Genomic DNA, 72089 nt, shown 5'->3' with positions numbered 1-72089 from the left:
AACCAATTTTGGGATGAGTAATAAGTCATCCAAGTAGTGCTACTAGGGGCAGGGAATTTGAAGTTCGAATAAGATAGATTCGAATTTTTGAAAAAAAGGTTTGAAATTAGGTAAGCCCTCATGTGCTAATTTACAGTAAGAACTCTTCTCTTACTAACAAGAGTCCCCCCAAGCCTTACAATTTGGTATAGTAGTTTGAGAAATTCCCCTAACAATCCTAGGGGAGGAGGAACACAGAACAACACTTGAAACAACGAGTTACACGGCAAGCAGTGTGAGAATCGACGGGACGTGATGACTGATCGAGTATTTCCCATTGAAGAAACAAAAAACTGGGTTCCCATCAGATCCCCGGGTTCTGAAAAACAAAGTTAAAGAGCGTTATTGGTTATTAAATAGAGAAAGAGGGGAGGATCAAGAAACTAACATGGTAGAATCTCCTAATCAGACGAATTCTCTCTGCCTATACTATAATTCGAGCAAAGAATATAAAAAAGATAAATATTGAAAAACATAGGGCAATTATGGTCGAAGGTGCGGCAGCGCCTTCTTCATAGAATAAATTATCGTAATTGTCCATCTGGACACAGTGGAGCTTTTGCATGGCAACCAATTCAATAATAAGCAATGCGACTCCATAATATTGCAACAAAGGAAGAAAAAAGTTTGAATCAAAATATAAAAGAGAAACTGTGTTGGGACATACCTGACCATATAACTAATAAAAAATACTGAATTATCTGTAGTTATTAGGAACTTGAGTTCTGCTCTTTGTTCTTTGCTAGCTTCGCAGTAATAAGCTTGTCGAGTATGGGCGGCTCCAAGGGGATCGGATCGAGACATCTCTCATGAGCGGCACTAATCACCTGCAGCAGAAAAGAAAGCATCTTGTCTAACCTTTTTGTACTAGTGCAATTTGCAAATTTACAATTTGTACTAGCAAAAAACCCTCATGGGAACGAAGACTCAATTAATAGGCTTGAGCAAACAAAATTCCGAATTAAGTACTGAGAAAATGCAAGGATTGCTGACCTCTTTTAGTAGGAAGTCTATAGCGGCTCCATCATCGACAAAGTCTTTCAAGGGAGTCTTCAGGAATTCAATATCCAACTGAATCTGCTGGAATCCGCTTCGGTTGAAAGTCTGGAGCCGGACAAATTCTTGCAAACTTTTCAAGCAGAGTTTTATGACAGTTGATATGACAGATTCCTGTGAGTCGCAGATTGGTTGAAAACAATTAACAATATACCCACCTTGCCCTTGGATACCAACTAAGTTACCACTTTGCCCTCAAATAGTTTGAAATCCCACACTATAAAAGGTTTTGGGCCATTTGGTTTATAGGGTCGGAACTCTTGGCTGTGGACTGTAACTACATATAATAACAGAGTTAAAGAGCCCACCAAAAAAAAACTTTTATTTCTGAGCAAATGCAACATCACAATTTTAGTTAGTAACAAGGACCTTAAAGAAGAGCGATCGAACTTGATAAGTATATAAGAATAAATTATCGACAAGCTCTATCAGCTAAACCTAAATCAGAAGAATATTCTTTTCACTCAGTCCAGGATTTACAACCTACTTACAGCTCTTGTGCAAATTGCTCACTTTAATAGTTCCTATGAAATAATTTGACTGAATAATCATTCATTCTCTCATTACATAATTTACAAAATAATCATATGTTGTTTCATTCTAACTTATCCCTGCATAAGCACCAATTTGTTTGATGCCACAAAAATCTAGTACTCATGTAAGAAATGCACACGATTTTGTCATATAAGAGCCCATATGACACAGGTGTGATCAACGAAAATAACCTCTTGAGCATTTTAAGGCTGGATATACTACATAAGAAAGCCCTATTGGCCTCACGCCCTATGACAACTTTTTCATTTGTAAAAGAAAAAAAAGAAAAAAAGTTAGGTAGCACAGAATAGTTACCTGTGTGTATTCAACTTTTGTGAATATCTCCATTTTCTGCTCGAATAACTTAGCAAGATGAGTTTCCAGAAATTGGCTTCTCACCCTCTGTGTATTGGACCGGGTCAATTTATCCTCGCGCATTGGATTGCTACGAGAAGAGTTGGTGCTACCTGTGCTGTCGGAATGACGATGCCTTCGAACCAAGCCACGAGGTAGAATCTGCTTGACTTCACTTCCTACAGCTTCCAACTGTGGCAAAATATAAATAAAATAGGTTGATGCAGCAAAATAATCCACCAAGATGAACTGATGCTAAATTGGATTTCTTTCTCTTTCTTGAGATGTAACATAGGTGATAGATCTTAATCATGATAATGTGCATAAATAATAATAAACAGTGATGGATTCAAACAATGAATGTACTGCAGAACAGAAACTTCATTTCTCAACATCTATCCCATGTTAGTTACCTACAGCTCCTTAGCTCAAAAGCTACTTGATCAATCGGCTCAATAGTCGCAAGAGTTAAAGATAGATCATTACTGGTATTGCCATCAACTCGGTGCAATTGCGAGCATAGTTTCTGCTATATTTTTAATTTGTCCTTCCTGTCTGTAAAGATGGACAAGCATATATAAATATGCAAGGTTTGTCCCCACTTGATTCTATTACCACAAATCAGTTATTACATTATTTGTGTGAAAGTGGATAAGAATCTAAAAGCTGATCTATCCCTGGGAACAGGTAGAAGAAACAGAAAGCGAACAAACCTCTTGAAGAAGAAGATCAACAAACATGTGAACTTCTCTCGGCTCCTTGTGCTATTTACCTCAAATCATAGAAAACATGTGAGCTAAGAAGAAGTCACTGATGATTATAAGTGATTTTGGCAAACAAAAAGTTCCATACCTTGATCCAGTTTGGTGTTGTAAACCTTTTCTTAAGTAGTACAGAGATCTTCTGCGTCTTCATATTAATATACTGTGACAGGTAAAAAACAGAACACTCAGATGAGGCTTGACTTGTTCTGAAATAAGCAATTGATATCATCAAGATTACTTAATACTACATGTAGAAAAGAACAAAAAGTTGCTTAAAATTGAACTCTCACACACAGGTCAAAGGCAACTTACAAACCTGAAGCAGTCTCCAATTATCTTTGATTTTTTTTTTTTTTCATAATTATTCATTGTCCTTGATTCTTCTCATTTTGGACTTACTGGCAATGTATCATAATATTACTATTCAATACTAGTTAGTTTAACCCAAATAATTTTTCGTCTTCATCTTCTCCACTTACAGACACGCATTACTATTAGTGAACAAGTATACTTCTCAAATACCTTGGAGACTTGGTTTTGTGCATTTAAAGAGAAAAGAATGCAATACAAAGGTATCAGATACACTATAAATGGACACCAAATTCAGCTAGGATAACAGGATGATATGGACATTTTAAAGACTAATGAGAAAGGTGAGAATTTAAGTATTTCCATCAGCATATCAAACTTGCAGGTTTAATATGCTTAGCTACTCACCAATTTAACTGAAAAGGTGAAGGAAAATGCAATACAAATAGAGGTAGACCAGTTAGATCCATGTGTTAAATGGACAAACAAAGAGATTCTGCCAAAAAATATTATGAATATCTGAGCTCCCTTTCTAGTCCTTCAAAGAACAAGTGAAGTATCATCATTTGCGCTTGTGCTAGTCACCTACTAGCATACTTTAAGCAGGATATGGTATCGTGTAGCGCAAGAAGTCACTTGGTGGCTTAATGTCCCGCATTATGATATGGTTACTCGTCAACATGTCAACCAAATCCATTGAGTCAACCAAACCAACTTGCCAGAGTTGATAATATTTGGTTGAGCTTTCACAATGAAGTCACAATTATTATATATTAAAGTTTGCCGGTGAAAGAACAATCAAAGAAAAGGCAAACAACTAGATAGGATACACACGAGATGCAAGAATTTTTCCCCAGCTGAACGAAACAAACGGCAAATCTCTCCAGGGACAAATGCTGGTCCATATTCATAGGCACGAACACCCCCTCCAGAAAAATAAGCTGCTATCTCCTGTCGAAAGGATTAAGTAAACATGCATTAGCATGAACTCAATAGGCTAGAGCTTATCGTAATTCATAAACTTCATTAAGTTACAGTAGTCCAGTACCTCTGTGACTCTAGGTATTGCACTTTGTTCTACGAACACACACAGCTGAGCTAGCACAAGAACAAGTCCTGTCGGCACCTTTTCCATTTGTATCGAGTCCGATAAGCTCGAATACTGATTAATATTGTTACTTCTTCCAGAAAGCACAAGAAAACGCCCATGAAGTTTCTGGAAGAATTCTTGGAAACCTTCTTGCACCCAATCGATAATCAAGTCTCTCAGTTTCACAAGCAACTCTAGGTTGTCATCAAGGAGATAGCGGAATTCCTGGAAAGAAAACAAAAGTTGAAAAGCTTGACAAATGACAAAGAACATGCAATAGAAAAGAAGCAGACACCGGGCATTATCAGTTATAAAAGAGAAGGTAATTAGCCAGAAATTATCTGGCATTATCCCAGATCACAGTTTGATTTTGTCTCCTTTTCAGATTTTAAAGAGCAATAGAAGTATACTATATGGCAAAATCCCCAAAGCAGCTAGAATCAGATAAATAGTTTTGCTATGGGGATATACTATCTGACCATCATTGTTGGCATAAAGTGCACACGTTAGTCTAAACCTACTGCAAAGATACAAATTGATATACAACTTAGGCTGATTTGATAGGCCAAAGCTTCCTCATATATCAATTCACACTTAGAAATCGAAAGTTTAGCTAAAGAAACCATCTAGAAACTCTCCAGAGATCTACAAGGATTTGTTGGCATGCAAGAAGAAAAGCAATTAAGCGCACATTTCTAAAGCAAATTAGAAATATTTATTATGAAGAAGAAATATTATATATATAGTAGTGCTAAATTATGCCCATTTTGCATTTGCGTGATATTCCTTAAGACTGCAGTATTTTACTTCTTTCCCGAATGTTACTACACTGAGCAAAGTTCTGCATCTGCACTACAAATTCTATATTTTTATCAGAAACTTACACAATTATCATTTGACAAAAACCCAAAATTTACGACTGCAATCTCCCTAGCAATCGTCCAGTCTTACCATTAAGAGATCCATGCTGCCCTGAATCAGTGCCTTTTTGCTGGTTTCCAAGGCAATTTGTAATGGGAACTCTTCTGACCCTTCAATTGCCGTAGGTTTGTTTCTGATTAGAGCATCTGGTAATTCAACACAAATTTCACATATTACTTATTTAATCAGCTAGACCTACAATTTTGCTAACCGACAAGGCTAACAAAGTTTCACAGTTGAAAGCCATATCAAATTATCAACATATGCACATGATATGAAACAAGCATCAAACCGAACGAGAGGTTTGACAAAAGATAAGTGAAGAATTTAAGGTCTGTTAAAAAAGGGATTGCCTAAGAAATACATGATTTCGTTTGGCAAAAACATGATTTCGTTTGGCATGAGTGGAGAGCAGATCATTAATTTCTCAAAGAAAATCAAGTGAAGGGATAATAAAGACAGTTGAGAAGATACAACAGAGACTGAGACCACTGGCAATGCTTACATCTAGCCATTTGGATATCAAATAACTGGGTAAGTTAAGTAACCTGCCGAGATAAAATCATATAAAATATGTAGCAATAATCAGTCATGTAGAAAATGAGGAAATGCTGAATTATAGATCTTGACATCTCATAACATTTAGTGCGAATTCTGGAAGTCTGTAATGGACTTAGGAACCAGTTCCACTTTGAACCTATTCTTGTGACTGCAAAGTATAAATCCATTCACATAATACAACAAAAGAAAAAAGAAAGACATAATAATTTCTTTAAATTCCTCTTATATGTGTAGTGCAATAACTTTTTAGTTGACACTTGGGGAATATGTCTCAAATTTGTTAAAGTGAAAGGTAGAAAAAACTTTTGGATATAACACATTAGTGACACTTGAGGAATATGTACCAAATTTGTTAAAGTGAAAGGTAGAAAATTCAAAATCACTGTTATGATCTATATTCTTGTTTTTATTCATTACTATAATTGGCAAATACTATTTTAGTTCCACAATTTCTTGAACAGACAAATCATGCAGATTGAAAAAGCAATCAAAACAACAATCCCTGTTTGAGGGAAGTATAAATGAGATCAGAGTAGTGCAGTTAATTCCTTGAGATTCTATTACAAACTCAATAACAGAGATGCATTTAAAAACTATATCGAGCCTTCACATCCCCAATTTTTTTCTTCAGATCCACATAGAAGGACAACAAGCAACATAAGCAGTTACATGAAATAGCATAACAAAGAGAGGGTCAGAGTTTCTCTTTGAGGTTATGACATGAATAATTTGCACCAACTTGTAGAATAAAATTGATGGTTCAAGGAATAGTAGAAAAAATATCACCTGAAATTTCCAACTGAAGATGAGAAAATGCAGTTGATATATAGTGCCTGATAATGCTTCTAGCAGCCTGAAGGGCGGTAAGATATGTTAGCAAAACACCATTACAATTTAGCACTAGTATTCATATGTAAATAAAAGGTAGAGAAGTTTCAAAAATAGATGCAAGAAGAAGAATCATTCTATAACATCTAAACAACATATGAACCAAAAGGAAAATTTATCATTCTATAATGTCTAAACAACATAAAAACCAAAAGTTAACTTTGAGCAAGAAAAGATATTCACAAAATGAAAATTAGGAACTCTATCCTGCATGCACATTCTTCAGCATCTAATCAATCAGATTTATACTTCAATTTACAAATCCACACGACATACTTTTTGGTATTTTTCAGCTCCAAATCAGATACAGCATATCAATTATGATCAAATGTTAAGTCACAAAAGAAAATAGAGGTTTAACAGCTCAGTGCAGGTGGAATTTTAAGGAGAAATATCCAACTCTATCCATGTTATCCTGCCAAATGGAGCAGCTTTTTGCCAAAGAAGAACAAGAGCGCGAGGACAAAGATGAAATTTCAAATTATTCAAAAGACACTAGTCATAACATAATGACCTCAATCCAATTAGTTAACTTGCATTATACTAGTAACTTTGCTTTTCGACAAAAAAGGGAAACAAAAAAAAAGTTGAAAGTTTGGGGAGGTTATAGTATCTCAGGAAACTTTTACATTGCGCGGCATTTACAGAGGCCAAAAAAAAAAAAAAAAATTGAGAATCTTTCTAAATCTCAAAATAACCAAACAGCCCAGGAACTTGTGGTGGAACCAACATTGGCCATATCAGCCTTCTGTGTGGAGCTGTCATGCACAAGCTATCCTTTCGACTAGAACCTTTTCGTTTGGATCTAAACCTTTTTGTTTGGATCTAAATTTCTTCAATAGTCAAATACAAAGATTGTAATTTCTGCTTACATGCAATGGTCTCCTAAATCATTATGTATCCATATCTCAAAGGCAGCTAAATAAGAGTTATAAATGAAAAAGTTAGATGATAACAATTCAATGATGAAAGCTACCTTTCATTAAGAAAGGTAAAAATGAAACAAAGAAAATCTGCATTAGTAAATCATTTGTAAGAAACTATATGAAGTACTATGCAATAGGTAGCAAAGGGGCTTTGCCAACCCGAAAAGCCCCCGAAAGAAAAACCCAGCTCATCCTTACCCATTTAGGTCTTTGAGACTAACCTGAGAGAACAGTCGACATACATAGCACCATGCAAATTTAGCTCACAACTATTGCAATGACAACAAGCATACTATACAGAAGCTCTGCTTCTAAGGTCCAATTCTTTCTGTTCTATAAGCCCTTCGGAAAATGCTTACTACTGAAAATGTTAAAACTAACATCATTCTGAAAGATACAGATTACCTAATATTTAAAAGACTCCAAAACTTTTCCCTGATAGCAAGTCATTGAGTATAAAATGATTGTCAGATTTGAAGAGAACGTTGACAAATGGTGACATGATTAATGCAGATGTTGCAAGAGAAATCAAACATATTCTAACACTTGAATGTGTAAGAGGTAGTTTCAGGGGGAAAAAAGGAGAATGACAATATGTGTAATACTATAATCTTGAAATTATCAATTTCATAATAAATTTAAAGCATAAAAGGTGCAAGTGAAAACCTCTAAAGAGAAGGCAGGAAGAGCAGCCTCTGGAAGAACTTCATCAACAGTACTTATGTCTTCCCAAATCACTCCTGTGCACCGATAATATAAGACTTATAACAAGCAGCACTAATCACTACACTTGGAAGGGAATCTTCCTAATGAAAATGGCAAGTTATGATCTTCCACTAAAGAAAATATTGACAACTGCCATTTCCAAGAAGACAAAACGTTTTTATGATAATCTTGTGAATCAACAATAGTGGTAATGAAATGAACAATAAATATAAATCATTAGCCTAATAAATTCATTCCAGAAAAGGCTAATTCAAAATTAAAAAGCATAATGGTCTAGTCATGACATTAAAGGGAAAATTTGTATAGTATATTGTATACCATATATAGAGTAATTTAACTGATTTTGATATGGGAGATTAAAACAAAAAGATAATAGCGGAGCACAAGGAGAGTAAATAATCACAAGTTAAGAAGCAGTAGGATACGTTAGAGATTTCTGTTTGCATTTCCATTCTCCAAACATATTTTCACCAAAAGATAGACAAACAGCAAACAGTACAGATTTAATTACAGGCAAAAACTTACGCAGCATTGCCAGTAGATCCGCTGATGGCAGTTTTTTATTTATTTGCTGTCGTACTGATTCATAACGCCTTCAAACACAATGATCATCAGAACATGAAGTTCCATAGAAGTGAATAGGGACGTTAGTATGATGTGTGAAATAAGAAATGCCTTACTTGGAAAACAAAGCCTGTGCAAGTTCAATGAGTCGTTGTTCTGAATCAGGAAATATTATAAGATAGGCACGGAATGTCTTTGATATATCACCAATGGAAGCCTACATATGAGGAAATAAACAAATAGCAAGATAATCTATTAAGAAAATCAGAAAACAGTTAAGTACATGTTTCATTGATAAGTATTATTTACAAAGTTCAAGTAATTCTATCAAAGAAAATCCAGGCGATCTTCAGGAGGCGGCGCAATTTATTTCTGAATTGAAGTATCAGAAGGTAAACATTCCTTAATTATGTCAATTACATCACAAGTGAACAGCTTCAGTGAAAGGGGGGAAAAATAATTATGCTGCATACTCCAAATGGAGGAAAAGAACTAAATTTCTTTGACCTTGACAGAAGCCTTTAGAACCGGAAAGTTACAGTAGGCCAAGAAAATTATTAAATGCACAAATTTCAAAAGATAGCATCCAGTTAATGCAGAAAGATATTAATAAGTTCATAGGTTCTTAATTCTAAATGGTTCTCCCTAAATTGATCCTGAAACCTCTTACCTCTTTAGATTCATCCTTGAATTTCAAGAGACAGTCCTCAAGCTTCTCAAGTAAGTTTGTCTTTAGATTTTCTACCTGCCAAGATATAAAAAAAATATCAAACATCAAAAAACAGCAAACAAAAATTTGTTCATTATGCTAAGTACAGGATGCAGTAATAGCAAATAAAGAATACTAAATGTGAAAAAGAGCACAACTATTAGATCAATGCTCCAAGTTTTAATTTCAGTGGTAAGCTGTGGTGGAGACTCTTAGTTTACACGTGGTAGTTTGAGCAAACTCAGATCAGTTTTGGCAATTCCAGTCATAAAGCTTTAGACTAAACAAATATATAGGTTTGGAGATATCTATGGTGGCCTGTAGTAATTAGTTCATATGTGAAAGGAATAAATTTTGCGAAAAAAAACCTTTTAATTACTATTTAGCGTCTATTATGGACTATAAACTTCATTCTTAATGTGAAAATTTTGGATCTAAGCATCATGAGTAATAAATTCACTTTTGAAGTCGTTTGCACCTAATAAACATAAACAGAGTAAAAGAAGTTCAAAGAAGAGACACAAAAAAGCAGATACACAGGCAGTTCTTCTTTTTTACAATCTTATCCCATCACTGGAGAAGCTACTTTTCTATGACAAACACATGCAACAAGATTGCATTGTGAACCCTTAAGCATCATGACTTTTAAAAGGTCAATTGCAAATTAAATTTGAAGTTCTTTCCAGAAAAAAGAAACTGACAACAGTAAGGATCTAGACACTTCTTTCAGAACTTGGAGACAGTCTAGTTAAGCCTTTGGAGATGTAAATCACCATAAGGTACATCAGACCACTTTCTCTTGCTCGTTTCTAAGTTACACCAAATCAAGCACCAATTCGATTAAATGAACTATCAATATTTACCCAAGCAATCTGATCTTTCTGATAACAATTTTATCTACAATTTAAGTTCCTGAAGAAATAAAATGAGGAGACAACAACATGCCATCAAAAAGATAATATTACTCTTCACGGTTAAAAAAATAAAACACTATAGTGGTGGGGTTGGCTGAGGTACCATGAAGCTGGACAGTCATGTCACCTAATGTAACCATCATAAAAGAATTGCTCATACTTTTCGTGAACTCTTGGACAACTATAACATTCATTACTTACAATTTCAATATATTCATTCCAAAAATTTTACTCAAGTTCAAAAGACCAAGTTGAAATAAACACACTACTTAAGCTATGAGGAAACAGCTCTTATGAAATTTCACTCATTTGGCTAATTAAAAAGGTCATGAGAAATAACACAAACTAAACAAGTTAAAGGAACCAATTGAGAAGAAAGGTTAAACTACCAACAGGGAAGTTCAGCTGTTTAAGAAGTACAACAGCTTCAGCCCTTGCTTCAATAGGTTCAGAATCTGAGTACAATTTTGCCTGAAATAAGAAGAAAATAAACTAGTCATGCAGCAAAAAGTCAATGATGAAAGAACATATAGTCATATACTGTTCTATTTTAAGTGAGCGTTGAGTAAATTTTGCTCAATATGTGCAGTGCAATAATAAGAATTTCTACCTCATATAAGAAATGATAAAAGATATATGGTGTTTTGTTTAGTTGCAATTGAAATATGTTCGACAGAGTGACACAAACATAACCTAGCTGAGACTGAAAATCTTGGCAACCATGGGTAGAAATTCATTATAATCTCTTGGAAGGGAACAATAGCTATGCGGAACCATATTCAAAGAGGGTTCGGTCGAGTCATCTTTTATTTATTTGAGTCAATTTTTTAATTAGGGTTGTTAAGTCATTTAGATTTTATTTTTTTTTCTAATTTTCAGAATTATTCTGTTTGTTAATTTATTTTAGTCATTTTTTCAAAAAATTTTAGGATTTATCATGTGAAATAAATCTCTAAAGATTAGGTATATTTTATTTTTTTTCTACTTTGCGGAATTATTCTCTTTGTTAATCTGTTTTAGTCATTTTTTCAAAGATTTTTAGGATTTATCATGTGAAATAAATCTCTAAAGATAGGTATGTGGTTTAGGCTTTTTTTAGATATTTTCGAATTAGGAAATGATCCCTAAAATCGTGGGATTTGTTTTAGATTAGGATTATACTTTGAAGGTAATAAATATAGCCTATACTTTGTAATTTAGAGAGGAGTTATGATGGAATAAAATTTGGGTTTTGTGTTTAGATTGCGGTCATAATATCTTCTTTTTCTTCCTCTCTCTTTCCTTGTCGTGTGCGCCGGCAAATTTCTTATTTCTAAAAAGATTCTATCTTTCTTTCTTTCCTCATCTTCTTCTTTCCTCTATTTCTCTCTTATTCTTCTTCTAAATTTGCTTTTCCAATTTTCTAAAACAATTCTACAAATTTTCTGACTTTTTCCTATTTATCAGCTATTTCCTTCAATTATCTCTTAATTTTCTTAATTTTTGTAAATAAATCTGAAAATTACTCCAAAATTTCTGAAAATTCTACTCATCACTTGCAAGATAGATTAGGATTTTCCTAATTTGTCCCGCATCAATAGCAAGAAGATCATGGATAAGTATTTAGTTTCTATGAAACAATACAATGTGATGGGCTTGGCCTTCTCATCTAGCAATTCTTTATATATTTAACAAGCTGCCACTACATGGCAACATAATGTTTCGCATGTGATTAGCTGCCAAATTGCAACATCACTGTGAACTTCAGCACCTGGGACAATAAGGTAGGATATTAGAAAAATGAAAATCAAGAAAAAAAGTGTCAAGGCGAATGGCAATCGCAAATGTTGCCAAAAGTGAAACAAAGAAGATTGTGATCATGAAATAAACCTAAAGGAACAAATTATGAAAGAAAGGGACCGTCATATCTTCGCCTTGACAAAGATAATAATAGATTTGTAATCTTTTTCAAGAATATTCACTTTATCTTGGGCAACTGTCACGACTAGCTTCCCAGGCTGTCACCTATCAACGAGCCCGCGGCTCAATTAATTGGGTATTCTAGACCCAATTAGGCCCAATCCACTAGCCCAAAATACTTAAACCCAGTTATTGAATCTAGCCTATTCAGGCTTATATACCCCCACACCTAACTATAACTACTCGATGTAGCACTATTCTTAAGCCTTAGGGAATCATAAACTCCCTCACTTTTCAATCCTAACATTCTCATCAGCTACCGACCGTCCCTAGCGCAAGTGGCAAAGGGCTTGGTGGTTCGTACCCGAGGACCCAAGTTCGAAGCCTAGTTGCTTCACATTTTCAGCTAAGTTTATTTCTAAAAAAGAAATAAACGAAGCGGGTAGCATGCTACCTTTCTCTCTCTCTCAAAAAAAAAAAAAACATTCTCGTCAGGTTCGAGCACACAAGCATCAGGCGATGTGAAACTTATCTCGCTAGTTTTGTCATTCAGACCATCGTATAGCCTGCCATTCATTCCCTGACTCGGCCGAAACTCATCTCATACTTCCGGCTGGTGATTGGCTCTAATACCAACTATGATGCCCTACTTTCCAAGGGGGCACTCATCCTAGAATACTATAGCCCTAGTACGCTTAACCCTCGAAACTTCTCGGCTCTAGTCACGGCCCAAAATGCTATAGCAGGGTTAAGAGGTTTAATCCTATTATATCTTTATATCTAGTACTATTCCAAATTCTAGGAGTGTCACAATCTTCCAAATTTTTTTCATTTATTTCCTTGATTGCGCATGAAGAATAATAAGGAGAAGTATTTAAGCTGCACTTGGTTGATGATAAAATTTTAGGTTCAACATTTTCTTTTTGTTCTTTCATATGCTTGAGGCATGAGATAGATGCCTTGGTACATTTACAGTTTTAACAAAACAAATATTTGATGTAGGTCAAGAAGATCAGCTGAGTTGATTAATAAAATAAACTACTCTGAAATAAACTACTACTTGACAAGGAATTCTGCAAACTATAAGTACAAAACTACAAATACTAAACAAGCAAAAATATTGCATGAACTAATGAAACAAAGAAGAGGTAGATGGAATTCATTAGTGAAAATTGCCTAGAATGATATAATGAAGAGCTACCTGAAGGTTCTGAATGACTACATCTATAGCCTCTTCAGATGCTCGTTTACAATCCTGGAAAGATGAATCTCCATACGCCTAGCACACATGAAGCGTGATTAACACCATCATAATTTAAATATCAATAAAGTAAATAACAAGAGGAATAAAAAGTTAGTGGATGATTTAATATTGTAAAAGTAAGAAACGAATTTCACCTCAAAAATTGGTTTAGCTCCTGTAAAAAACCTCACAGCATCTGCATATGCTTCTGCCTTGATGCATTTGTTGAGTCGGGTGGGAAGATCATAAATGAACTATGATTTTACAAAGTAATAATACTCTTAATTATCTTCGTAATGTATTACATGCAATGGAACAACAACAAAATAACTGAACATATAAAGCAGTTAACCAATGAAGCTTATTAGAGTGCACAACATACTGGATGAGAACTTAGAGCTTGCCAGATTTCTCAAGAAAGAAAATGCAGGTTACTGAACCTTTTTGAGTTAGAAATATACAAGGAGACAGCATTAATTTATCCAAAAAGATTGAGATTGATAGAAATGACTAGTTTCACAGACATGGATAGTACAATAGATGGTTTTGGCAAATTCTTTGTTCAAATTTCAGGCAAAAGAGTATATTAGAATTATGAATGTTCAGATTACTTACTTGAACTTTTCGTAGAAGATTTCGAGTACGATGCAATTTCTCTATATGTTCTCTTTTCTCATATAAGGATGCATTCACTGTATCACTTTTCGATTGGACAGATGTTATCTGTTTCAAGCATTAAAAGAAGGTGACACCTCTCTTAGGCAAACACAATTGGCAGATAACAAACAGAAAAAAGAGAAATGGGCATACTTTCGCGAGGAGCTGCTCCATGTTTGCTTCCATTCCAACGATATTATTTTTCATCCTATAAAATATGTGCCCAAGGTAGATCTTTACTTTTTTTTCATTCGTCACATAAACATGGAAAGATAAATGCATTATTCCAGCATTTCATGAAAAAAAAAAAAAAAAACAAGAAAGTCCTAGACTGCACCAGAAAACCTGGGCAACTGCACCAAAAAACCTATGTATGCGTAGGGTTTTTAATATCACTTTACATGTGGACAACCTATTACCAATTACATAACCTAATATTAATCAGGTTTTGCAGGAGTTTATCAGAGTCAAGCAAGAGGGTCTTTCTTCACATTAGCCTGGTTGATACAGACAATTTACAAAATTATGTCTAACTCTCACCTTGAGGCTTGATTCCCAGGAACCAAGACAGAAGAAAGTAGAGCAAGATTACAGGAAATTCGTAATGAAGTAGGGCAAGAAAAAGAAGCCATGTACCATCACCTTTTTATGGTATCGGTGGCACTGATGAACTTATTATAATTCTCATAAACGAGCATTTGCAAGTCAGTGTCAAGATTCTTAATCTCAGCTGCCATCTGAACATGATTCTGGAGAAGCCCTTCCAAATTCGATTTTTGAACCTATAAAGGCACAAAGAACTAATTAGATACGTCATTTCCAGGTTCTTAAAAACACAGAACAAATTATATAAGAAGTTACAGATTTCTTATGTCAGGCACAGGTGTTGTGAAATCTGTGTTACTAAGGCACAAAGGCACACCATAGTTACTGATAGATGATTTGTTCTGAACACAATTTGCGAAAAATCACAATAATGCTGGATTAGATTTAGAGGGTCTGTTTGGCCAGGCCAGAGAACCTGTAAAAGTGCGGTTGGAGTAGAGCTATTCAAAATATAGTTAATAGCTTTTCAATTAAATAATCTTAACGCTTCATACTGTAGCTAGCAGCAGAGTCTTCAACAACAGCTTCTGCATTTTAGCCAAAAAGCTAACCTCAGATTCTCACCACAACTAAAATCTCCATTCTCCTTTTTTTTTTCTACTCAAATGCTTGGCTTCTGGTTCCCAAAGTTGTTCACGCAACTACGCGAAATGAGCACTTCATAACAATCAGATGCTGCGAAAACCTTCAATCAGGTACTAATTAAAGCAAATTCCATCTCTAAACACGAACGAAATCAAATGAGCACATTACAGCAATCAAATCATCTCCCCACACTCGCCGCGTTCGATGATCTCAAATCTAATCACAACAAGCTAAATTTTAGAGAAAATGAACGATTTCAATTAGCAAATTGAGTCTCCGCGCAGGTAGAAGGGGCACCCTACGAGATCTCGCACCGATCCAATTAGATCCGCGAAATCCAGGGCTACAACAACGCCGATCGGAATCAAAGGGAAGAGGGAAGAGACACAGATTTGCGTACTACCAGGAGGTTCATGTACACGTCGGGATCGAAGGAGGGGGAGTTGATGGAGTCGAGCGACGCGGCCCTCGCCGTAGAGGCGGCGCCGCCTCCGCCTCCGCCTCCGCCTCCGCCTCCGCTCCCGCCGGCGCCACCGCCGGCGGCGGCGGAGGGGTCGGTGTTGTAGAAGCTCGCGAGGAGGTCGCGCGTCCTCTTCGCCCTCTCGTCGAGAGGGGGAGCCTCGGTCGCCGCCATGGAACCCTCTCTCTCTCTCTCTCTCTCTCTCTCTCTCTGTGCTCGATGGGGACGAAGAAGACGAACTACTCTGGCCTCGGCAACGGCAAAGTTTTCTTCTCCGGAGTTTTGCAAATAGGACCCTTACGAAAATGAATTTACACAGCCATCCTTTTCATTTTTTTCGGGGTAAATTTCAAATATCACCCTTATAGTTTCGCACTTTTTCATTTTACTACCATATAGTTTAAAGCGTATCAATTTAATACCATATTGTTTCATTTTTCTCTTTTTGTCAGTATTTCGTTAACTTTTCGTTAAATCACAGACAAAAAACTTTAGATATCCCACCTATAGTTTATCGAATATTCATTTTAATACCCTTTAGTTTTAATATTGTCACTGATTTAATAAAAAAATTAGTAGAGAAAATAACAAAAAAAGAAAAATAAAATTACAGGATACGAAAGTGATACACTTTAAACTATGGAGTACCAAAATAAAAAAATGTGAAACTACAAGGGTGGTATTTGAAGCTTTTTCTATATTTTATATTATTATTATATTTATTATTAGAGAATAAATTATTGCATGCATGCAGTGAATTTGTGCATCTATGTACCATGCACTTAGTGACAATTTTAAGAAGTTTTAATTTTTTTTTTCTGTATAAAAATAAAATTCCTGAGTTAAAAGTATAAGATAGATAAAAAAAATAATAAAATCATGATATTGAATGAGCAGATGAACTAGATACAAGCAATAACTTTTTATCAAGATAAGAACTAAAGTGAAACACTACGGAAAGTTTTAGGGACTAAATTAAAATTTTATTAAAAAAGGTTGAGTACTAAAGATAAATTAAGTAAAAGGTTAATTTTTTTTACTCAAAGTGAAATATAAATCTTACACCCAATCCATTCAAGGATCATTAATTCTGAACTTATCGTATCAACTTTTTGTTTTATTTTACTAAAAATTATTTAGATTTTTATGAACTTTAAAATAGGGGCGTAAAATCTACATCTCATTTTGAAGTGTACGGATACAATTTCTCTTTTTTTTTTTTTTTTTTGGGTGTATGAGTTGCATTTTCTTTTATTATTTGTCCCTGAACTCTTATTAATCTGAAATTAGTGACATGCCAATGGTGCAATTTATCTTTTACCAAATGAATGCAATATCCCTCAAAAATTATGCTTTGTCTCAAACAAGTCATTAATTTTGAAATATTTATCTAATTTTAAGTATAAATATTGATAAAAAAAGTGAATTAGTAGAAGATATAGTTTAGTTTATGGACAAAAATAGATTCCCTCATTTTATTAGTAGAATATAAATCCCCGTTTAGAAGTATGGAGGCCTCCGTACTCCTAAGTATTTTTGATAACAAAAATTTTGAATCAATGATCGACCCGTTAGGTTCGATTTAGCATATTTTAAATATCTAGAATTTGTAATTTTTTGACATCATCTGCCTAGCTATTGAAAGGGTTCAAATCAATAATTTTTAATGATTGATATCTGCTTGTTTCCGAGTTTAGATGAAACTGTGATAGAAATTTTGATAGAAAATTTTTTATATTATCTACAACAAGATTAATGTCTTTGATCGAAAAAATATATATATATTCAAGCTATATCGAATTGAGTAAGAGCGAGCTGGCTCTAGCTCGTGTTCGTGTTAAGATTTCAAGCTAAAAAATTCAGCACATCTTCTGCACATTTATCAAACAAGCGATCGATCGCGAATTCATTTTGAACCGAACGTGAGCCGGCAACGAATTGAATTGGCAGCCCTAGTGCCGAACCAACGAAAGAATAGCCCGGCTTTTCTTAGGCCTCAAATCTTAAATTGGGTTGGATCGGGCCTTAATTACGAAAAAATTGGCAAGCCGAGCAAGAACGAGCTAACAACAGCTCGTGTTTGTCTGGTTAAGATTTAAAGCTAAAAAATTTAGCTCATATTCTGCTTGTTTATGAAGCGAGCGATCGATCTCGAGCTCATTTTGAGCCGAATGCGAGCTGGCTTGTAAACATCGACCTGAATTGCCAACCCTAGTGCCGGGCCAACGAAAGAAAATAAAAATCTCGCACCAGCCTGGCTTTTCTTAGGCCTCAAATCTTGAAGTGGGCTGGATGGGGCCTCAATTACGAAAAAATCGGCGAGGTAACTCCAGCTCGTGTTTATCTCATTAAGATTTCAAGCTAAAAGATTCAGCTCATCTTCTACTTGTTTATCAAACATGCGATCGATTTTGAGCCGAATGTGACCTGATTTGCAAACAGCAAACTGAACTTCAAGCCCCGAGTGTTGGACCAACAAAAGAAAATAAAAATTTTGCACCAGCCCGGCGTTTCTTAGGGTTCAAATCTTGATTTGGGCTGGATTGGACCTTAATTACGAAAAAATCAGCAGGCCGAGCAAGAGCGAGCTAACTCCAGCTCGTATCCGTCTCGTTAAGATTTCAAGCTCAAAGATTCAGCTCATCTTCTTCTCCTTTATCAAGCAAGCGATCGACCTCAAGCTCATTTTGAGCTGTGTGAGCTGGCTTGCAAACAACGAACTGAACTGCCAGCCCGAGCGCCGGACCAACGAAAGAAAATAAAAATCTAGCACCAGCCTGGATTTTCTTAGAACTAAATCTTGAATTGGGCTGGATGTGGCCTCAATTACATTACGAAAAAAATCGGCAAACCGAGCAAAAGCGAGCTAACTCCAGCACGTATCCGTCTCGTTAAGATTTCAAGCTAAAAGATTCAGCTCATCTTCTGCTCGTTTATCAAGCAACCGATCGATCTCGAGCTCATTTTAAGCCGTGTGAACTGACTTGCAAACAACGAACTGAACTGCCAGCTCGAGCGCCGGACCAACAAAAGAAAATAAAATTCTGGCACGGCTTTTCTTGGGCCTCAAATTTTAAACTGGGCTGGATCGGGCCTCGATAAAATTGGCATAGCAGTCCGAGTCCGGCCAGGCCCATACTATCATAGATAGGTTTAGTGGCCGAAGACAACAATAGAGTCCAAAATAGGCCTAAGTGATTTTTTAAATTGAAAATAATATTTCAGTTAAATTTAATTTCAGGTGAAATGTTTTTTCAGTACCATTTATTTAATAGAAGGTCCCTAGTTTTGGAGTTTTAATTATCCCACTTTTTTCTTTTAATTTTTTTTACATCATAAATGAATGAAAAAAAGTTGCATCACTTAATTTTTTATTATTTGATTGTCGTTTTCTCTCCAGAGTTAACTTCGGCACCACTGAGGGTGAAGTCAATTACGGTATTTGAAAAAGTAGAGTTATGGGTGATTTAATTTTACGGTAAAATGAAAAAAAATAAAAATATAAAATTTATGTGTGAGATCCCTGGTGTTTGACTGTGTAGGCTTGTCGACAGCTCTGGAGAGTGTCGGGACAAGTCTGAGTCGCGTTGACGTCAAATAGACGTAAAACGGACTCCGTGCGACGTGAGGGCAGCTTATCGCGAAGAATTCTGCAAACAGCAGTTTTTTTTTTCTGCTTACTGTACCGGTACAAGCTTGGTGGCTGTACCGGTACAACCAGCGCGAAACAGCTCAACTGCTCTCGGGTTGGCTCTTGTACCGGTACAGGATCCCGTGTACCGGTACAAGGGAGTTGGTGGAGGGCTAAATTAGTAAAATTCCACCTCGTTCATGTCACCCACTTTCCCTCTCTCTATTTACCTGCTTGATTGACTGAGGAAGAGAGAGTTGTTAGGCTAGTTTTTCACCATTCTCTTCCTTCTCTCTCTCCTTCTAGGCACGGCCTTGGGTTACGGTTTAGTGGGGATTTCGTCGGCCGACGTCGCCGCCGCGAAGCCGTTCGAGCGCGCTTGGTTGCCGGGAGCTTTGCATAATAGGACGGGAGACTGTGAGCGTCTTCATTTCTTGCGTCGCGCCGAGTACGACGCGTCGCGAGGGTGACGGTGATTCAGGCCACAGTTTTTGTGGATTGTGTTCGCAAGGCTAGTGTATCACTTCTAGTCGGGGATGGGATTGGCTTTGCTCGAAAGATCCGTACCCGGCTCGCGGGACTGTTTGTAATTCAAAGTCGTTGTCTGGTGGTAGGCAAGTGTGAAAACCCGGCACTAAATTTGGTGGCTAGGCAATTCCGCGCATAGCTTCGAGACGAAGAGCCAGCATTCGTGAGCGCCAAAGCGAGTCGGCGATTTTTGGCAGCAGGTTTGCCTGTCGACCCTCAGTTTTACCTACGGTGGGCCTCTTTGGGCCCGGACTAGCGAGTTTCTTGATCGATGTGCTGTTCCGCGGTGATCGTCACGCGTGCGACGTGTCGTAGGCCATATTTGGCCCCGGTTCTCTGCGTGAGGAGGTCGGAATTCAGCGGAACCGTTGCGACATTGATTCGTGACTCTGAGACAGTTGGAACCGCTTTTTGCTGAATTTGGATAAGGTTACGCGTTGGTCGGATTAAACACTTTCTTCTGCTGCTGTTTTGGGCAGGATTTCGTGATTTTAAGTGTAAATGGGTTAATTCTTCAGCGGCAGGAGACGGGCGACTTCGACGGGACCAGGAGGATCACTTTTGCATCCGAGGCCACTTCTTCGGCACAAGGAGTTGCCTTGAGAGGTGGTATACATCGGGTTTTGGACCCTATAGTTCATAACTCGTCGAGATGTATAGATAACTCAATTTTTTTGGTAATTCTATTTAGCTCGAAGTCTGGATTAATTAGTGGATTGCAATATCTGAATTTTGGAGCATTGGTAATAATTTAGTAGTTTACATGGTTGGATGTGGAAAGGTGAATTAGGGAAACCTGCGATTTGACCTGTACCAGATGTTACTACCTGATTTAGCTCATAAGAGCCGTTGAAATTGTACTGTCGCAGTTTTTCGAGACGTAGTACTCCAGGTAGTTTTAGAATGTATTTACACTTGTGCTGAGTTCGCCGAGGCGGATTTTTACAGGTCGGTTCAGGGTCGTTTCGGACTGTTGGGGCTGCCGTGCAGGTGACGTGGACCCGTATCGCTTTTTGGGGTCAGTATTGTGCGAGGAGACGTTACATGTGGTTGATAGACCAGTTGTGAGTCAATTATTTACTTTGGCTAGTTGGAAGCTGGATTGAGCTCGAAGAGATACGCTGCCATCTTGGTTGGGTAGCCACCACGAGGCCACTCTGGAGTCGGGCTTGTGCTTTTGCGTTTGCGTGTCGCTCACGCTCAGTTGGACTTGCTTCCACGGACGAGTGTGATGAGCATGATGTGCGAAGGGGGGCAGAGGGCGGTATTCACAGTCCCGGAGGACGGGTATTGCTTACAGGTCCATTGGTTGGGCAGTCATGATTTGACATTTCCTACAGATTGGTTAGTGTAGAGCATGATTAGTGTAGTAGATAATAGGTAAAGTATGTCCTGCTTCCTTTCTTCTATCCTTGACTCCATTCTGTATGGTTAGTGGGTGATCGATGTTGTTTTGGGCGGGTACCCTGAGGACTATTGGATTTTTTACGACAAGAGTTATTTTCTCAGCCAGTTTCGTTACTATGTTTTTGCAGAGCAAGGTTCCGGCTGCTGACGTCTGCGGAGCAGGATTCGAGCAGGTCCAGCTTACCTCGCGATAGAGGCTACGAGTGCTGAGTAGAGGCCTACTGCAGGTAGATGTTTTGTTTCGGTTGTATGTACATTAGTTGACTTTAACTCGCCAAGTGAGAAGCTCTATATTTTGGATCTGAATTGTAATGAAACTCTGTTTTATTTAGCTTCAGTTTTCTCTAGAGCTCTCTCACTACTGTTGTAGTAGTGTTTGATTTAAGGTACGGCTATCGCATTCGTATACAGAGAGAAATTCTTGGTAACGGGGATTTTCTGGGTGCCGCGGGAAGTGTAACGGGGCGTGGACATTATGCATAATAATATAATGAATTCTCTAAATTTAAGAGTAGGAAATAGCTACAAAATTTTCTTCAAAATTCTAAAAAATAAAAAAAAACAAAAAACAAAAAATCATTCACCTAGAAAGGATTCTAAATATTGAGAATAAACTTTATTCTATGTGCATAATTAAATAACAATCAAATATTTTAAAGTTAAACATACCATAAAAATGAAATTGTCTCTTTGCAAATAGGAAAAAAGACTGAGGTTTTCACCCGGTGCGATGCCGCATATATTAATACTTAGATAATATAAATTATTATGTGATTGGATAACAAAAATTTTATTATTTTTATTTTTTTACAAATAAAAAAATATATATCAAGTTTTATTTTAGTACATATTTAAGTACACAGCTAGAGAAAAAAAATGTGGCGAAGATAATATCTCACTTAAAATGCAATAATTCAATCTGCTTCTATTATTATAATTGATGTGCAAACAATTTCATTTACTATTCGGATGTACGACACTATTGAATAACTTAAATGATATGAAAAATTACAATGAATGTATGATTTAAAGATATATGAGTATCAATTAAACTTTCATATTTGACCAAATTAGAGTAAGCACATAATATTATGTTTCGTATGTCTACTTTTAAGATTCAAAAAACATATAAATGTTGGCTTTTTAAGAAATATAAAGAAAAATTTTGTATGGCGATGAGATGGAAGTTACAGGAGTGGAAGTTAGGACAAAAATTACTGAATGAAAATTTACAGAAAAGTTTGACTAGTAGGAAATAATATATTCGATTTAAACGCATTCAATATTTAAGAGCGAAAGAAAATTACAGGAGTGATGTGGAGTTGTTAATATTTTTTCTCTTACCAAAAATGCCTCTTTCCATTTTTACTAATATTTTTTTGTGCCAGCGGAATTTTCAGACAAATCATATTCAAAATAATTAATAATAAGTAATTTATTCCCAATAGAACACTAGTGGAGAACCCGCGCGATCGTGGGATATACTCATTATTTGATTTAAATTTAATAATATAAAAATAACTTAATTTTAAATAAATTATAATTCAATGAAAAATCAACAAAAGATAAAAAAAATTATTAGGAGAAAAAAAATTTGTTACATAAAAATCGGGACCACTTTGTATCCCATTTAGGGCATTTTCTACTACCCGGATAATGTTCGTGAAGTTCCATAGTGCTTCAAACCCTTTTCAGCCAAGTCCATAATTTAACGGATACTTGGCGTCCTACGCAGACATATTAGAGTGAGAAGGATACACCCATTTGATTTAACTATTATATTACAGATTATAAGTAGTCGAGATCGATGGAGGAAGATTCATGGGAGCTAAGGTTAGTGTTCGGATATAACTCGACATGTTGACTGCAAGGCTGAGGTGGCACGCACTGGGATTGAGGTTGAGCGGACGTTAGTAGGCGGAAGGTCGGGTTTGTCGAGACGCAATATGCTGTGCCCAGGGCTTCTTCGGGCAAGCTTCTTAGAAAAATAGAAATTAATAAGGGGAAGTCGAAGCACCACTTACCAGAGAAAAATTAATGAGATGGGAAAGCCAAAGAACATTTACGTTAACAGAAAGAACTTAATGATGACGGGAACTGAAGGAGACAAACGTTACACGGGAAAAATTAATGAGACGGGAAAGTCGAAGAGGTACGTTTAGAGAGAAGCCAATGATTGGAGAATAGAAATTTTTGAAGTAAAATGAGGGAGTGAAGGAAGAGGAATTGCACGTGGCAAACTCTCAAGAGAAAATAATGTAATAGTTATAGAGAATAGATAATTTTTCTTCTCACGGTATATCGGTGGCACACCTGCCAATTCTTTCACAATATGAATATCCGTAAATTTTCAAATATATCTCAACATAATTTAGGGTGACTTTGAAATAAAATTTCTTCATTATATGTGTTTTTAATAATATAGATAAAAAAGATATTATTTTTATAAAAGCCTGAGTTTGAATTTTTTCTCTTTACAAAACATATTCTCTTATCCTTTTTTACAATATTTTATGTCAGAAATTTTCAACAATCATTTCAATAATTAACATAAGTATTAACTTCTATGTTTCTCCAAATAAGATTTAATATTGTTTTCTTCTCGGATGCGTTAATATCTGCACCGTTTGCCAATTTTTTTTGCAATAATATCCTCGGCGTGAATTTTTGAAAATGTCAACATTAATTATAGGTGACTTTGAAATGAAATCTCCTTTGTGATTTTTTAATATACTAGCCAAAAGATATGTAATTTTTTGCCTTTAAATCTTATCTATAATGATTGAAAATAAAATAGTCAAGTTAATTTTTATGACAATATTACCCCTCGCATTTGCTATCCTATTTTCATTCAACGCGTTGCGTAATATCCGCGACCAGTCAATTTCTTTCACAACGTTAATATCCGTGAATTTCTTAAATATTTCTAATTAATCCAACCTATCATTTGAATTTGAATAATATAGTAAATTAGAATAGATCGATGGACACGTGGGAAAACATATAGAAAGCCACGTTAGGAAATTGTCTCTATCCTTTTTTACTCATATTTGATGTCCAGTAATTTTTACTTAATATTTTATGTCCAGTAATTATAACTAATATTCAATAATTATTAGGGAGTAATGTATTCCCGATAAAGATTATATATTTTGTCTCATGGTAATTTATCTGCACCGCCAATTCTTTTCGCAACAGTATATCCGTGAGATTTCTTCAATATCTCAAAAATATGTATAGGTGACTTAAAATAAAATTATTTTCATATATGGTGATTATTGAATCATATATAAAAGATATTATTTTCTTAAAAATTAATTATTTATTTTTCCTAGAGTAGAAAGAATCGGTGTATTGGGTGTGTGTGGATGTGGACGGTAGATTTTATATTAGTAAAGATATTATTTTTCTTAAAAAATCTATTTTGTTTTCATAAAGTATTATTTTCTATAAAAAAAGTCTAATTATTGTTCGCCTAAATTTGATTATTTTCTTAAAAAATCTTTTTAATTTCTCCTAGAGTAAAAATATTCTATTTTGCTTGACACGGTAGTTATTTCCTAACACAGTAATATCACATCAGAACGCGGGCTAAACTGGTGATTCTCAAATATCTCATAGCGTGACTTTTGAAATAAAATCTCCCTTCATTCATTATATGGTACTTTTTAATAATATAGTGTAAAAAAATTTATTTCTTAAAAAAATTTAATTTTATTTTTCCTAAAGTAGGTCATATTCCCTTAAAGTAGTTAAATGCTCACAATGTATATTATGGGTGAGCTTTGAAATTATGTCCCTAAAGTAGAAAATCTAGTATTTGAGCTTTGACACGTAGATTTTTTCTATATAGTAAAAATATTATTTTCTTCAAAATGTATTTTTTTATTTCTAAAACTAAAAATCTATATGTGAAGCTTGAACATGGCAAACTAGTAGACGCACGTGTCAGCTTTGTCACATGGGTTCGATTAAGGGTTCTACTTTAGTATATAATAATAATGATTTTCAAATAATAATTAGAAGGAGATTGAAAGTTAATTAGGGGGCGAAAAACGATCCAAAACCTAATGAATTACAAAAATAAATTGATATTGTCGAGCAAGTTTTGATATTGCCAGAACAGAAATGTTATATCTAACTTACTCTAACAAAAGTAAAGAAGTAAAAATATATACAACTTACCTAAGTTATATACAGACCATTAGATTCGACTATTCAATCTTTAAAAATTTTAATTTTAATTTGTTTGATTTAAGTCATTTAATGATTCTTCCGATACAAAATTTAAACTAATGACTTATTTCATTAAATTTATATTTATATGAATTACAAAAAAGTATACTAATTAAATCTATAAATATAGATAACACATTTAAAATTTGAAATTAAAGAGTCATTAACCGACGCAGATTAAATAAATTAGAAGGTTAGACAGTAAAATTAAAATTTTTTTAAAAATAGATAATCAGATCAAACTGGGCGATAATTGAGATAAATTATGTATATTTTTATCTAACAAAAATTATTTTAGCAATATAAAAAAAAAAGGAAAAAGTCAAGAAGGGAGGCTTAGAACATGGAGGCTGCCCATAGAATGGATGATAGAAGACAAAAACATTGCCATGAAGTGGGTTTTGACTTCTCATCTTCTAGTCAAAAATTTTATCTTCCAAAGAACCTTCTGTTGGTGAAAAAATTCAAAATCTCTAAATATCATTTAATTTTATAATTATTTATATTTATTATCATTTATTATGTTAATTAATTGGATGTATTAAATTTAATTTATTCCTCCTTTATTTCACATTAAAGCATGAATTAAGGGCCAATGTTACACCATATAACCCCTCTATATATATTTAGCTTTGCATGCTGTTTATGGAAATACATGAACATTGCAAAGAATAATTTAAATTTTATTTTAGATTCTATTTTGATTAATCTCTTTGTCATCGGGTGCTGAAAGAGTCTCCGTCAACCTTCTTCACGATCGTGCTCGCTGGAGGAGGGATTCCGATCGTACCTTGGGGCGGTGTTTCCGGTTAATCCCGCACGTAAGGACGGGAATACGCCTTAGGGCAGTGCCTCGCACACTTCCGGATCATTTAAGTATTTATTTGGGTTTATTGATCATCTGTAAGTTGATTTATTTATTTTCATAATAAGATTTAATTAGATTTAAATCACAATCAGATTTCTGTGCGGTAATTGTTCCAACAATCTAAGGCATAATTCCAATTTGATTGTGATTAAATCTAACGAGTGCTAATCCGAAAATATATTTATATTTTAATTGCATATTGTTTGCTTGTAATTTTTTATTTGTCTTCTACTGTTATTTAGAATCACTTAAAAAAATGTTACAGTATTTTTTTTAGATTTCTTGTGTACGGAGGTTGGTTTGAATCTTGCTACAGTAAAACCTTTTGATTATTAAAAAGAAATTANCCAAAAATGCCTCTTTCCATTTTTACTAATATTTTTATGTCCAGAAATTTTCAACCAATCATTTCAAATAATTAACTAAGTAATAATTTATTCCCAAATAAAGATAAACTAGTGTAGGAACCCGCGCGATGCGGCGGATATAATCATATTTGATTAAATTTAATAATATAAAAAATACTTTAAAAATTTTAAAATAAAATTATAATTCAATGAAAAACAACAAAAGATAAAAAAAGAATTATAGGAGAAAAAAATTTGTTACATAAAAATCGGACCACTTTGTATCCTCATTTAGGGCATTTTCTACTAACACGGATAATTTCGTGAAGTACCATAGTGCCTTCAACCCCTTTTCAGCAAGTCCATAATTTAATCGATACTTTGCGTCCTCCGAGACTATTAGAGGAGAAGGATACACACCCTTTGTATAACTATATATTACAGATTTAAGTAGTCGAGATCGAGGGAGGAAGATTCAAGGCTAGGGTTAGAGTTCGACTCACTCGACGTTGACTGCAAGGGCGAGGGTGGCACGCCTGCGGGGATTGAGGTTGGAGCGGACGTAGTAGGCGAGGTCGTTGTCGAGGACGCCATATGCTGTGCCCAGGGGCTTCTCGGGCAACGCCTCTTAGAAAATAGAAATTAATAAGGGGGAAGTCGAAGCAGCAACGTTACAGAGAAGAAATTAATGAGATGGGAAGCCAAAGAAACATACGTTACAGAAAAGAAATTAATGAGACGGAAAACTGAAGAGACAAACGTTACAGGGAAGAAATTAATGAGACGGAAAGTCGAAGAGGTAAACGTTAGAGAGAAGCAATGATTGGAGAATAGAAATTTTGAAGTGAAAATGAGGGGTGAAGGAGGAATTGCCACGTGGCAAACTCCAAGAGAAATAATGTATAGGTATAGAGGAATAGATATTTTTCTTCTCACGCGTAATATCTGCACCGCCAATTCTTTCACAATATAATATCCGTAAATTTCTCAAATATCTCAACATAATTATAGGTGACTTTGAAATAAAATTTTCTTCATTATATGTGATTTTTAATAATATAGTAAAAGATATTAATTTTTTATAAAAGCGTGAGTTTTGAATTTTTTCTCTTTACAAAAATATCTCTATCCTTTTNATATATATATTTTACTGTTTTGATAAAAAAAAAAAAGAGGTTAGATTTCTTTAAGCTTTATTATTAAATATTATTGTTATTGTTTCAATATTGGGATTTGACACCCACAGTTTGTTTAAGCACAGTCTTTGAACAAAGTCGTGTAACCAACAGCACCACTTTACTGTAATCATTTTGTTTGATGCATATTGCTTGCATTGTATTTTATAATGAAAGGATCTAATTGAGATAAAATTTTAAAAAATTGTTTAGGCCATCTATTTGCTGTTGAACCAAACCCCATTAGAGATGATTAACCTCATGATTTTAAGTTTTGATATATCGCAGAACTTGTGGGGGGCAATCTTTTATCTGTTGATAAATGTTGATATTATGATTGCTCTCGTATTTTTATCTCTTTTATTATTAATGTTCATCTTGGAAAAGAATTTGATAAATTCTAAAGTTGGTAGACATATTAAATTGAGACTAAAATTTGTTAGATGGCTAACCTTTCATGATATTATTTTTGAGCTTTATCAGATCTAATAAGAATCTTGCAGATTGCTTGACAAGTGGCCTGAAGAGGATTATCGTCCTGCTGTCATCGAGGGGGATGGGATCTTGCCCTTAAAGGGCCTTCCTGCAGTGGGAACCCAACCTTTGTGATAGGAGATCCCTTGAAGAAGGTTCAATGTGGTAAAAACAAGCTGTCAGGTTGGCCAAAGAGCACTTTCTACAAATTTTATAGAGAAGCTTTAGCTCTAATTCCATTCCTATGGTGAGTAGTGCTCTGTGTAGTGGATTAGGTTGAACTGAGAGCTCTTAATGGGATCCAAGGCGATAATTTTCGCGAGATATGACTCTACACACATCCCTGGAGGAAACCACCAATATAAGGGTATCCGTATGTGGCCGCGGCTATGTGATATGGGCGATTCATAGAAACTCTTATGAAAAATTAAGGTACTGTGCATGGCCATTAACGCACAGATCCGCAACGGAGAATTCTGTACTGTGTGTGTGATAGTTGAAGTCAGGGACAAAGGAACGTAGTTCAAGACCTGGTTCACTCCGATTCCTTCTGATGGAAACTATTTACACTAAGTAGGGTTAAGTCTCTTAAAGACACCTTGCCTATTGCATAGTATAAACACCCGATGATTTATTTATTTGTTTGTTTAATTCTTCTTTTGTGATTTTGAATTTTGTGGGGGATTGTTGGTGAAAAAATCCAAAATCTCTAAATATCATTTAATTTTATAATTATTTACATTTATTGTCATTTATTAAGTTAATTAATTGAATGTATTAAATTTAATTTATTCCTCCTTTATTTCACATTAAAACATGAATTAAGGGTGCATAATAAGGTTTGTACGTTGGGGTTGATTCCAATGTCACACCATATAACCCCTCTATATATATTTAGCTTTGCATGCTGTTCATGGAAATACATGAACATTGCAAAGAATAATTTAAATTTTATTTTAGATTCTATTTTGATCAATCTCTTTGTCATCGGGTGCCGAAAGAGTCTCCGTCAACCTTCTTCACGATCGTGCTCGCAGGAGGAGGAATTCCGGTCGTACCTTGGGGCGGTGTTTCCGGTTAATCCCGCACGTAAGGACGGAAATACGCCTTAGGGCAGTGCCTCGCACGCTTCCGGATCAATTAAATATTTATTTGGATTTATTGATCATTTGTAAGTTGATTTATTTATTTTCATAATAAGATTTAATTAGATTTAAATCACAATCAGATTTCTGTGCGGTAATTGTTCCAACACCTTCATAGGGAAAAAAAAAAAAAGTTTAAACAACAAAAAAGAAAAAGAAAAAGAAAAGAAAAAAGGAACATTCACTCATGTATATACAGTTCAAATTTATTTAGTGGTGTGACAATAATTGTTTACATATATCCAATCTGGTTGATATTACAGTATAAGAAAACAAATTAGAAATATATGATACTAAACTCAACAATCAATCATTTAAATTTTACTACCTAACTTTTAAAATTTTGATTTACTATCTAACCTTTTAATTTATTTGATTTGAGCCAATTAGTGATTTTTAACTTTAAAATTTAAATATGTTGTTTATCTTTACAGATTTTATTAGTATATTTTATGTAATTTACGTAACTATAAATTTACTAAAGTCAGTAATTAGCTTAACTTTTTATCTGAAGAGCGATTAAATTACTTAAATCAAGCAAATTGGAAGGTTAGGTACGAAAATTAAAATTTTAAAGAATTAGGTAGTCGAATCAAAATGGTCTATAAGCCTAAGATGTGAATGTTGGATGTCGCCAATATGATTTATTTAAGACGATCTTATAACATAATGGGAGTTTTGGTTTAATCCTAATCCGATATTTGTTTCTGTGACGGCTTCATCCCAAGGGATTTCCGAATCAGCCATATCAGAAAGAGCAATTTCTTCAGCAAAATACCAGCGGATAAGGGAATAGACTAAAAATATTCCGCTCTTTTGTAGATCGTGAATGAGAACGAGTCACAAAGAAGAATCGCAGTCCACAATCTGATTCTGAATATCAAAAATCATGACAGAATGTATGATTTTAATATTAATATGGTTTAGTGAAATATTTACTCAAACATATCTCTATTTTTTTTGAGAGATAGGTAGCACGCTACCCGCTTCGTTTATTTCATTTAGAAATAAACTTAGCTAGAAATATGAATCAACTAGGATTCGAACTTGGGTCTCAGGTACCAACCACCAAGCCCTTTGCCACTTGCTCTAGGGACAGTTAGTCAAACATATCTCTATTAATTAGTATATATATAATAATAAAAAGAAATGTGAGATTAGAGTATAGAGAGAGATTTGAATAGGAAAAAATATATATTTGATTAGTTGATCTCTATAGAGAGTGGNAATAAAAGAAAGAAGGAAAAAAGTCAAGAAGGGAGGCTAATAACATGGAGGCTGCCCATAGAATGGATGATAGAAGACAAAAACATTGCCATGAAGTGGGTTTTGACTTCTCATCTTCTAGTCAAAAATTTTATCTTCCAAAGAACCTTCATAGGGAAAAAAAAAAAAAAAGTTAAAACAACAAAAAAGAAAAAGAAAAGAAAAAAAAGAACATTCACTCATGTATATACAGTTCAAATTTAGTTAGTGGTGTGAAAATAATTGTTTATATATATATCCAATCTGGTTGATATTACAGTATAAGAAAACAAATTAGAAATATATGAAACTAAACTCAACAATCAATCATTTAAATTTTACTACCTAACTTTTAAAATTTTGATTTACTATCTAACCTTTTAATTTATTTGATTTGAGCCAATTAGTGATTTTTAACTTTAAAATTTAAATATGTTGTTTATCTTAATTTACAGATTTTGTTAGTATATTTTATGTAATTTACGTAACTATAAATTTACTAAAGTCGGTAATTAGCTTAACTTTTTATCTGAAGAGCGATTAAATTATTTAAATCAAGCAAATTGGAAGGTTAGGTATGAAAATTAAAATTTTAAAAAATTAGGTAGTCGAATCAAAATGGTCTATAAGCCTAAGATGTGAATGTTGGATGTGGCCAATATGATTTATTTAAGACGATCTTATAACATAATGAGAGTTTTGGTTTAATCCTAATCCTATATTTGTTTCTGTGACGGCTTCATCCCAAGGGATTACCGAATCAGTCATATCAGGAAGAGCAATTTCTTCAGCAAAATACCAGCGGATAAGGGAATAGACTGAAAATATTCCGCTCTTTTGTAGATCGTGAATGAGAACGAGTCACAAAGAAGAATCACCGTCCACAATCCGATTCTGAATATCAAAAATCATGACAAAAGGTATGATTTTAATATTAATATGGTTTAACACTGAAATATTTACTCAAACATAGCTCTATTAATTAGTATATATATATTAACCATGTATTTATTTTTCATTAATTATTCTATGTGTGACTATTCGCAGATCCAATATTTTTAACTCAATGTTGGATTTGCGTACACAACATGTATGCTTTTTGATAAAGCATGCACATGACCAAACAAATTTGGTGTTAGACTCTCTTATTTTAAGTCTTATCCTAACTAAAGCATCAAAAACCATAAAGAGAGAGAGAGAGAGAGAGAGGTGGCCACTAGATTCTGCACCCTTTTGGTGCATCTGTTCAACATTTCACAAATTTTCTTTTCTATTTCTTCTTTTTTTTCCCCCCTATTTTTAAACTTGTATTTTATATATATATATATATATATATATATATCTTCCTTTTAAGTCTTCGTTTTACCCTTAACCCTCGTGAACTTTAGTAATAGTACAATTATCTCTTTCCCTCTAACATAGTCAGAGTTAAACACTTACCTTTGTTTGGTTGGGGGTTAAGGGGTGGAATAACCCCTTAACCCCTATATTATCTTCAAACTCCCTCAAAAATGGGTGGGGTTAGCTAATCCCACCTCAAATGGGCTATCCCGGATTAGCTAATTCCACCTAACTCCACAAAACTCCAACCAAACACTATTTTCTATTCATAGTAACCCACTATCCTTCTTATCCCACCTACTCCAACCAAACATTATTTTTTACTATCCTGAACTAACTCCAACCCCCAACCAAATATAAAAATACTCTAACCCCACCTTAACCCTGAACTTAAACCTATTCCTGGAATAATTAGTTTTTCCTTAACCCCGAATCAAACGGTAGCTTAGGTTTAGTTTGGTATTGATGTCTATCTAACGCTATTAGATAAAATGGAGTTCAAGAAAAAGCATATAGGGATATCCTTCTGCGTTCTCCGGTTGGACAGCAGAAAATATATCGTAACCGACTTATCGCGATATGTGGAACGCAATATTACATACAGAAATAAACAGAATATTTTTTCAACGTACTTTCTCACCGCACGTAACGCAATCTCAATTCTAGTCTCACGAGAACACATAATCTTCATATATATATATATATATATATAAAGAAAAATCTTTATCTTCTTTTTTAATAGATAAAAAAGAAATATCGAGGTTAAGAATAGGATGAATTTATTTCTAAGTTTTATTATATTTTCTTTCATTCATTAGAATAGAAGAGAAAGGTTTTCTATTTGTTTTTGAAGCTTTAAAAATTTACATGTAAAACAAATAGCTTATGTTTTGAGTAGTTACTTGGGTTAATAAGTAGAAAGGCCTAAATATTAACTATTTGATAAAGTTTAAAAAAGTTTAGGGAGTAGTCAAAATTATTAAAAGTTACAAAATATTTGAATATATTTTTCTAATTATTTTTAATCTGGAAAAGACGCAATTTAACTAACAAGAGATTTTATGTTCAAAAAGCGCAGGGTGGAGCTCATACGATCACCATGAGTGGTCTATGGCTGATGTGGTGAACTAAACCATATTACACGACACGAAATTTATTTTAATACCACTGCTCATATGCATGATGGATATCAAATGGCTCATATAATATGACAGCAGATAGACGAAAATATACTCCATAAAATGACGAAAATAAAAATCAAACGCAGTATCTCTGAAAATGAAGAAGGGTTAGGAGTGTCTTTAATACTATATTATCTGGAAGATCAATCAAATCTTAATTATAAGTACCAGCAATAAATCTATTGCTTGCATGAGCTATGGTTGTTATTGGTATTTACTTAATAATTAAGAGTCAAAAGCATTAGCTTTTTATTCATGGGTACCCATCTCCACCCAATCTTGAACTGACCTAAATAATTATGCCTCCTCTCACTTAGATGTGGATGTGTCACCATTTCCATTAGGTGACATTATTATTATTATTATTATTATTATTATTATTATAATAATTAATCTAAATGTCACAATGACTTGAACTTTTTCATGTTGTCATCTTTGAGACCTCCTCCACAAAAAGGAGAAGTAACTTAATTAATTGATCAGTGATATCATGCTCCATTTTAATACACTTTTTCTCTAGCTATTAATTAGTAGATTTCTCATGTTATTAATTGGTCATTAATTACACCAAGTTTCCTAATAATGTTTGTTTTTAAGGAATATTCTTGTGATTTACTTGCTTTGTAAGTAAAAGTTTTTGTTTGGGAGAGGGGATTAATAGCTTAAAAGGTGCCTTTTGAAAAAGGGGGAATTGCTTATATACCCTTGAAAAATTTTTGATTTTTTATTTACTTCTCTTAGAAGGTTAACATTAAAAATATTTTTTTAACGTTTCAAGTTATTTAAAATGTACCTCTATAAAGTTAAATTATGTTAGTGAATGTATAGAAACAATTGTTATCTTTGCACAATTACTATTTGTCCTTTTAAATATATCCTACTATCGTCACTAATTTTTCCTATTTACCTTTAAGTTAGGAAAAAAGAATATTTTGACTTTTTATCTTTCCAAATATACCTTTCTACCATTAACAACATTTTTTGTTTACAGTACTTAAGGAAGGGGTAAAATAGTATTTTTATTATTTTTTAACTATGGTGAAAAAAATTCGGGTTTAACTCGAAATGACTTAACGGGTATTAAAAGTAGGGTTATTTTTGAATAATAGAGAAATATACTAAAGATATATTTAAAACAAAAAAATAAAAATATATACGATATTTCAGAAGTTTTCAGAGGTACATATATAATCCTTTTATCCTATATATCATAATTCATAACAAATGTATAGAGCGTGATATATAATCTGACTCTGACAAAAAGAAAAAAAAAAATCTATTTGAAATACACTACAACAGAATTAGGTTATAGGGACACATGTTTGGAACACTTTTGTGTAAGTGTTTCATTTATGCCAAAACTTTAAAAAAAATTTATTAATGCATAAATATAAAGTCTAATCCAACCAAAAATAAAAGGTTACTCTACTTAACTCACCGAACCCAACCCATTCGACCCGATTACAAACATAAATGAAAAAGAAAAGAAAAATCGATTAGCATTTTTTATTCTCCCCTCAATCAATCGACTGAAATTCTAGGTGAAGATCCCTTCCTCTCGTCCTCCTTCGCCACCGCAGCCAACGAGATAGAGTTCCGGCGGTTGCTAAATGCTTAAATAAATATTGATAAATTAGCAGCACTCTTTTTAGGTTATAGCGATACTCTTTAACTGTCACTATATACCTAGCGATCCCACATATAGCAACACTTTTTAAAAGTGTCGGTAATTTAGCCAGCAGCACTTTTTTTAACATGTACCGATATTTAAAAGTGTCGCTATAAACCGTTTTTGTTATAGTGATATTGGAGTAAATAAAAGAAAAAAAAGCCTCAATCCACATATTGTTAAGGGTCGAGTGCAATAGCTGTTGTAGAAAAAATCAAAATTTTAAAATTTAAGTTATTTATTTTTTATTTAATATTTAATATCTATTGTATATTAATTTATTCTTTCGAATAACAGGAGCGAACGTCGGTCGAACTTTCACAAATAAAAATCTTATAAAATAAAAAGAAAAGTTGTGAGCACTAAAAACACACACACACACACACACACACACACAAAAAGAGTAAGTGATGTTACGCTCAAAATTGAAAACAAGGGTTAAAATATTTTTTTTTGAAAAAAAAAAAGAAAAGATGACACCCTCTACATAACCTGGTTTAATTTTTTTAATTGGATGTGTCATTTTTTGATGAGCTAAGCTATATGGTTGAGTGTACCAAACAAATTAAGAGGATGTGTATGCTATTGACATAAGCTTTTTAATTTTATTTTTTAATTTTTCCGAAAGAGTCCAACCATATTTTTCCAAAGCTCAAGTCTTAAAAGATAAACAATTTTAATAAATATATTCAATACACTTCTTTACGTCTGAACTTAAAATTTTATGTTTTAATATCGTGTTAAATAAAATAAAATAATAGCGCTTTTCTTTTAAAATAAAAAGCGGTTGTTAATTATAAGGATGATGCAGGTTTAATTCACTAATTTGCACCCATCTTATATTAATCAACCATATACTATTATTGCTTAAAAGGTTTTATTTTACCATCCTATAGTTTTATTTTTATTTTATTATAAAAACTTGTAAATAATAAAATAATAAGGTGATAAATAAGGCAAACCATGTGATGACTAATTAAAAAAATGGGGATAATTGCCTATATGCCCCTCAAAACTTCGGAAATATTTTATTTACCCCTACTTTTTTTTTTCTTTCCAATATACCCCTCATATGTTCCTCCGTTATTCTAAAATACCCCTACAGTTATCCCCCATTAAGTTAACTTGGGTTAAACGTGATTTAAATATCTACCACAGTTAAAAAAATTAAAATGCCACATTTGTCCTTAACTTAAGGGCAAACAAGAAATGTTGATGATGATAGAAGAGTATATTTGAAAAGACCAAAAAGCAAAATACTTTTTGTGCCCCTAACTTAAGGGCAAATAAGAAAAATCGGTGATGATAGAAGAATATATTTGAAAGGGCAAAATAGTAATTTTATAGAGATAACATAGTTCATTAACAGATTTTAACTCTAATTGGAACGTAAAAAAGGTATCTTCAATATTAGCCTTCTAAGAGGATAAACCAGAAAGTCGGAAACTTTTTAGAGGTATATAAACAATTGCCCCTTAAAAATTATAGGCTAGTATAATACTTTTTTTTTGTTATAACGTGGTTTTTAAAATATATTACTTCGCTATATTGTGGTTTATAAATTATAACAATTTAAACTCCTACCTATATATTAAGATCAGGTTTCTACAGTAAAACAAGAAGAAAATTATAGAGTAGCAAAAAAAAAGTATTATACTAGCCTATAATTTTTAAGGGGCAATTGTTTATTGTAATTTATTTTCACATTAAACTATTCTTATAAATGAGATGCTATTTACCATCTTTTTGAAATTTTCTCAGTTGATTTTTGTGGTAGTAGGTAANATTTACCATCTTTTTGAAATTTTCTCAGTTGATTTTTGTGGTAGTAGGTAATGAAGCTTTCGATATAGTTTTCTTTTTTTTTTTTTTTTTTATGGGTCAGAAATTCACTTTAACTTTTTTGTCCTAAAAAAAATTTAATGTTTTTATCAGTCAAAAATTTAATTATTTTTTAAAACAGTAAATTTATTGTAAAATTGTAAGAATATCGACTGAATTAAATAAAATCGTTTACTTTCGTATTCTTTTCAACAATGAGACAGCTAACACCAAATAATAAATATGACTGAGGATAACACCAAAATAAATAATAAATTACATGAAAAACGATACTTGAGTTTAAACAATACTTTAGAAGTTTAATATTAAAAAAATAAAAGTGCGGCAAGACTGGTACAAAAATATTGGCCCTGTATGAATAGGGTGGAAGATTTATACCCAGATTTTAATGTACTGATAGTGTTGCTCATGTCACATATACCAACAAAAATGATTTATTATATTATAATTATAATTAAAGTAAAGGACATATATAATTCTCATTTTTGCCTCATTTTTTTGGTGCCAAAATAGGTTGGTGCATGCACCCAAAATATTTTTGTCACACAATAAGAAAAAGAAAAAGAGAAAATTCCTCTATAATTCCACCTACCTTCTAGAAGAATAAACAAACAAATAAAATCAATCAATAGGGGCAACTTTTAACTTTCTTATTTATCATCCTTAAAAAGACTAATATTAAAAATAGCTTTTTAATATTTTAAGTTATTTTAAATATACTTATAAAATTAAATTATGTTAGTAAATCTGTGAAATTATTATTTTATTTTTTTAAATATATTTTTCTACCATTTTGAATTTTTCTTATTTGTTTTTAATTTAGAGGTAAAAGAGTTATTTTGATTTTTTTAATTCTGGTAGAAATTTAATTCGGATTTAACTCAAGATAACTTAACAGATACTAATAGCTAGATTATTTTTAAATAATTAAAAATATATAAAAATATATTTGAAATTAAAAAAATAAGAATATATAAAAAATTTTAAAAATTTTGAGGGATATATATAAGTAATTATCTTAATTAATTAAAATGTATGTGCAGTGTATGTAGTTGTGCACTCCTCAATTGTCTAAAGATACCTTTTTTTTATTCCCAAAATGCCCCTCCCTCTCCCCTTCTATAAATAGCCCCTTCCTCACCCCTTTTGGCTCTCTCTCTCTCTCTCCCTCTGTGGTGTCTCCAAAAGATAAGTCTCTCTCTCTCTCTCTCTACTCTTTCTATTTTTCTCTAATTTTAGGTTATTTTTTGTTAATTTCCATAGTAGGGTAGTAACTTTTCTTAATTTAGAGCAACACCCAGATCCCAAAAATTAGGTTTTTTTAAAATTTTTCCGACCAATTAAACCAAAATTTTGCTGGGTTTTTAGGGCTTTACCACCTCTGTAGAAAAGCCCCTGTTCCTGAATCCCCCAAACCCTGTTCCAAAATCTCGCCTTTGGGGGAGATTTTAGCAGATTCCGCAATTTCTGAGACAACCCAGGTCGAAAAATCGCATCTTTGCTGTGCTTTATTGTGAGATCTTGTTGTTGATTCTGCCCTGGAGGGCCCTCTCCATGATATCAATGCTCTCGCGCCGAATCGTATTAGAAGAAGCCCCTCTCTAGCATTTATGTACTCCGAAGCGCACCTCCGCCGCATCTGCTTCCAACATTCCTTCTCTGTGGCCTTCCTCTACTGGTTCTATGTGTTCTCATGAACTAGATCTCCTCTGAACCCTATTTAACTTTTCGCGCCCGCCACCCGTTCGTCGAAATCCCCCACCGAAGAAAAACCCGGGAATTAGAATCGCGAGATGTCGTCGGAGGAAGACCGGCAGGTCGTTGTCGATCAGAGGAAGCAGAAGAGGATGCTCTCGAATAGAGAGTCCGCGAGGAGGTCGCGGATGAGGAAGCAGCAGCGGCTCGACGAGCTGGTGAACCAGGCCGCACGCCTCAAGAACGAGAACACGCAGATCTTGATGCAGATCAATATGATCACCGAGCAGTACATGAAGGTCGAGTCGGAGAACGCCGTGTTGAGGACCCAGCTTAGGGAATTGACCGAGAGGCTGAAGTCGGTGAATTCGGTTCTTATGTTCATGGAAGAGTTCAGTGGGCTGGAAATGGACATCCCGGAGATGCCCGACCCGATGCTTCAGCCGTGGAAGCTTCCTTACCCAGTCCAGCCGATTACGGCTTCTGCGAACACGTTGCAGTACAACTACTGAGTATTATAATTCCCGTGTGAAGTGCGAACCCTTCTGTTTCTAGCCTACTTAGCTTTCGGTGAAGAATATCGATGTGTGATTGTTACTTGCTTGTGTAGGGTAGTCGTCGTAATGTTATTCCCATTTACTGGAATGGTGTGTGATGTTAGTGGGTGTATCTGAAACTGTCTTCCTTTGATGACTTAATGTTTCAGTAAGTGTCTGCAAAGTTGTAATTGCCGCACGATCTTAATTGCAATCCCTTCTTCTGTGGTGAAATGCTTGCTGTATAACCCTTCTATTTCTATTCTACTTAGCCTTTTTGGTGAAGAAGATTGTGGTGTGATTGTTACTTGCTTCTGTAGGGTTCTTTGCTTTTGTCGTCGTAATGATATTTTGATTTAGTGGAATGGTGCCGTGATGTTAGTGAGTGTAACTGAAACCTTGTCTTCCTCTGACGACGTAAATGTTTCAGTAAGTGTCTGCAAAGTTGTAATTTGCCGCACGATCTTAGTTGTAATTGCTTCTACTGTGGTGAAATGCTTGTTGTGGATGGTCTGATATTCGAAGTAATATTCGCTGTTTCAGTTTCATCACATTTGTGCTGTCATTTCATTGATTGGTGTGGTCCGAATTTTGATCCTGCAGGTGTTGTAATCTTTCGAGTCTTTGTCATGGAAGGGGGAACACCCATAGACAGCATTTATTTTAGGTTAACAGCGATTACTGTCGTATTGTATGCCGCAGGAGCGAAATGTAACCATCTAAGGAGGATGAAGTAGCAGGGCTTCTTTAACCCAATCAGCAGGGAAACTAGAGAAAAGGACCCAAGAACCTGAAGCTAATCCAAAGGGGTTTCTGGTCTTGGATTGCGCGGATTTGTAACCAATGAGAAAGGTAAATCTACCCAAAGCTGCTATTTGGTTGGTTTACCCATGTGGAGCAGATAATTTCCTTATCACACTATTTGGCATCAAATTGAATAGAATTCAGCCGATTTTGTAAGATCGTGGATGCTAATCATTAATTTTAAAAGTTCGAACTATTAGAAAGATGCAATTAATTTATTTAAAATGTACATACACGGCGCCCAAAAGGTCTCCATTGTGATTAGGCCCAGTCCGGCTTCTGTAACGAGCCCGCAGGCTTTCATTGTGACTCGTCCCGCGTAGGCCTTGCCACGGGATAAGATACTGGCTCGTTTAAGCCAACATATTTTAGTTTAGAAGAATTCAAATCAATTCATTTAGAGATGAATATTTCTATTTCGAATTGGTTTTACTCCGTATTATTGTTTGAAAAGCTTTAGTTTATTGGGGTTATGAATATTATTTATAACCAACAAGTAGCGGCAAATGATTATTTTGCTAAATCTGTTCTTAAACAGCGGAATTCGAGTTGTATTACAGTAAATCCCACCAAATCTTGCGAACTAATGGTTTCGGGGTGTAAACTGCACATCTTACACCTCTTTATCCAAAGATCAATATATGGCCTTTATCTTGTCAACCTTTTATTTAAAATATTAAATAATTTTTAAAAATTATAAATTTTAGAATAAAAAGGTATAAAATTTATATTTTTTTTGGAGTGTACATCTAGTATTTTTCATGGCCAATTTGCATAAAAAATCCACTTATTTTGGGCTTTTGCAGAATCGGGCCACCTTTTTCGTTTTTGCAGATTCGGTCCGTTTTTTCAGCAAACTGACCAAAATATCCTTATTACTTTTTCTCTTTCCTCTTTCTCTCTCCTCTTCGTTCTCTCGTTCTCTTTTTTTTTTTATTTTTTTTTTATTTTCCGCCACGCCATGCCCGCGCTGGGTTCGCCCGCCATCCACCTCCGGCCTCCTCCCCATCCTCTCCATGCCGCCGATCCGTGCCGCTCACCCTTAGTCGACCTCCAGGATTGCTGCTTCCGCCTCACCTTCGACAACATCGTGGCCTCCGTTCGACAAGATCCCGAGATGCTCTCCCCCCGGCTTGCCCGACGACGCCTTCGCCGTCGCCTTTTCGCTCGCCCAATCTGAGGCACACCTTGCCATGCCGCATTCATCTTCACCTAAGTTCGTCTGGCCAGTTTCAGAAGCGGCTCCAGTTCGGCATGGAGACCCGTTGCCAGCAGCGTCGCCCAGTCGATCCACTACTCTCCGCCGTCATCCAAGGCGAAGCTCGAGCTCGTTCCCGCTTCCATGAGAAGGGGGAGAGGAGGTCGCCCGCTGCTCATCCAACCCTCATTTCTGTCGCTGCATTCTCTCCGCACAATGACATCCTCTTCCGTATTCTTCGCTCTCTATCTCTTTCCTCTTCGATTCGTTCTGTCGCGAGCGCACACGCCACGCCTGCTGCCGCTTCGAGAGGCCTCGGCGCTGCCCCTGTCGGAGTCCACCCAAGGCTCCGCTCCGTGGGCCGTTGTGCACCGTTAATGGTGTTATTCAACCATTACCACATTAATGGTGTAATGGTGTGATTTCACCATTAATGGTGTAAATGGTGCAGCACCATTACACCATTAATGGTGTAATGGTAAAATTACACCATTAACGGTGAATGGTTACCATTAATGGTGTATGGTGAAATTACACAATTAACGTGTAATGTTCACACCCTTAATGGTGTAATACCCCATTACTACACATTAATGGTCGTAATGGTGGCAAACCATTACATCCATTACGACGAAGAAGAAACAGCCGCAAGCGCCCCCAGCAGTGGCCCGCCCGCCTCGCTGCTGTGCACGGCCCGCGTGCACCATTACACCATTACGATATCAGCGGACTCCGCAGGTGGAGCTCCGCCGCGGCGCACCGGCCGAGGCCTCTAGCCGGAGCTAGCGCCGCTTCTCGCGGTGCGCTGGTCAACGTCGTCCAGGCGGCAATCGCTCACGCCTCCGACGAACCAGATCCCGCGCGAGCGAGCACCTCGACCATGGGCTCGCCGGGGAACCTCCGATGATCCCCGCGGCGACGGGGAAGCTAGGCGACGAGGCGCGGGACGCAGGGAGCCTCTCCTGAGCGGCAACCACTCCTCTGATGGGGCGGACGGTGCCGCGCTGCCAGCGCGGAAGAAGACCTGGAGTCATTCGTACCGGAGATGCGCGCGTATCGGCGCGCGATAGATGAGGAGGGGGGAGAGGAGCGTCGAGTCCGGGTCGGCGACGGGGGGCTACAGGGTTGGAGAGGACTTTAGTCACCCACGGACTCTGACGATCGAAGTTTTGGGGGCTGTGGAAATGGAATGGAGATGGAGATGGAGATGGAGATGGAGATAATATTAATAGAAATTATTATAATATTTAATTAATTTGCGGAGCAGCAGTCTGGAGTCGACGGCGGAGCGCGGTCGACGGCGGTGGAGAGGATGGAGGAGGCGGAGGTGGATGGAGCGGGCGACCCAGTCGGACATGGTGTGGCGAAGAAAAAAAAAAAAAAACGAGAAAACGAAGAGGAGAGAGAAAGAGGAAAGAGAAAAAGTAATAAGGGTATTTTGGTCAGTTTGTTGAAAAAACGGACCGAATCTGCAAAAACGAAAAAGGTGGCCCGATTCTGCAAAAGCCCAAAATAAGTGGATTTTTTATGTAAATTGGCCATTTTTCATAGAAATAAAAAAAAAAAAAGGCTCACAAAGAAGAAGATGATGACGGGGAGGTTGACAACAAGGCCCTAGAGAGTTTTGTTTTTCCCGCCTTGGGCCCACTTATGTGGGGCCCATACATTAGTATCAAGTGATGATCATTGATTAGGTGGTCAGAAAATTCTTGCATATAAAGTTATTATGATACACATTCCTAATTAAATAATTTTATTTTTGTGCATAAGAGTATATCTAACACGCTACATGTTTGCGAGAAGAGAAATGCGCTTGATCCCCCCGAAGAGTATTATACTTCTATACTTATATTAATGTGTTGGCAAGTATATGTGGTATTTCAAAATCGTGCGTATAAAACAAATCATAATTTTCCACAATGAATGTCAATTCATCAACAATATATTAGGGCGATGATCGGAGAGACCCGGTACATGTCCTCGGGAATGTTAAAACATGTTCTGCGGAATGTTGTTTTTATATATTGTTGAACATAGTAACAAGCAGACAGCACATGCAAAAAATTAGGGTTTTAGAAGGAGAATGAGATTCCCTGAGATTTACAAAGAAAGCAGGAAAGAAAAAAAAACTAATGTATTGATCACTCCTAGCTAGAGATGTCAACGGATCGGATTCGAGGCGGATTTTTAAAAACCCGAACCCAAACCCGACTCCAAACCCGAGACCCGAACCCGACGGATTTTAAAAATCCATATCCAAACCCGAACCCGACAAAAAATCCAAAACCCGAACCCGAACCCGAACCCGAAAATTTGAACCCAAAACAATTATTTTTTTTTTCAATATTTCAAAATATATTATATTAAATCTAAATTTTTAAAATACAAATTCAAATATAACATCAAATATTTATATATATATTATATATAATACAAAATAAATTCGGGTTCGGGTCGGGTTCGGGTTCGGGTTCGCGTCGGGTACAATCAAAATCCATATCTGAATTCATATCCGTCGGGTTTCTATTTTTGATATCTATATCCGAATCCATATCCATATCCATCGGATATATCCGTTTCATTCGGGTTCGGATTCGGATAAAATTTCGGGTATCCATACCCATCGACATCCCTACTCCTAGCTTTTCTATAAAAATCTCGACTATATTTTCTAGCTGCTGAAACCGCAGAAAAAACTTTCAATTGTAGCTTCTGCTTTTAGAGTTCAAAAGTTTATTTTGGCAGACTATATGTGAGCCTAGTATTCAGCCTCTAAAAGTTTCCATCTTTTGAAATAAAGAAGCTATTTTCAAAACAAACCTTGAAGTTTCTTCCTTATGCACAATATCAATCACAAACCCTCGAGAAACTTTTTAAGTTGTTGCTTCTACTTTTGGAGCACGGAAGTTTATTTTCACTTTCTCTCGTAATAAAAGCATCATAATATATGCCAGCCTGGTATTCAACTTTTAAAAGTTTCCATCTTTTGAAATTAAGAAGATANAAAAAAAAAAAAAAAAAAAAAAAAAAAAAAAAAAAAAAAGCATTTATATAGCCTTGAGGTTCCTTCCTGATGCACAACAACAATCACAAATATAAATAGCAAAATATCAGAGCTTCACTATTCTCATTTAATGGTAGTGTTTGATTCGGGTATAAATAAGAATTAGCTATTACAGGAATAGACACAAGTATGAGGATAAAAAAAATAGTGTTTGGATGAAAATTGAATTGTTTTCAGGGATAAAAAAAATAGCGTATGGATAGATAATATGAAATAAAAAAAATAACGGATAGTTTTATATAGAAAATAAAGGTGTTGGTGAAAATAGTTATACCAGCTTATTTCAGATACTCGAAAACTACCATTTTCGGATAAAAAAATTGCGTTTAGATATAAAAAGGGGGTAAGGGTTATCCCTCCCCTTATCCCCCCCATCCAAACGGTGTGATTGAGCTGCTCTAAAGACTATTTATGCTTCACAAGGCCTAAACATTTTAAAAACGCTTTCAATCTTTCTTCCATTAATATTAAAAAATTATTAAATATATAAAGCTTACTTAAACCATATACTATTTTGATTTGACTACAAAACCTATTAAAATCTTGATTTTTGTACTCAAATCTGATTTAAATAATTTAATGATTCTTCGAATACAAAATTTAAGCTACTTGCTTATTTTAATAAATTTACAAAAGTATAAATTTCACAAAAATACTAATTAAATCTATAAAAATAAACGGCACATTCAAGTTTTAAAGTTAAAAAGTCACTAATGGACTCTAATCAAATAAATTTAAAAATCTAATAGAAAAATCAAAAATTTCAAGGTTAAGTAGTCGGATCCAAAAAAAGATAATAATAGAGGTATGTTTATACATTTTTACCTTATAAAATTATAGTGAGAATCACAATCAGAGAAGCATGTAAACTGGACCTAAGAGAGATATATGACAATAACCCATTTATTTAAACCATAAACAACCGGTTAGCATAACATTTGTTTCTCACATAGCAGAGCAAATACTACACAACAAAACACGCATAATATACAAGCATAAGTTACGAAAAAGAACACTCATTTAGCATAATTCAAGAACTCAAAAGTTTCTTATTTTACCGGAAAGAGGAGCGCCAAACAAAGCCCTGTCGACGAGTAAAGCTCAGCTTGATACTTGGAAAATGAGTTAGGCTTCGCGATCGGTGCCCTTTACAACAGTGACCGGACATGGAGCATTGTTCACCACATAATCACTTACGCTGCCCAACAAAACCCTGCAGCCACAGAAGGAGCACATATGAATCGAAAATAAAAAGGAAAAAATGATATACAAACTACACGCGAAATATGGTATATTTTGAAATATGTAACAGAACTTTGAAAAGCATTTGTTTTGCTACATCTTTCATTAGTTTCACCTTTTCATTCCCTTCGTGTCAGAAAATTCCGTCAAGTTCAGATAGAACTTGACTGTTTACATTGCAAAAGCAATTCAACACTCCATTAGGTTACAGAATATTCTGACCGAAGGATGAAAATACCATTACATTGTACCCAAGAAGTTTTTTCATCAAACATACAACATAGTTGGGCAGCAAAATCAAAATTATAAAATATTTAGGCACCCATTTCAGAATGTAGAAAAGGTTCAGGGAGCGTCATTAGGTTTTCACCAAGGGAAAAAAGAAAAATAAAACACCCAGAATCTCAAAATTAATGTTAGATTTAGTTGAGTATTTCGAGATTGTATAGAAGCAAATATGTTATAATTTTACCTCTTTATCTTGCCGAGCCCTCTGCTTCCCATAACAATGCAGCTCAGGGGAATGTTATTGATAGCTTCGCAAATCTTTTCACGGGCATCTCCCCAGTAGATTTTCATAACCACCACCACCTTAAATGTCAAATCCATGTGAGGAATATAATAAACCAAACATATAGTTCAAAAAGGGTAAAAACATATATAACTTATGTGAACTATTTGGACCATTTTGAAACAACTACCCAACCTTTCAAAATTCTGATTTTACTACCCAACCTTCCAATTTTTTTAATTTGAGTCAGTCAACGGTATTTTGACTTCAAATTTAAGCTAATTACTTTAATGAATTTATAGTTGCAAAAATTGTATAAAGTATACTAATTAAATCTAAAAAAATAAACGATGTATTAAAACTTTAAAGTCAAAGTGCAACTGACTGACTGACATCAAACAAATTAAAAGATTGGGCAGTAAAATCAAAAATTTGAAAGGTTGGGTAGCCGTTTCAAAATAGTCCATAGTTCATGCAAGTTTTGTACGTTTTTCACCCAAAAAAAAAGACAGCATATACGAATTTTGAGACCTCCTTTTGCCTGGCTAGAGTGTTAAGAATATCCAGTGTTTCAGCATCGGGCTTCACTCCATACTTCTTCGCAATACCAGGGTCAGAGAACTCAGAGAGAGGGATGAATGCTGCATAATAGAGCCCAAAAAATGGAAGTATACGGTCAAACTCTGAAAGAATGAGAACTACAAGTAGCAACAACAACAAGAGCTATACCACATCATAGCCACAAACATAATGCAAATGGAAAAAGGATAGTTGAAATTTCAAATATGTTAAGTATAGGTGTAGGTGTAGTTTCACACCATGTTGTTAGCAACTTTTGATGGCGTTAATAAAAAAGTAAGAGCTATAGTATGTGAAAAAAAAGTAGAGTTAGCATCACTCATGATATCCGATGAGAACTTTAGAAATTAATTATCGATATCAAAATTTCCACACTGCCCTGGGATTTCAAAGTCTACATTTTACTCTATCGAGTTTTGAGCAATGTGATGGATATCATCCACCGAAACACTCGTGGAAGTACAATGACGAACTCTTATGGTTAAAGCGAGTAATACATACGTTTCAATATGGCAAACGATGCCCCAGATCCCCCCTAAACTTTACTATTATTGCATCTCACTATTTGAACTTTAAAAATTTCACAAGAACTGCATGAAAAATATGTGGATCTCAATCAAACACTTAGCCCTGATTTCTGGCAAATTTTCTTCACATGCCTGTAAACCCAAGTGAACTTCGAACTCATGTAAACAGAAATCGTACTCTTAGCCTACTCTGATTTAGTTGTAAAATAACATGACCGGACTCTATGAATGCGCTATCATTATGACATCAAAAGGATCGTGCTCAATGAAATCTGCTTCAATGTTCACCGAAAGCTGCTTCAATATTTCTTAATTCAATTACTGATGACGTGAAAAACTCAACTCATCACAACTTACAGCATATGTCAAATCTGTTGCCGATTCCATTGAAAATAGCAAGACCAGCACAAGATATTAGCATTTTCTTCCTCCCAAATTCTAGTACTACAAGTTTCAAATGATTAATTTTGGCTCTCTATTCCCTAAATAATCAAGTTATCAATACATAACACCCCGTTTTTCACTTGCAACAGAATCTAAACATCACTGGGGTAAAAACCCCAATTCAATCAAATCACATTTCATGCCAAATAACAGAAGTTTTAATCTCAAATGATTCTTTTTTCTTAGTTTCTTCGAGAATCGGGAGCTCAGCCACCCTAAACTCAAACCTCTTGAGTCCCCCCAACTGGAACTCGATTTCCAAGAAGTCACCTTCCCTCCCCATATCTTACAACAAGAAAATCCCAATGATTTAGCAACCTTTGTTTGATGTCCAAATAAGTTATTCAAGAATAACTTATTCGGTATAAGAATTTCTAGTATGATTGTAAATAGGAAGTATAATTTTTTTACTTCTTCGAAGGTCTTGCTATCCATGATTTGATAGGATAACATATTTCACGTACGAAGCAATTATTTTATTCTGAAAAAATAACTTATAGACCCAAGATAATTTTCTATTCTAAACATTTGATTATACTCCTTATCTATCAAATATACAAATTTCTTGAATAAATCAAGGGGTATATCAAACAAGATATTCATGCATTCAACCAGGGCTTAAGGATTTTGATTACTTCATGTGCGTAGTCCGAACAATTATGTCGACTTGCTTAGAAAATGCTACCTTTCCAGGCCGTTGATTTATCGACGAACACGAAATTAACAATTTTGATTAGTTCATTCGTGTAGTCCGGAGAACTGCCTCGATTTGCCCCCAAAATGCTACCTTTCTAGGCCGATTATTTATTAGCAAACATGATAAAGAGGATTTTGATTAATTCAGACACGCAGTTCAGAAACCTACATTAATTTACCAACACATCAATAGCATACACGATACTACTCTCCGTACAAAGCATGTCCCTCCAGGCTCCATCAAATTGCGAATCGAATCCAATCCAATTGAATCCAATCCCATCTCGATCTCATAACCATACAAAGAGTTAAACAACACATCAAACACGAATCATTAATCAACTAAGAGATCATCAAACAAGGGCTTGGAAATAAGACAGAGAGAGAGAGAGAGAGAGAGAGGGAGAGAGGTTAGGGTTTGGGCTAGGATTAGGGTTGGTGTTAGGGTTAGGGTTTGCGTACGAGATCCGGTGGCCTCCCAGAGCTGCATCTCGCCCTCCTCGTAGAGCGCCTCCTTGAGGACGGTGACGAGGACGAGGTGGTCGCCGCCGCGCACCAGGTTCTCCGCCATTAGAGAGCTCGAGCCAAGGTAGAGAGAGAGAAAAAGTAGAGAGAGAGAGACGTTAGAGAGAGAGAGAGAGTGTGTGTGTGTGTGTGTGTGTGTGTGTGTGTGTGTGTGTGTGAGTGCGTGCGCTACGAAGGGATAGCGATGGGCGGTGACGATGACTCGGCCTACGCATTATTGAGAGAGAGAGAGAGAGAGAGAGAGAGTGGGGTTACTTCGGTGTAACGGATATATGTCACTCCTTCGGTGTAACAGCCACAAGATGCTTCTCACGGATCAGAGGTGGTGATCCAGCTCGCTGTTTCACGACCGAGCTCGGGTCCGGCTCGACATGTGCTCGAAATTGAATCACTTGTTTAGCGTACAAGTCGAATATAAGTTGAATTTGAATTTTTCAGCTCGTTTAATAAATAAGTCAAATACGAGCTGAATTTTTCAACTTTGTTTAATAAACGAGCCGAACACGAGCTGGGATCAACTCGCTAGTATTCGGCTCGATATATAATTTATATATAAATAAATAATTATATATATACACGATACAAACTTTTATTTTTTGATTTTTAACCCAATCTAAATATAAAGTCCAACTCATTTATAAAAAGATCCATTCATATATAAAGTTTCAACTATTAGATTAAAGCTTAATCGATAAGATCTCATAAATTTACTTTATATATATATATTTTTTAATCCTTTTAACTTGTTGTTTGTGAGTCAGCTCGTGTTCGATTCGTTAATAAATGAGCCAAACATGAGCAGAATTTTTTGGCTCGATACTTTAAACTAGTCAACTTGTGTTCGACTCATTTATAAAACGAGTCAGATGCGACCCAGTCCTAGCTTGCTCGTGTTCGGCTCATTGACGCACCTACTTGGATGCAAATGTGGATCCGGATTGATGTAGCCCCCGCCTGATCTGCTCCAAATATGGAGAAAAATATAAACGGAAAATTAGAATAAAGAATAATTCATCATGTGCGTCACTCTAATAGTTCCACATTTGATAGAAAAAAAATTATGATTAAGAATATAAAAGAGTATGGACCTAAGTAATAACATCTTAAACATAAATATTTTGAGCCGGTGGCTTGGCCTAATGAGTTACTAGTCCTGGTGGATTGAATCGTTACAATCCGAATTCATCCCAGTCCGTTAAGAAAATGGAGCGTGGTGGACAGTTCTGGTCGGGATTGGATCATTACATTTTGGATTCACCCCAATCCACTAAGAAAATGGAGGAGCGGAGGTAGATCCCCCAAATAAAATGGGTTTAGATATAACAATTGTATTTTTAACTGCATACATCTCTGGTTATATACCGACAGATGGGCCTGGACCATTTTATTTTGCCGTGCTGAGCAATAGAATGAAACCCCGAAAAATGTCAGGCCAAGCTCAGGTTCATCAATTTAACCCCGGCCCAACGAACCTTCATAACACATAAATTATTACTGAATAAGTACTTGTTCTGACATCCAAACGAACTCATGGAGTCTGTTTGGATGTTGATTTATTATCTAGTGATAATTCGTGCATTTTTAAGGATTATTTCATGATAATCATCTTGGAGTTTGTTTTTAGCCCCCAATAAGATCTTAAAGCCGGCCATAATTCTTGTGCAGAAATACATACCACTTACAAAGTAATGTTCCAAGAAAATAGCTTAAAAGTTGAATATAATATGTCGTCGTAGGTATCTAGTTATACTTTTCATCTTCTAATTATTACGTTAAAAGAGATATGCCGAACAAAATGTTCATACCTTCAAGCTTGCACATGACTTACTAGATCTTGTAACTAATTAAAAGTAGAAAAATTGTGAGTAACATAATGGAAGAGAACCATATGAATATATAGATGATGGCCAAGATTTGACAAGCACATGCATAGGCATTGATAAGAATCAAAAGCCTCTAACAAAAAAAGTGCTTTTCTCAAGAAGAAACTTTAACCCACAAATTGCCAAAACTTGAGTGATTCACAAGATCCCTCCCTAGCTAAGCTAAAAATCTCTTGGATCAACAAAACAATGCACCCTAGGGTTCATCTCAACCCAATTCTCCTCACCCTTCATCACTCCTTTACTTGTACCCACTCTTTTGAAGAACCAAATATCATTGATGCATGAGGTGGAGGAAACCCAAGGCATGTGAGCATACAAAGGGTCATTTAAGCTCACCTCACTCACAATTGCTTTGCAATCCCTCACATCCCTAACCATATTAAATGCAAAACACCACAAGGAGTTTAAGAGTTCCCTTACATTATCCCCTTCACCATGAAGCCCATAGAGGAAGAGGAACCCAAATAGCTTGAGTGGCAATTTGCATGCCAAGGGAATCCTCAAGCAATGGAGAAAGTTGGGTCCTATTTGTTTAAGAGAAGCATGAATGCACCTAAATAGAGGTGTGGCTTTAACTTGGAACTTGTATGAGTCATAGGTTTTCCACATGCTAACAACAGCCCAAGAACTTGGTGTGTTGTTTAGGAACTCTCCATCCTTTCCTTTGCAATGCAAACCACTCCACCTTTCCCCTTTGTAATATGAGACCCAAGTGCCTAGGCTTAGCTCTTCATTGAGAATGTTATCTATATCTAAAGGAAAGAACTTCTCATTCGCGAGTCGATCTTTGTAAAGTAGTATAGCTTGCTCGATGCTTAACTTCTCGATCGCTACGTCATTAGATGGGGCATGAATCTTTGGGTGCGTGTCGGTCAGTTGTACGAATATCGCCAATGAGCTCAACTTGACATAATGGCACTTGAGAGAGAAGAGATTTATCGAGGCGACGTTGTTCTCGTCGGTCGCTAGGAGAATGTACTCCGCGCCATTTCGTACGGCCCATGCTTCGATAGATTTCATAAGCTTTAATCCGATCCCCATCCGCCTGCATCAAATGATATTGGTGAGTGAGTAGAATCATACTTGTGATCTTCTCTCAAGTAGTTGTTTTGTCTCAAAACTTAATGTTTCTAGCAACAACTATGCATCAATCTAGCTTTATATGCATATGCACATAAGTATCCATACATCACATTAAGTAAACTTTGTACAACATCTTTTTGTCCAGGGTGTGGAATCATCATGCATTGGTTCTTCTAGGGTAATAGCAAATTAACTTGAATGCATTAAATATTACTGAGTTCATATGGGCCTTTCTGTGCATGAAATGCTTAGTTTCATACATGATAATAATATGAGAGAGAGAGAGAGAGAGAGAGAGAGAGAGAGAGAGAGAGAGAGAGAGAGAGCTATAACCTATGCTTAGGGGAGACCCTAAGGCCAAGGATGCAACCTATCCACACATTCCCTGCACCAAGACCAGTCCCCACACACTTCATGCAACCTCTAACAACTCCAACTATCTCCCCAACACCCACAAACTCAGCAACCTGCAAAAACTATTCTCACATTAATCACTTATATAAAGACAACAACCATGTATATATATATATATAACAATCAAGTGAAGTATCACCATTAATTGTATGACATTCAATATATTATAACCTCTTGTGGATCTCATACTTGCATGGTTAGAACATTGAAATAGGGAGCAAGAAGATGATGGGTTGTAAAAACATATATATGTGCAACAAAAAAGAAGCAATGATATATAAATGGATAAAGCCATACCCCCACACCTACCAACATAACATGGAGAGGGAAAAGCCTAACCCTACAAAGGGGGTCACCCATCATGTTGGTGATGATGGAAAAGCCTCTCCTGGACCCAATCTCACAGTTCCTCTCAAGCTTCTCCACCTCTTCCAAATCCCTCTCTCCATCATATTCCCTCACAACCACACTCATCTCCATGCTACTACCATAGTTGAGCTCCATTATCCTCTTTGTTCACAAAGATTAGAGAGAGAGAGAAAGAGGGAGAGTAGGGATGAATATATGAAGCTCTTTTTGCTCAAGCATATAAGATGAGAATGGTGTCCTTGCACTTATATAGAACACAAGGCAATAGTTTTCATTTTCTACTAAACTTAATTTCAAGGCTAGGAATCCAATTACATTATGTGTACGCTACACAAGTTTTTACACAAATATAAGATCTAAACCATTAAATATGATCAAGAATGTTTAAAATGCAAAATTTTATAGTTTCGCAAGTTTTTAAAATCGATTTTCTATACATCAAGTGATGTTAAAAATCAATAATTCAAAACTTTTAAGAAAGGACAAAGTTGAAAAATTTAAGATACTAGATTTTCAAAAATCATATATTACCAAGTACCTTCAACGGTTTAGATCTTCATTTTGAAACTTCTATTACTAGATTTTTAGCTAGCCTAATAATTATATAATTTTTTTTTTTTTTGAGAGATAGGTAGCACCACCACAACAGAATTAGGTTATAGGGACACATGTTTGGGACACTTTTGAGTAAGTGTCCCATTTATGCTAAAACTTAAAAATATATCTACTAATGCCTAAATATAAAGCACAATCCAACCAAAAATAAAAGATTGCTCTGCTAAACCCACCACACACAGTCCATTTGGCCCGATTACAAACAGAAAAGAAAAAAAAAAGGATAAATCAATTACCAACTTTTCTTCTCTCTTCACTCAACCCACTGAAATTCTAGACGAAAAGCCTTTACTGTCGTCCTCCTCCGCCACCGCAGCCAACGAGATAGAGTTTCGGCGGTTGCTAAATGCTTAAATAAGTGTTCGTAAATTAACAGCACTCTTTTAGGTTATAGCGACACTCTTTAACTGTCACTATATACCTAGCGACCCCACATATAGCAACACTTTTTAAAAATGTCGGTAATTTTAGCTAGCAGCACTTTTTTGACATGTACCTACATTTAAATGTGTCGCTATAGACCGTTTTTGTTGTAGTGCACGCTACCCGCTTCGTTAATTTCATTTAGAAATAAACTCAGCTGAAAATGTGAATCAACTAGGATTCAAACTTAAGTCTCGGATACCAACCACCAAGCCCTTCGCCACTTGCTCTAGGGACGACCGATAAAAATTATATAACTTAATTAAAAGTGTGTAATTGGAACCTTAGAGCATGATACTTGTAATAGTACAAAAATATATGGATTTTCCCTATCCAATCTCTATTTTGCAAGGTGGTCCTTGTGCTTGTTATTTGAAATGTTTAGCATATGAACCTTCGCATGGATACACTGCACTTTAAGTCCCTAGTCGTTAAAAAATAGTACAAACGAGGTTCCAAGTTTGAAACCTAGTTGCTTCACATTTTCAGTTAAATTTATTTCTAAAAAAATAAATGAAGTGGGTAGCATGCTGCCTTTCTTTCTTAAAAAAAATTATTTTCTAAATAACAATTTGGTCCCTTTTGTAAATCACTTAACTTATTTTAGTTTAATCCGAGAAAATAAGGATATTATATTGTAATACTAATGTAGTCACCTGCGTGTTACGGCGGGTAGATACTATTAAAGTAATAATTTATAAAGAATAAAATATCAGTTTAGTACAATAAATAGTAAATATATATAGTCTATATTATAGACAAACACTTTTAAAAAATAAAACTATAATAAAAAAGAATTTAATCGTTTCAACAAAATGATTCAATATTGTTCGAGAAAAGTTGCATATCACGCAAATGGATGATTAAAATTATTTCTATAACTCAATAATTAAATGAGAAAAAAAAAAAGTTAGGCCCCACTCTTCTCCAAATTAAGCGAGTGGATACATCCATGTAGGATTTAGCTATAGAGATTAATATATAGGAATAGATATAGATGGATAATTAAAATTATTTTTATAACACAATAATCAAATGAGAAAAAAAAGTATGCCCCACTCTTTCTCAAATTAAGGAGTTGGGTACATATAGGATTTAGCCATAAAGATTAATGTATAGGCATAGAGGTATAGATAGATAAAATTATTTCTATAANTATATAGGAATAGATATAGATGGATAATTAAAATTATTTTTATAACACAATAATCAAATGAGAAAAAAAAGTATGCCCCACTCTTTCTCAAATTAAGGAGTTGGGTACATATAGGATTTAGCCATAAAGATTAATGTATAGGCATAGAGGTATAGATAGATAAAATTATTTCTATAACACAATAATTAAATGAAAAAAAAGAAAAAAAAAAAAGTAGGCATCACTCTTCCCCAAATTCAGGGGGTGGGTACATATAGGATTTAGCCATGAAGATTAATGTATATAGGTATAAAGGTATAGATATATCAAAATCTATAAACTAAAGAGTGTAAGTTTAAAATACAGATACCAATTTACAATATCAGTAATTATCAATAATAGCACTAATTATCATAAAGGAAGTAAACACACTAAAGTCACTTTATTTAAGATTATTGCCACATGATTGTGTGTGTATTGGTTTCTCCAATTTTTAATTATTTATTGGGTTTTTGAAATATGGTTTTAATCATTCTTCAACTAGCATATATGTGAGTGTCTCACTTATGTTTAAACTATAATGACAGAGTGATGATAATTGTAATTATGTATATATATAATGGGAAAACTTTAAAAAAAACCCCCTGTGGTTTCGTACTTATTCATTTTAGTACCCTGTGATTTAAAGTGTATCAAGTTAGTACCCTATAGTTTCGCACTTTCTCACTTTAGTATCATGTGGTTTAAAGTGTATCAAGTTAGTACCTTATGGTTTTATTTCTGCATCATGTTAGTATCCTGTGGTTTTTAAACCATCGGGTACTAAAGTGCGAAAATGCGAAACCACAAGGTACTAAAGTGAGAAAGTGCGAAACCACAGGGTACTAACTTGATACACTTTAAACCACAGGGTACTAAAGTGAGAAAGTGCGAAACCACAGGGTACTAACTTGATACACTTTAAACCACATAGTACTAAAGTGAAAAGGTGCAAAATCACAGACTACTAATTTGATACACTTTAAACCATAGGGTACTAAAATGAGAAAAAGCGAAACCACAAGGGGGGTATTTGATGTTTTCCCATATATAATATTTTTCAAAAACAAATTAGTGACCAAACAAGAGAAATGAATCATTTGCCAACACTCTTAATTTTTTTGTGTTTACTAAGGCAGGGAAAGAATCTCTCTTCTTAGTTCCTCTTCTTAAGCCCTAGATGCTCACTTCACCTATGTTGTGTCCTTTTTAGTTGCATGGGCTAGAGCCTACACATACGAGAGAAAAGTGAGGGGAAAAGGTGGGAAATTCCTTCCTAATTTAGTGCTCTTCCTATATAGGGAACATTGTAACGCCCCAATAGGCTGATACTGATTCCGATCAGTTTATGTGAGGCCTATATGCTAGTAATAATAACTCGGCTTAAGTATTTTGGGCCGATAGTTTAGGCCCAACGAATTATTATTGTTAGCGGGTCGGGTCGTTACAATTGGTATCAGAGACGAATACCAGCTGAAAGTGTGGGAGCTAAGTGCTATGCGGAACAAAATGCTATACCAACGGGTTTGGGGGAGCGACTTCTTGAACCGGTAGGAGCCACCTCTAGAATCTCACATCGCCTGGTAATCTGGTCCTACTCTGTCTGTCTGTGATTTGGTTTGCACCTAACGAGAACGTCAGGGTTTAAACGGAGGGAGTTTGTAACGCCCCAATAATCCCACATTGAATGGGATACTAATTTCGATCAGTTTATATGAGGGCTACACGCTAGTAATAATAACCCGGCTTAAGCATTTTGAACCAGTGATTTAGACCCAACGAATTATTATTGCTAGCGGGTCGGATCGTTACATATATTGTGTCTCTCTTTTTGGCCCTAGCATGGATTGAGGAAATAACAAAGAAAAGAGATATTAAACACATATTTTTATGTAGCATATCTCTTGTGTATCTCTTGAGTTGATGGTAAGTACTAGCTACGTACTAGTTTTGATTACCCATTTGAGTTGATGGTACAAGAAATGCTCCACTTATAGGCTTTTTTTTTTTTTTTTCTCTTTTGAAGGTTGAACCATACAAACCTTATTTGAATTATAATGGATTATTTTGATTTAGCTATTTAATTTTTTAAAATTTAATTTTACTATTTAATTTTTAAATTTATTGATTTGTGTGATCAGTCATAAGTATTTTGATTTTAAAATTTGAATGCGTTGTTTATAAATTTTGTTAGTATACTTCGTATAGTTCTCACAATTATAAATTTATTAAAAAAATAATTATCTTAAATTTTGAATCAAAGTATTGTTAATTAACTTAAATCAAACAAATTAAAATTTTAATAGCTTAGATGGCTAATTCGAAATGGCCCATAGTTTTAGTTCGAGCTTGAGTAAGTTCTGTTACTTCTGTATATATATATATTTTTTTTAAAAGAAATTCTAGGGCTTTCTAATGTAGGTTCTTTCACTTTTCAACTGTTTTTATTGTTTACTTTTTCCCTAATAGAGATTACTCATCTACTTTAATTGTTTGAGTATAAATGATTAGAACACAATTCGCCATGAGAGTGAACTGTAAGAGTAAAAAAAAAATAGTTGTTTACATGGTATTCGGATTGGAGATTCTATATTTAGTTATTCAAATTTATTTAGACAAATTGAAGCGTTCATTCGCCAAAAATAAAAAGTAAGAAGGATACGAATAATGTTTGCATTGTTCATCTGTGCAAATTTCGCCACCAATTGCTAGTTCGATTGGTTGGAAGGGTTTTTTTTTTAAGGATTTAAGTGCCGTAGCACGGGATCGTGTCGGAAACTTGCCGGTACGGTACGGCACAGTGCGTGCCGAGACGTGCCGATACATGCCGATCAAAAAATTCTTGTGTGCCGACACATCATAATATGAAATATTTATTTTCTTTAGCAACAAAATATTCTAACTATTTATTATGTTTTTTTATCACATCTTTTAAATTTTATTGAGAAAATTACTTACTACTCTAAAAAATAAAGGGTTTTGAGCTGTGTCATCAGCACGGGATCTGTATCGTGCCGATATATTATTGGCACGATTCGGCACAATGGATAAGTCTCGTACCGACGAACACTTAAAACCTTGGTTTTTTTTATTCGAATCACACTGTAGGTGTGAATAGAGTGCAAAATGACAGCCTATGCTTGATTTTTAAAAATAAAGTGAAAAAGGAACTACACACATTCCTTTTGATGGAGTGATTTTGTATGAAATATTTGAGGATAAATTACAGTTTTGGTCCTCAAACTATATAAGAAGCTCATGATATTTAGGTCCTCAACTCTACTTTATTTTGGCTTGAACTTTTGAATTATTGCTATTAAATTTCATAACCTAATTTAGCTAACTAAATATGATAAATCATTAATATAAAAGTGATATAACATTTTTAATTATTGCCGCATCATCAATCATAATACTTTTACATTACTTCTATACTAATAATTTTTCAATACTAAGCCAATTAAATTGGGTTGTGAAATTTACTTGCAACGATTCAAAAGTTAGTGCCAAAAATTACAATAAATTAAAATTTGAAGACCAAAGTATCACGTGCCTTATAGTTTGAGAACCAAAAGTAAAACTTATCAAAGATTAATAAAGAGGTTTTTGCCAAAAAAAAAATGACACTTTATTAGAGAAGATTTAATAGAGCTCTTGGAGCTTCACCACCAACAAAAGAATTTCTTCGTATGCGTTTCATAAAAAAAAAAGTGATCTTTTATGTAGCAGTTGCATCATATTAGACTAATTAAATTTTTTCTTCTGAGAAAAAAAAGTATAATAAATCTTTTAAAGAAAATATGATAAGATCAGTGAGTTATAGGAACACAATTTGATTAGTTGGGGACATGATAACATGGTGCTCCTCACACATTCCAGACTTTTTTTCATGAACACAATTTAATTAGTTGCTGCTCACACATTCCAGACTTTTTCTTATGAACACAATTTGATTAGTTGGGGACACGATAACATAATGTTGCTCTCACATTCCAGACTTTTTCTCATAAAAACACCAATTTGGCAGATGAATTCTTGGATCATCTAGATAGGTCAGATGTCCTATAAGAGTAGGGCAAAAAGATATAAAAAAGAAAGAAAAAAAAAAAAAAAAAAGCACATAAGGCCTCATTAAATTCCTCAGAGCAATGAGTGGTGATCATGTTGATTCTATATGCTGTGGTACTTTCCACAGTAGTTGTACTAGTGTTTTCAGAAATTTATGACTATTGTTTTGTGAATAATGCTGCATCAAAATATACCCCAAACTCCAATTGTTTGATGATGAGACAGATTTTCAATATTATGAGTGTCATTTAGTATGAGAAGCTAAACTGCAATTTTCAAAGCTGACTCATTGATAGTATTTTTAGAATACATTTTAAGCTGCTTGTAACATTATTGCTGCCTAAGTCACCACCTGTCAACCAGTTTGGACATATTCAACATCTAATCTATAGCCCCATGCACCCAAAATTTTCAATGAAATCAATCTTTTGAATGACAACTATTGCTCCCATTCATCTTCAGTGTTTGGTGGGGGAGTAAGGTTGAGGATAGTGTTGGATACTCCCACATCACTCCAAATAAAATAGAAATACATGTCAAATATAAGTTTACTACTCTTCAGCAGGCAAGCTTTTAGTGACAGAATATTTTTTCATATTATTTTACATAATACCAAAACATAATGTGTTGTTTGCGTTTGAATCCTACCAGGTCCCTTTCACTAATTTCATCTCATTTAATTCAAGTCGAACTTAAGCTTTTAGACACAAATTACTGTTTCCCATTATGAACTACATAGATGGCTATTCCTTATCATAGGAGAAATATTTCCCAACTGCTGATAATATTTCAACTCATTTACAGTGTTATACCAAGACAGATGGAATATATAATACTCAGATTTGTTGAGACTATTTTTAGTTCATTTTCTATTAGATTAGTATTTTTTTGTAGTATGATAGTAGAGTGGGTCCTAATTAATCTCCCCTCCTTTCCAAAAGGCCATGGGTTAAATATCAAAATTTTTTTTCCTTTCAATTATCTCTTCTATCAATGCATGCAGCATATATAGTTTCCCTGTAATTTTCTATCAAGCATACGAGCAGAGATATTGAGACTATTCCTTAGCCATTTCCTATCAAATCAATCTTTTTGATGAACATAATTAGAGTTCTTGTTTCAAGTACTTCTTACTTAAGATAGAGAACCTCAATCAACTTAAAAAGTGCTTGTTATCAGAAAAAAGAAATGCTAGAAGAAGGAGAAACATCTAAGATTTCTCATAATAGAATGTGTATTGTCTGAATTTGTTGAAAAGAATCTAACAATTGGGGAAAATAGTGGAAAGAAGGAAAGAAATCTCGAAAAGTTACTCTAAAGATGCCCAGTTCTCTGATTGTTAGGGGCTCCTTATGCACAGTGTTTTTAAGATTAGTGTCAAAAAACATAATTGAGAGTGTATTAAAGAGCTCAGAGAAAGTAATTAGTGCTTCTTCATCACACTTAACAAGTTCTAAGCACTAAGATTACGACTATGCAGCACCAGTGCCTCTTCTACCTGACTTTTGAAATAGTTTCTCTACTATAAAAGCTTCAGCAACAAACATTTGGAAACAAAATTTTTACGTCTCTTTAAGCGGCGAAAAGCTAAAACAAGTTTTTGAATTGAAAGGTAACAGTTTCAATTTAATACTTCTACTTCTGTAAAGTAAGTAGTTATTTAAAAATATGCGAAAAATTATTAGCATTTTGAATAGCTCTGTTCAAATAATACACATTCAGAAGTTCTCCTTGGAAAGGCACTAAAAACAAGAGTTATAGGTTAAATGAGATCAAGCATAAGATAAAAAGTACAAAAAGCAAGTACTTGGTCTCCACTCAGCATATGGAGCCTCATTATAGCAATGAGTGCCCTATATTTTTGTTCCCAATCAAAACTTGGATCTGTTACAGTTTGATATCACAACAAACCACATTGGATGATATCATGCTACCAAGGACTCGGAACTAACCATGAGACAAATGTTTGAGATCCACCGAAATTTAGCTCAGTTTCACTTCACCATCTAAACTTTGAAATCAACACAAGTTACCTGAATACTACGATTTAACGGCGAAAACCACCTCCTACGGAGGTTATGTACAGTAAAAACATAAGCTCAGCTTATGTACAGTAAAAACATAAGCTCAGGTCGCGATCTCAAATTGTCGTATAATTTAAGTACAAGAGCTTTTTCCCCTTCCAGCCTCATCTAATTCATTTCATCAAGGCCATTACACATTGATATATATTAAACCTATATCCTTTTTACATACAAATTAACTGACTACACCACAGCACCTAATCTCACTGCATTAATATTTTAGCTAATTACAATTAATTAAACATAATCTTTATTTCTGTTCACTCTAATGGATAATATCTATACTTGATTGTAGAGATGCTAAACTTTTGAACTAACCACTCTACTAAGCCAATTTATAATAAATAATGTTTTATAGAAGATTGTTTATGTTGCTTAGATTTAATAAAGCTTGGGTTCTTTATTCTATTATCAGCACGAAAAATACTGAATATGAGCCAAGCTACAGCATATGAGCCTAAATAATTGTTTTCAAGCTTAGACCTAATTGATGAGTTTAATCAACTAAACATACTGTTGAAGGTGTTGACATACTTGTTTCGATCAGATTGAATTCATAATTATTGGGACACCTTGAACGTGTTCTGCATTTTACTCGCAAGCGCAGACATGCACATGCACACGTACGTGTGCGCGTGCACGTGCGTACGCACACGCGCAAACATACACGCGCGCACATGTATCAAAAGTGTGTCACCGACATTTAGAAAGAGATTACATCTATTTCTTGCAAGGAACTCAATGTGTCCCCACAACATGATAGGTGTTCTTCATAAGCAACCACATGAAACATTTGGTTCAAACAATAGTGTATTCATTCCAAAAATGCAAGGACAAAGCATTACCAAAGAATGCTACAATCTTATGTGCTACCTTTTGTATAATACAATTCAATTGAAAGCGATCTATGATGACACTGTAAAATAAACGACATGTATTATCCTGTGTAACTGTGTTGGGTCTACTTTTAAAAAATAAAAAAAAAAACAGAAATTAGGCAATAAAACGAATTTATCCTACACATCCCTTGATCACAAGCTGTGTATGTTGACATTTCTTCTATGTTTTTTTTTCTTTCCTCTGCAATGATAAAATACCAAAGCAGCTTGAAGAACTATATGATGTTGTTTATACTGACCGACTAAATGCCGAAGCGGTGTCTGGAGTAACATGCCGCAGTGGCGAGAGGGTATTTGGAAATGTTTTCAACGGTTGCTGCTAATCACTGCACATGTTGAAAAGACAAGGAAATGAACTAAGCAAGCATCTATTTGTAGAAGTTCAATAGACAGAAATGCTAGTCATTTGTAAAATCTCAATTGAGCATAGAACAGAATTTAAAGACTATTGGAAAATGTGCCACTGATGTATATTGTAAACTTCTTCAGTGGTTTGCAATTAAGCACTTGAAGTTATAGTTGTTCTAAGGGTTAATTTCATACATATCCCTGCAAACATAGTGAATTGCAAATATATCCCTACAAAATTCAACTTTCATATATTGTCCCTACAGAAACCCTGATATTTTCAAATATGTTCCTGCCGTTAGAATCCGTTAGAAAATTTTAGTTAACCATAGGTTAAATAGTTAACTCTAGTTAGTTAATGAGGTGAATTGATTTTTTTACCCCTCTTCAATTAACAGTTGGGACTTTGGAGGGACATATTTGTGATGGCAAAAAAGTCATTTCACTTATAAAATAGACAGTACTTTAACAGTAACAAACCAAAGGGACATATTTGAAAACATTAGAACTTTTGTAGGGACAACAAATGAAAGTTGAACTTTGTAGAAATATATTTGTAATTCACTATATTTGCAGGGACCTATATGCAATTAACCCTTGTTCTTAAATGGAACATAAGGGCTTCAGAACTGTTATGAATCTTTATATAGAATTAATAAGTAATGGCTCGGTTTACATTATCAGGTATCCACATTTTGTATAAATACCTTTGGATTCAACTGCATTAGCAGCAAAAATGCCAATGTTGTACTAATAATTTGATGAGGGTAAAACAAGTGTTAGGTTTCACTTCCAAGCATATAAAATTACAAGATCACAATACAGAATTTGATGCCGATTTGTTATAACACTATCATTGCATTCCTTGCAGTTATTCCTATAATAGTTGAGCCGCAAACTGACTTTATGCTCTATTTTCCAAGAAAAACAGGAAAACTCTGAATAAACGAAGTTGTGTCTGCAGAATTTATGTGGAAACCAGATGTGCCATTCAATGAGCAAAGATCACAAACAAAGAAAAATAGCACTTACATGGCCTCAAACTGCCAATCAAACACAAAAAGCTTCCTCTGCTCTTCGGTCGGATTCGCCAACCACCGGCAGAACATCCACGAGGCACCCGCAACCGAAGACACAGAGAGCAGAGCGAGGAAACCAAAGTGCGAGACATCATTCGCAATGATCGCCACCCCAAGCATTAGAAATTCCGCCAGGCTGGCAATCGACACCTCTGTTGTCCCTATCAGATTTGCTTTCGAGATGGGTATACCCGTTTGAAGTATCTGAGTCCCCACAACATCATAGGACATGTGGCCCAACCTAGATAGTACCTGTATATTATACATGGGATTATGCTCTGCATTTACATTGACACGTACAAATATCATCATTTTTATGTCGCCAAACTTTAACATTATAATTTATAAACCTACATATACCCATAAAATCTTTTGCCAGTTAGCCGCCTTTCACCAGTGTTCCTTAGACAAAAGATATAACAATAATGCTTAAATAGGTCAATGGGGTAAAATGTAGATTTTAACATTTCAAGGAGGCAATGTGAAAATTATGCAATTTGTGGAAGGTTTTCCATATTTTAGTCTATATCTAAGAGCAAATTATGTATTAGAAAGGGAAAACGAATAGTGCTTACAATAGAAGAGAGAAAGATCATTAGCGGTATTTTCTGTGATATGGAACCTGTCCAATACGCAGCAACAGCTACAGTTAGAAGTAAGGCCTGAAATATCAATCCAGCTGCTCCTGCCTGTCATAAATTATAGCAATTTTCAGTTCAGATTTTGGAGGAAATTATGAAAGAAATTGGAAAAACTGTAAGAGTGAGAACCCAACCTTTAGAATTCCAAGCCTTTTTACCAGACTCGAAGAAATGAATGTTGCAGTGAAGCCCATGAGAGAACATAATCCACTAAAACAACCAATAATAGAAGGACTTATGCCTGTTCAAATATCACGAGCACTAAATTCTGTATTAGATACAAATATTGAGGACTAAGCAGGAAGCACTATATAAGCATAGAGCTTTGTCCCTCATAATGAAGAGGATCCGAGCAGAACAAAGAAAATAGGCTTCACTGTAATAAAGAAAATAGAGAGCTGAGCAGAAAAGAGATAATGACAAGAAGAAATAGCGCTGATTTAATAGATAAAACCTAGTCCTCAACCATCATCTTGTTCTTTGAGATCTACAATTTTACTCCAAAACCATGAAGGGAAACTAAATCATGTCTAACTAAATCCCACTATCATAAGGGCAAAACTGCAAATACGTTACACACTTACACTTACCATGATGCATCAGAAGTGCAGTCATAATGGCACCTGGGGCAAGTGCTACATTAAAATATAGGAGCACAGTTGCCACACTCGCAGGAAGAACAGGCTGATGTTTGTACTCCTTCCACCCATGCTTAATGGTCTCTAATCCATTTTCAACTGGAAATAACAAGAACGTTAGGCATATACTACGTAAGGAGAAAAATAAAAAATAGTAAGAGATATATGGTAAATCTGTAACAGACCATAGCACATTTTGAAATGGCTACTTCAACTTTTGACATGTTGATTTTACTACTCAACCTTGCCAAATACTTTATTTAACTTTCTCATAGTCATTAATGGTATTTATAAACTTATTGATGGATTGTTTGGTAACCTAATGGAATACTCCATTGCTTGATGGAATATTTGGTAAGGTCTTTGCATTNAAAAAAAGGACTCGGCAAGTGCGAAACCCTGCGCCAAACCCTAACCCTAACCCTAATAGGTCCCAATTCGAAGCAAGGAGAGAGAGAGGGAGAGGTGTTCCAAAGAATTAGTATCCGCACCTATTTTCCTGGCATCGAGAAGAATATCAGCTGCAGCAGATTTATCACAAGGAACTCTATAGCGATCAAGAGCACGACTAGAAAGAATATTTATAATCTGACCTAGTATAAGCTGGAAAGACCAAATATGTTAATTATGGGCTGAAGAATGAAAAGTTAGTAACATAGAGTTGAGCAGAAAGGGAAAAATTGGCGTACCAGAATAGGAAGGGTGCATATCATTAAACCACAAGCCATCTTTAAGCAGGTCACAGGGTCGAACTTGGATAATAGAAAGCCAAAAACTGAAGCACCAGCTACCTGGGGATATATATAAACATCTACTTTCGCATCAAATAGGCAGGCATCTCCAGATTATCAAACTGAAAAGTATTACTTAAATCTTATTTACGTGCAAGTCCCTATCTTCTTTAGACAATTTTATAGAAATCCCTAACTATTCATCTTTCCATATAAAATCTGGTTCTAAGCTTTTATGTCTAATCATTAGTCTCAGTATTCTAAGTTTTTGTCTTTAAAGTTGGTAAATGCTGGGTGTAGAGTGTCAGGGGCATCAATCGTAGGGATAAAAGGAATGCAAATATGACGTTTACAAGAGTTAGATTCCACTGAAAGTAGACAAAACTAACGGATTTGCTTGAAATTGCTTTAAAAGTCAGGGACCTGTCATGTGAATTTCCTATCACTTATACTAATCATAAGCAGCATAGTGTTTTCACCTCACAAAGAAGATCAACTCTGTTAAGCACAGCATTAGCTTGAGCTAGTGCAACTGGCCTATCTGCTCCTGCTAACTTCACAAAGAAGCACAAAACATTGTATAAGGGCGATAGGTAATTCAAAGGTGATAAAATGGTCAAAATTAACTAAGCGAACTGTGTAGATTACCAGTACAATCCAATCACGCTCCACAGTGACCCCCAGTGCCAAACCACATAGTCTTTCAATTGCCCCAGCTACGACCAATACAATAAACCAAGGTTGGAGAAGAACAGCTGACGTAGATATGTGTTTTACATTCTTGAGAGCATATATAATCATCGCAGCTGACAACAATTGAGTAGTTGCCTGACAGATGAAGTTATATAAGATTAAGTCGTCAGAAATGAATGGAGTAAATTATAAATTTAGAAATCTCAAAGTTTGACAGCATATACATCTTCAGAGTCTCAATTTTAACACCTTAGTCCTTAAAGTTTCTTCACATGACAATTAGTTCTTCTGTAGTCTACTCTTTGAGAAAAGATGCCAAATTAGCGCAAATCATCAGAGTCTGCCAGTGTGGCAACTTTCTTTGTAGCCTACTGTTTGAGAAAAGATGCCAAATTAGCGCCATCATCAGAGTCTGTCAGTGTGGCAACTTTCTTTGAGTTAGCAACAGTAAATTGTTAGTAAACTACGTTGGCAAATTTTTTTTTTTTTGGTTCTTCGACTACAAAATAACAACGGAACTTAGTAGTTGTTACATTGAACAAACTTCAAGGACTAGGAAGTTAAAAGTTGAAACCTGAGAATGTAACCGAAATCTGGGTCAAACTCCAAGAAATAAATTTGTAGTAAACGCAAGCAACAATCTCTAGGTATAATCCATATTTCCCCAACCATAAAGCATAAGATAGAAGATATCAACAAGGCATATGCACACCTGAATAGCATTCAAACTTTGATAGGTTGGGAGTCTAGGGAAATGATCCATAAGTCTACCAACAATTGGGGCCCCAATGAAGATCGAAAGCTGCCAATGTCATTAAAATGGATTAGGAATTTCCCTTCACTTTTAGGCAGTTTAATAAATATTGTAATATAGCATCTATACCTTTGTAAAGAAACCAACAACAGCCACAGGCAACAGACTTGGATGAAGAATTGCAAGAGCAGCAGGCCAAGCAAAGTTCCAAAGTTGCTCCACCAAATTCCCAAATACATAGCTAGCATACAAAGCTGCAAAAATCTTTAATGATGTTACAATGATCTTGATAAATGTAAATAGAGAATAAATAATTTTACATGCTAAGCCTATCCAGTGATATTAATGTTACACATCCTACAGTTAGAATTAAACTGAACAACTGTGAGAAATGCGTGAGCCTAAACATGCTCACTTTAGCTCTCCTTTCTCATAGATAATGCCTTCACCAACCTAGAAATCTTTGCAAACATATTGTTGCTAAATCAAGGACAACAAAGGCTCAGATTTCAGACTAGGAAGAATCCCATACCAACTAAAGAAAAAAAAAATTTCTGGTTTACATGCAATGCATGCTCAATTAACATGATGATAAAGTTTATAATCATCTGAATCAACGATGAAGAGTAGTGGTCGTGACTTCTACAACACTTAAATAAACTAACACTGGTACTTAATAGCAAGCCAAAAGTTTATATTGGGACTCAACAAAATTAATCTACAATGAAAGGTCTTGTTTATTTAGAAGACTAAAAGACACTAAATCTCCAAATTTAATTATTCATATACTTCATATACTATGATAGTTCCTAATCTTTTCTTTTGTAAATAAGAAACAGTACTATAAAATGGCAAAAATAAAACAAACAAACTAATGTCATCTTGAATTGGGAATATTTACTACCATGGAGTCCTGCAGGGTGAACTGGAGTTGCTGCAAGAGTATCTTGTTCACCTTCAGATAGAACCTGCACAGCACAATATTGGATATATAACGATTATGGTAGCATACAAAACTGAAGAGATGAAATAAGATAAAAAGAAACAATAACTATATTCTGGATAAAAAAAGAAAAAAAAATACAAAAGCAAGTAAACTTTGAACAGATACCGGCAATTCGGTAAAGATGGAACTCTGGCAAGTCTCCTCTGTTAGTAGATTTAGAGAGCCTGAATCAAGAACATCAGCTGAGAGATGAACAACAGGAATAGAGCAACCAGATGAAAGAGATGAAAGTTCATCCGCAGCCTCATCTTTAGTTTCTACATGGTTGAAATCAACTTCGACATTTGCCATAGAACATTTCGATGTAAGGTTGTCCCACCTGGCATGATGAGCTATAGATGTTGTCAATACTGAGCAACAATAGTAAAACTTTAGTACGGATCTTACTGAACATAACCAACAAAATGAGATTAAACAAAGGAACACATAATGATAGCAATATATATACATATTACATAGTCCACTGATTTGGTAGAGAACTTTTACAAGCTGTCATTGAGGTGTAATTCAGGTACTCATGAAAGACAAAAAAGCACCAAATCACATCATAGCACACAAAATAGGAAAAATGATTGCTTTAACTACAAATATATCATCCTTCGGGAGATTGGAGCTCCCTTAATCCAAAGTGAAACTTCAGTGGAAGCATGAAGAAGCGGTTTCCAAAGATATCAAAAGACCACATCTTGTCCTTATTGATATGTACAAGAAAAGACACCAAATATATAGATTATGCCAAATTTTCACCAAACAACTCAGCCATAAAGAAGTCATACCATTTCCGATGAAAAAAAAAAGAAAAAAAAAGAAGTTCTACCGGCAGGAAAAGCGAAATCTTCACCCCAAGTTTTCGGTTATATATAAATCTTATTTCAGCACTTTGATCTGTTTTCGTTCAAATTCTGATTCAACACCATTTCGTCCGAGCCCCAGTGCATTTATCCCACTCTTTCCTCACCATCGCATTTTTGCGCCGGAAATGCAATATATTGCTTTTCCTGGCAAAAATTATAACCCTGCTGTCAAGCTACATTATGCGAAACTCCTTTATTACGGCTTGAGACCAGCTCATGAAAGAAATTACACTGAACACACATCTTACATAAACTAACATACGCTGTTTACATTATTGACAGTGAAGTTTAGAGGAGCTTAACTCCATAATCTGAATTCGATGCTCAAACTATATAAGAGCCCATGTTTTACTATCTTTTCTCACGACTATACAATGAACAATTAATCCTTCTTTTCTACAAGACAGAGAACTAAACCACCACAAGAGCAATCCATACTAACCAGCATAACCATGCACAGATTCCAATATCCCACATTTCCAATTCAAACTACTAAAGGTGCGAACTTTCCAAATAAAACCCATTTCCTAACCAAAAGAGCTTCAATCAGAGATCAAAATTGGTCCAATCGGAAAGCGGAAAAAGGTTATCAGTGTCTCCAAGACGAAGAGACTGCGCCAATTACCTGCCGCAGGGATCATTTTGAGAAGGGCTCCTCAGCTTCGGCCGTCGAAGGGAGACAAGGCCGTGGAGGCGGCGGCGGCGGAGGGGCTGCGGCGGAGCTCCTCCTCGGAGAGTGGAGAACGCGGCGGCGCGGAGGAGCCGCGGCGGATGCGCAGCAGAGACGACGATAACCAACCCCATGGATGCTTCAGGAACCTGGGATTGACGTCGCGCCCCTCCTCCGCCCGACTACTCATGCAGCCACCCTCTTAGGGTTAGGATTTTGATTAGGGTTAGGGTTTCTCCGAGCTCACGATTAGGGTTTTCTCTCTCTCCTCTCTCTCTCTCTCTCTCCCCTTATCTTCTTCACAGTAGCAACGAACCGAACGGGGAGGAAACGAAAAAGGCCAAAAAGGAAAAAAATAAGAATAATATAATATTAATATAAAAGGAATTATTTAGTATTATTGTGACCGTTCGTTTGAGATCCAACGGCTACGAATCAGTTTACATCATTGGATCTCTCGCTGAGGGGAGACACGGTTCGTGAACCTGGTCTAAGAGATCGAGCCTAGCCTATCATATAATGTAGGTTCACCAAAGGTGAGGTCGTGATAGTACGGGCTTACGGATGACGTGGTAGACAGGGTTCAACGTGAAAGACATCAGCCTCCCCTCTATGCGGTGATCGGATGAAATCGTATACGCAGGAACCTATAAAATATTACATGCGAGAAACGAACTGCCGTGAAAATACCAAAATGGACGGGTCAGTTGTTTTCCGCATATGGATTTCTATGCGGCGCGTTTGTGATGCAGGCGATATCTTTTAATGCGGAACGACAGGTCCACGTGGAAGGACTACAGTGTAACAGCTGTACAACTGCGGGCCCACAAGTCAGAGAGTGGGACGTGGGCCCGGTCTATGGTGTTACGTGCGGACGTCGAACTCCACAGTTCGTTCGGAACATTCTAGGGCATGTTTGTTTTGGTGTAAGTGGAGTGATGGAACTCAAGTTCCATCACTTTCGTTATTTATTTTGGTGTAAGTGAAAAATATAATGTAACTCAAGTTACGTTAGACCTCCACTTCACCTACTCTCGACTTCCTCCTCTAAAGTGTCAAACTCGACTTCCACCATACTCAACCTCCTCTAAAATATTTATTAAACAGTAAAACCTAAACTCTACTTCCCTTATAATAGATTAGAATTACCTTATTTATAATAAATTAGGATTATCTTTAAATAATAATAAAAAAAATTAATTATATAATAAGTTAAATTTTATAGCGGTAAATTTACTATTATATTTAGGAGATAATGAGATCCACTTACTTACATCAAAACAAACAACGGAACTCACAAAACTAATTTCACCAGCACCAAATTACATCAAAACAAACAGAAGAAATAATTGAATTTAACTTTCAGGCTATACGATTTACGTCAAAACAAACAACCAAAAAATAATCACACTTCAGAAAAACTCAAACACCACTGCACTTGACTTACGTTGGATTTACGGATTCGTCAATCCAAACAGACCCCTAGCGAACATCGATAGAGGCGTTTGATGCAAATGGATGAGGGATTATTGTATGGACAGGGTCTACTACACCGATCCAATGAGAGGAGAGAAGATGTGGCTTCGTAAGCACGTTTTTGTGTTTTGATTGGTGGTCTATAGATGACATGGTACTGTGGCTTACCCCGCACCCAGAACGAGCGTGAATGAGCCGAAACACGGTTTAGATTCAATGAACGTGGTCGAGTTTTTGTCAATGGAAAATATTTAGGATAAATGGCACATTTGGTCCTTATTATAATTTTTTAATCCAACCTTTAAAATTATTGTTGGAAATCTAATTGTAGTGTTCCTGAGCTTTGGATAGGATTGGCTTCAGTATTATAGACTGGTCGACATCTCTGGAGAGTGTCGGACTGAGTCGGAGTCAATTCTGCACGAATTGGATGCAGAATTGGACTCGGTGCACTCAAATAAGCAAAACTGGAGTTTTGCTAGTTTAGGGCGCCCAGAACTGGATTTAGGGCGCCCAGAAGTTTAGGGCACCCAGAAATGGATTTAGGTCGCCCAGTACTGAGTGCTGAATTTTACTGAAACTGGAAGCCAATTCGGATCCTATGTTCTGGGCGCCCAGAAGTGGGTCCGGAAATTCTACATCGTGAATATCGATCGTGTTGACGCGTGGCTGGTGGTAGGTGTGGGCCGCCGGAGCAGGATAAGGGTGCAGCATACCGCAGGCGAAGGAACCGATGAGGGCGGTTTTGTGCAGGTTGGAAGTTCTGAGCGCCCAGAACTGAGTTTAGGGCGCCCAGATCTCGGATTTTCTGCAGGGACAGCAGATTTCAGCCTTTGTTCCTGAGGTTCATCTGACCCTATTTTCACCCTATAAATAGCTGAGAAGCGCCCCCTTTGAGCTCTTTTACCTGTTCTTCACAGAGGACTTAGATTTTACTCCCAAATCCCTCCAATCTTTCCATTTTTGCATCAAGATCCACCTCTCCAAGAATTGCAAGGTGCTGATTCTGCAGTTCTTCAGCGACGACCTCCAGTGTTTTGGCTCGTGCGCGACGTAGGAAGGTCAGATTTCGACGAAACTTGGTTTGCTGGATTCTAAACTTCCGGAGGAATCCACGGAGCCCTGAATTGCAGATTTTAGTTGAGGTTAGCTTAGTCGAACTAAGGTTTTCCTCTGCTGCTGTTGCTTTGGGCAGAATTTACCAATTTTTGAGTTTTCTTGGGGTGAACTTTGGAAGCAGGGGCTTTGTGGAGTTGAGTCACTTTCCCTATCACCCAGTACTGGAATTGGGACCCTCCTTACCTGATTTGGAGTTCGTTAGGTGAGTTTTGACATTGGAATTGAGATATTTAAGCTTAAAGTGCTGTTTTGCTGAACTTCATCGTCGACTGTTAGTATTTCAGCTCGTACTCGACGTAGGAGCATCGGATTTTGACAAGACTTGATTCGTTGGTTTAGGGACTGCGAGA

General features: G+C 35.4%; 5 protein-coding genes across 8 annotated transcripts in view; 1 reads left to right on the top strand and 4 right to left on the bottom strand.

The window, feature by feature from the left end:
* LOC109728045 (vacuolar protein sorting-associated protein 51 homolog) overlaps nt 1-16053 on the bottom strand; it is a 16099-nt gene extending 46 nt beyond the window's left edge. The window contains exons 1-21 of the mRNA XM_020258321.1: nt 15749-16053; nt 14797-14936; nt 14308-14362; nt 14113-14220; nt 13653-13751; nt 13456-13533; nt 10749-10826; nt 9403-9477; nt 8849-8949; nt 8694-8761; nt 8109-8182; nt 6415-6481; nt 5098-5213; nt 4105-4371; nt 3891-4007; nt 2836-2907; nt 2697-2747; nt 1945-2175; nt 1033-1209; nt 707-866; nt 1-358 (exon numbers count right to left, since the gene is read on the bottom strand). The exon at nt 1-358 is cut by the window's left edge and continues 46 nt beyond it. Coding sequence (XP_020113910.1) covers nt 750-866; nt 1033-1209; nt 1945-2175; nt 2697-2747; nt 2836-2907; nt 3891-4007; nt 4105-4371; nt 5098-5213; nt 6415-6481; nt 8109-8182; nt 8694-8761; nt 8849-8949; nt 9403-9477; nt 10749-10826; nt 13456-13533; nt 13653-13751; nt 14113-14220; nt 14308-14362; nt 14797-14936; nt 15749-15979 — 2322 coding nt within the window. The 5' untranslated portion in view covers nt 15980-16053 and the 3' untranslated portion in view covers nt 1-358; nt 707-749. The remainder of the gene's footprint in view (nt 359-706; nt 867-1032; nt 1210-1944; nt 2176-2696; nt 2748-2835; nt 2908-3890; nt 4008-4104; nt 4372-5097; nt 5214-6414; nt 6482-8108; nt 8183-8693; nt 8762-8848; nt 8950-9402; nt 9478-10748; nt 10827-13455; nt 13534-13652; nt 13752-14112; nt 14221-14307; nt 14363-14796; nt 14937-15748) is intronic.
* Nucleotides 38053-39484, top strand: LOC109728269 (bZIP transcription factor 53-like). The gene has a single exon (XM_020258639.1). It carries the CDS (start codon nt 38688-38690, stop codon nt 39099-39101), a length of 414 nt encoding a protein of 137 aa, XP_020114228.1. The 5' UTR covers nt 38053-38687; the 3' UTR covers nt 39102-39484.
* Nucleotides 45077-48759, bottom strand: LOC109727803 (universal stress protein PHOS34-like; the record flags this gene model as incomplete). The annotated part of the gene is given in 4 exon segments (XM_020257985.1): nt 45077-45404; nt 45906-46024; nt 46476-46585; nt 48653-48759. Coding segments are annotated over 4 exon segments (345 nt in total). The 3' UTR covers nt 45077-45316.
* On the bottom strand, nt 50596-52714 carry LOC109728299 (probable N-acetyltransferase HLS1). 2 transcript variants are annotated; one of them, XM_020258676.1, is made up of 3 exons: nt 52396-52714; nt 52018-52151; nt 50596-51646 (listed from the first exon to the last, which is right to left on the bottom strand). In XM_020258676.1, exons 1-3 carry the CDS (start codon nt 52600-52602, stop codon nt 50761-50763), a joined length of 1227 nt encoding a protein of 408 aa, XP_020114265.1. In that variant the 5' UTR covers nt 52603-52714; the 3' UTR covers nt 50596-50760. The 2 variants fall into 2 exon arrangements, with proteins under 2 accessions (XP_020114265.1, XP_020114266.1); XM_020258677.1 differs by having other exon boundaries at nt 50598-51646; nt 52408-52714.
* Nucleotides 61624-69477, bottom strand: LOC109728200 (solute carrier family 40 member 2, chloroplastic). Of its 3 annotated transcripts, none has more exons than XM_020258560.1 (14): nt 69100-69477; nt 67726-67939; nt 67519-67582; nt 66744-66868; nt 66573-66662; nt 65816-65995; nt 65647-65721; nt 65126-65227; nt 64928-65039; nt 64389-64535; nt 63933-64039; nt 63733-63846; nt 63111-63409; nt 61624-62056 (listed from the first exon to the last, which is right to left on the bottom strand). In XM_020258560.1, exons 1-14 carry the CDS (start codon nt 69276-69278, stop codon nt 62050-62052), a joined length of 1815 nt encoding a protein of 604 aa, XP_020114149.1. In that variant the 5' UTR covers nt 69279-69477; the 3' UTR covers nt 61624-62049. The 3 variants fall into 3 exon arrangements, with proteins under 3 accessions (XP_020114149.1, XP_020114151.1, XP_020114150.1); XM_020258562.1 differs by having other exon boundaries at nt 67726-67952; nt 69100-69252; XM_020258561.1 differs by lacking the exon at nt 69100-69477 and adding an exon at nt 68917-69013 and having other exon boundaries at nt 67726-67952.

Source organism: Ananas comosus, linkage group 23 (assembly GCF_001540865.1).
Source record: "Ananas comosus cultivar F153 linkage group 23, ASM154086v1, whole genome shotgun sequence".
Classification (NCBI taxonomy): Eukaryota; Viridiplantae; Streptophyta; class Magnoliopsida; order Poales; family Bromeliaceae; genus Ananas; species Ananas comosus.
The sequence above is the reverse complement of the archived record's forward strand: the minus strand, read 5'-3'. Positions and strand labels throughout refer to the sequence as shown.

What these genes read in the sequence shown, in the direction of transcription:
- LOC109728269 (XM_020258639.1), top strand. Translation starts at nt 38,688, where the DNA reads ATGTCGTCGGAGGAAGACCGGCAGGTCGTTGTCGATCAGAGGAAGCAG.
- LOC109728200 (XM_020258560.1), bottom strand. Translation starts at nt 69,278, where the DNA reads ATGGGGTTGGTTATCGTCGTCTCTGCTGCGCATCCGCCGCGGCTCCTC. An exon ending in AAAGTTTGAATGCTATTCAG is followed by an intron (nt 65,996 to 66,572) that starts GTGTGCATATGC and finishes TTCATCTGTCAG; the next exon opens with GCAACTACTCAATTGTTGTC. An exon ending in TGCACTTCTGATGCATCATG is followed by an intron (nt 64,040 to 64,388) that starts GTAAGTGTAAGT and finishes ATATTTGAACAG; the next exon opens with GCATAAGTCCTTCTATTATT.
- LOC109728299 (XM_020258676.1), bottom strand. Translation starts at nt 52,602, where the DNA reads ATGGAGCTCAACTATGGTAGTAGCATGGAGATGAGTGTGGTTGTGAGG. An exon ending in TTATGTTGGTAGGTGTGGGG is followed by an intron (nt 52,152 to 52,395) that starts GTATGGCTTTAT and finishes TAGTTTTTGCAG; the next exon opens with GTTGCTGAGTTTGTGGGTGT. An exon ending in AGGGTCTCCCCTAAGCATAG is followed by an intron (nt 51,647 to 52,017) that starts GTTATAGCTCTC and finishes CATTTGATGCAG; the next exon opens with GCGGATGGGGATCGGATTAA.